This window comes from Micropterus salmoides, unplaced genomic scaffold (genome assembly GCF_014851395.1).
Source record: "Micropterus salmoides isolate LMB-PRFRI ecotype aquatic unplaced genomic scaffold, ASM1485139v1 Ms_hic_scaffold_11, whole genome shotgun sequence".
NCBI lineage: Eukaryota > Metazoa > Chordata > Actinopteri > Centrarchiformes > Centrarchidae > Micropterus > Micropterus salmoides.
The window spans coordinates 13,855,467-13,920,416 of record NW_024040152.1 but is presented as its reverse complement, the minus strand read 5'-3'; the positions used below and the strand labels follow the sequence as shown (position 1 = coordinate 13,920,416).

The window sequence follows — 64,950 nt, the reverse complement described above, 5'->3', positions numbered from 1 at the left end:
TACAAAAAAGTCTAGTCTGGTAAGACTACCATCAAAACCTCTAAAGCACATTATTTAACACATTATATCTTGTTGTTTAAAGGGACAGTAAGGGATAGGAAGTGACTGTAAGCAGTTTGCTTCGTTTTGTGTATGCTCTGAAAAAAGTCTAGTTTTGCTGCATAGCCCTGGCTCTGAAAATGGGAAACAAAGAAAGTGGTGTGGACCTTGCCACACAACATTGTTCCAGTTTATAAGCCACAGGTGGCATTGGTGATCAAGGACAGTCTCTCTAACAATGTTAGAGAGAGTTCTATACACCAGCACAAATGAACATGCTGAACTCCAGGCACTGTGAAGGAAAGATGTCCGAGAAACAGACAAAGAGGAAAAGATGTGAAAAGTATAAACAAAGAAGAAAGTTTTATGACCAGGCAAGGGTGAAGACGTTTCAACGCTGCAGAAACATCAGAGATTAAAAATTTGAAGGGTAAGGGGAGGGGTGTATTTGTTTAGTGGTTGAGTTCAACTATCAACTGTCCTTCTGCAGAATCACTTACTCACTCTGTAATCTGTACAAAAGCCAACGTGTAAAAATGACATAGGCCCGTTGTGCTTTTGTGCTGGGAGACTTCCAGCCACTCAGTGGAGACTCCAGAAACACCCATAAGACCACATATTATCATGTTTACACTTCACTTTTTGTATGAACTAAACAAATGAGACATAACATTTTAATGAGTAAGCTTGAAAGGGGCAGGGACAGGCCATCTGTTTCGAGGATTTATGCAAAGCTAAGCTGCTGTCTATAGCTTCACATTTACCATACAGACTTGAGAGTGGTATCACTCTTCATCTAACTCAACAAGAAAGTAAATAAGCGTATTTCCAAAAATCTCAAACTATTTCTTTAAAGGCCCTACACACCTTGGTGCACCCATACAGGTGTTTTCACTTACGTGGCTTAATTAGACTTCTTTTCAGGAGTGTGTGGACGTTTGCAAACTGATACTTACTTGATTTACATCTCCCTCACTCTCCTGTTAGCTATGCTTTGCACTCTTTAGGGCATGGCAATTACACCGTTAGTATTTGTATTAGTGCGCAGTACAGTTTGGTGACATCACCTAATACCCTGCCCAGCACCCAACCCCAACCTTATCAGCCATGGCAACTGAAAACACGTGGGTGTGCAGGACCTTTATTAACATAACCAAAAGATTGAACTTTGAGAAATAAGGTGTTAAAAAGGCAGAGGTGGCACAGTTTGTTATGTGTAAACCTGTGGCAGAGCATTATATTTCAGCTAATTAAAAATAAAATATTATAAGTACTATCTATTATAAATATTAAAAACTAATATTTTACTAAATAACCTTGAGGAGTCTCAAATGTTCACTCCTTGGCTGAGAGTCTTCAGTTGAAACAGAGGCAATGTAGTTTCTTTATTTCTGAAATCACAAACATTGAGGCATTTTAACCATTGTAAGAACTTATGACATCACCACGTTGGTGGAGACACTGTAAGTTAATGTAACTGGTTAGCTATCTAGCTGCTTTAATACATTTAACTTTCCTACCATCAGAGTTTTGTAATTAGCATTTCTTTTACTTTAAATGAGCCACCTGATGTTAGCTAGCTGATAGCCCTTCATGTCATTCATTACTACTAAATCCATATTTTATCTAATTGTCAGCTAACGCTGGTGCTTAGGCATGAGCAGTGAAATAGTGGATTATTTATTCTAGAGATACATTTTGACATTCAGTTTATTATTTAATTTAAATATTTTGTCTTTTTAGAATAAGCAGTCATATGTTTTTCCTGCCCAGATAAATGTTAAAATCTAAGTTTGTTATTTCAGATGTATAAAGTTTCAGTTTTATTCATGTAGCGCCAATTCATAACAAAAGTTATCTCATTGCACTTTTTACATAGAGCAGGGAAGAGATCCAACAATTCCCAATTCCCCAACAATGTATGACGTTGTATTACACTGTATTCACATTCTGTGTTTGAGCTGTATGTGTGTGTGTGTGCTGTATTTTGCTCTAGAATACGTGGTGACCTCTGACTACTAACGTTGTTATGTGGGATGAGGCACCCATCAACTGGCGGAATGAATTTGATTTATCACCTACAGACTGATGACGTTATTTAAATAAGCGAAGATACTGTAAGCAACTCAACACGTAGTTCACTGTCGCACGTGCCTGCACTGTACTGGGTTTCCTGGTTGTCATTGTATAATTCGCACCCTGCTTGCAAGGTACAAATAATGGCAGAATAGCATAGCATATTAGCATATTTGCTTACATAAATACCTACTAAAAGGCATTTACATAAAATGGAAAACTAGTGTATGAATGCATGCCTTCTAATGGCCTTGCAGACTGAGAGAATTCATTAAATGCTCTTTAGTTTCACTCATAAGTCATTACTCTGTGTTTATAAAAAATAGATTCTAGCTTATATCAAAACCACTGACTGATCTTTCAGGGTAATGTATCAATAAAACCATAGAAAACCAATGAATATTTCAATCATCAAATCCACTCAAATTGAAAGCATTTTTAGCAAAATTAGAAGAATGATGTTCCCAATTCTTTGTTGTTTGTTGTGATTACTCAGACTGGCTTGCATAAGATGGAACTGGAGAAAAAATAAAATAAAAGAAAACATGGTGTTAAAAGTAGTGGAGTGGGCTTTTGCTGCAGTGGCGGTGGTGCTGAAAGGACAGCTACCAAATGAAAAGGGGGGGGTATCTCAGTTTGAATCTTTTACATTATCTTTTTCGAATTAAAATGGGCCTTTTTCATGGCCAACATGTCACGTCATAGCAGGGAAAAGCACCGGTGTAATTCATAGCATGATTAAAGATGGCACTAGGTGTCCCAGGCACAGGGCCCTTGTGCTGTGCATGCTGGCTTGCAGGCATGGATTACTGGGACACTCAAATGGCTTTGAGCTATCGTTAAAGTTATTAGTAACACCTGCTGCAAATTTTCCTACTATGACATAATAAAATGTCTAATGTGAAAAAGGTCTAAGCGAATTTTAAAATACTGATGTCATGAGTTACTGCCACAAAGACACCAAAAAGATAAACGTTTTTTTAGATTTATTATATATTAGGTATTTATTCAACTGTTCAGTTAGATTTTCATTAAGGTCCAAATGCTGTTTCCAAGACATCTCTATGCTGCCAGGAATAAAATTCAGGTAGATAAATACTGAATCTTTAAAGGCCCTGCATGTCCATCACAGAGGTGATTTTCAATTATTTTGGTTGATTAGATGTCAGCACTGTGTGGGTGTTACAAATGGTCCTTGACTGACATCCCCCTCACTCTCTTGTTAGCTTTGCTGGACCTTGTAGGGTGAGAAAGGCACACCATTATTTTTCTTATTAGTACTAATAGTTTGGATGACCTTTAATTATTTCCACCATAGCTTCACTCAACTTTAACCTGAGCAGATGCCTAATCAGGTGGAATTAGTGAAAACATCAGTTCGAGTGTACAGGGCTCTTAATTGTGTTTACTTGTTTTTGTTGATAAGTCCTATTTCAACATGGTAATGAGTCTGCACTATTTGAATTGTAAAAGCATGTATAATATAATACTCAGCATGTGTATATTTTTAATTGTAGAATGTTAGCTAACTCCAGGTTTATAAAACCCCAAATTCAGAGGACATGACCTCAGTGTCCTCACTGGTAGCTACAGCCTTGTTCAAATTTTGCTTTATTGGCATGATCATGATTAAGTACAGTATTGCCAAAGGAAGGTTTATAATGTAAGTATAATATTCATCTATTTTAGGGGGAAATGTTAGGCATATTGCAATATAGTGTATTATAAAAAGAATATACTGTTGCAGAGATTGGCAGTATTTCTGTTACTTGTATTTGAAACACGTATTTCAATTACTTTCAAGTATTTTGTAATTGGTGTATGACAATCAAATGTAGTTTGTAACAAGATAGTTTTACTGTGGAGTAATTTTGTATTTTCAAAAGACTTTCTCCTTGACTTATAAAACATAAAAAACAAGACCAGGTCACAATGTGGTATGGCTGGACCTTGTATGAAACCCGTAGGGTTACAGTAAACTGATCAAGCCGCCCCTCTTCAGCTCTGTTTGAGAGAATGTTCTCATTGGTAGGAATAATATGCTATCTGCACAGGAGGCAGTGAACACCAGAAATATTTGAAATGTTTGTTGTTCTAAAAGGCAACTATATAGGCTACTAATTGTAGTGCTTGGGTCTCAACAGCCATGTCTTTGACATGGACAGAGAGGAAGTTTCTACATACTTTTATTAAGCCTTTATTTAACCAGGCAGGACACTTAAGAAGAACTTCTTATTTACAAGGTTGGTAACTGTGTATTTTCAGTGTTTTTGTCATTGTTTCTACAGTTTTGTTTGTACAGCATTCAACTTTGTGTTCTTCCTTCCAGCAACTCAAACTCTCAATAGCCTTGTATATATTAGAAAAATCTGAATGTTCTGCCATTTTGTACAAATTCAGAATGTCACAAATGTATATTACAGTATTTTGTACTTCATTTTGATACATTTATTTGAGGGGTATTTTGTAATGAGATACATTTTTCTGTATTTTTACCATCTCTGTTAACATGAAATATAGTTTAACAACTGAATGTTATGTTAATGGTAAAAAACAGGAGGCAGAGGTAGAGCTCTGTGCAGTTCCACATGTGTTTTCCCCTAAGCTGCATTCTGACATATTTTGTTGCTTTCATTGAATCGCCATATAAATGTTTTTTTCAATTTCTTTCTAGTTACCAGTCATCTGCCTGTATTTTCACTCCTTCAGCATACATAAATGGATTCATCAGTCAAACCTGCATTGCTTTATATTGACAGATTCTTATTTTCTGTTCTGCTTTTTTTGCATTCCTTCAAATTGCTGATTACAGACTCTGCCCTAGCCTCCATTGCTCCTCTGTTGCATTTTACCACGCATCTGCCACTTCATGATAACTGAACCTTTATTGACAACCCTGTGTCACACCAATACCCAGAGGAATTTTCCACCACCCACCTGCCTCTTTCCTCCTTCATCTCTGTTTTCTATCTTGTCCTCTCCATCCCCTTTCTTCCCTCCCTCCCTCCCTTTTCATGGCTCATTTCAGTCATCCTCCTTAACCCCATCTGGCTTTCCATCATGCGATTTCAGCCCCCTCCTCTTTTTGTTCCTGTGGCCCTTCCTCTCTCTTCTCAGCTCTTCTCTCTGTCTCTGCCTCTTTTCCTCCCTTCTCCCTGTTCTGGACACTGTGAGTGGAACACAGATTATGTCAGACATTTATAAAACCGGATTAGCTAGGATCACCTTCACACACGCGTGTACACGCACAGACACAGACACACAGACACACAGACACACACACACACACACACACACAAACCCAAATTTTTTGTCCATATTTAATATGGAAAAATGTATGTGGACACCCATGTTTATATACGTTTATGTATGTCTGGTCTGGGGCTGTTTTTCAGGGTTTCGGTTTTCCCTAAGTCCCTAAATTACATTAAAGAGGAATCTTAAAGCTATAGCATAAAGTGATCCCAACAGTGTAAAGCAACAGTTTGGGTAAGGTCCTCTCCTTTTTCAACAAAGCAATGACCCTATGCACAAAGCAAGGTCCATAAAACAAATGGTTTCTTTGGAATTAGGTGTGGAAAAACGTAGGTTTCCTGCACAGAGCCCTGACTATAACCCCACCCGACACTTCTGGGATGAACTGGAATGTCAACTGCAAGCCAGGCCTTATCACCCAACATCAGTGTCCAAAATCTCTATGTGTTTTTGTGGGTGGATGGGATCCAATCCCTGCTGCCAGGCTCCAAATCTTGTGGAAAGCTGTCCCAGAAAAGCAGCATAATCATAATGCCCATGGTCTTGGAATTAGTTGTTCAACCACCACACATGGATGTACTGTATCATTGCTCACATACCTTTGGCCATGTATTGTATATATATATATAGATACACTAACACATGCTGCACACACATACTCTATTTTTAGTTTTGCTCACACATATTTTCCAAAACCATACACACACAGCCCATTTCAGTGAAACCTAATGACATCCGATATTCATCTGCAGCTCTGATTCATACACTGCACCTTAACATCACACTTTCTAAAATCACTGACTACGCATACTATCACACATGCACAGGGCCCTCTGTCTCTCTTGAATGAGTCCTGTATGGATGGATACTCTTGAAGACACACAAATCAGCATGATGTAAATTAGTATGCATCCCCAGAGCCAGAAGCAGCTAGAATAACAATAAGTACCACCTTTCTCTCTGTGTCAACTCTCTCTCCGTCTTTTTCTTTCTCCCTCCTATTCTTTCCTCCCTGCATCCCCTCACCCATCCCTCCACTTCTGACTCAGCAGAACACGTTGGATACAAGGTCATCTGACTGCTGTTGCTGTGGAGACCGAGAATTGAGGGATTTTTCCCTCCCCTCCATTCTCGTACTGCAAGGCGGGGATGTGTGGGGTGGTAGGGGGCCCGGAAGGAGTGAGAAACATGAAGGTACGACAGAGGTTAAGAAAGGATGCTAGTGGCAGCCATTTTGGTTGAGATGAAATTGAAAAGAACTTTATTTAGCAGCACCATGGTGACAAAGTCACCCTCATGGGCAGCACTGTGGGCTGTGGCAAATTCTATCTAGTAATTCTTACTGTGTATACATGTCTTAACACTTCTGTGATGCAAGGATTTTGTAAAGCTATATAAATAAATATGCATTAAAGAAATGAGTTGACAGTCACAGGAAAACAGCTGTACTGTAGACAATAAGGTGGGCAAAATATTAGAGGCTGTTGGACCTCTTATAGTCCCCCAAAAAGCAGACATTATGAGCTTCACCAATAGGTTTTACTGCAAGGCTATTCAATTTCATTGATGTTTATGTTATTTTGTACATCCCATGTATAGCTTAATTTAACCCAAACACCCACCACAAATTTAGGAAACCACCAGATTTGTAATGTTTCAGCTGTATACTCAACAACAAAAGCATTCTTTTTGAAAGGACTAAAAATACAAGAGTCTAATCTGCATACAGTATATAATGTGTGTTACTTTTCATAGTATTAGCAGTGAACTTTCTACATAGTGCTAGCCCCCTGGAGGCTGAACAGAGGGTGGTAAAAGGTTAAGAACTAACATTAATCTGAATATCCATGCAATAGTGTGACATTCATATAAGCTGTGGAAATTGTTCTTTGTTCTTTAGGACCTTAATCAATGTAAAAGCCAAATGTAAAAGTGTCAACATTTGCTTTCACATCCTGTAAAATGGGTGGGATCTGCCACACTGGGAACAGAATGTATACTTGAAATGTTACTCCAACCATTTGGTAGTTCATGAAGATTACACAACATAAACAAAAAACCCAAATATCTGCAAAAATCATCTGCAGTATTTCAGATAGCTTACATAATAAAACCAACGGCACTATAGCAGCATGTTTGAAGACAGTTGTAGCTGACTGTCCTCTAACCCTGAGCTAACCCCGTTCTGATGCTCTGGGGTGTCTTGGTGCTGCGTGGTCATCGTCTGAGCCTGTAGCAAGGAAGGCAGTGAGGCATGGCAACAATCTGCTGCAGGGACAGCAGGCATGACTCTCAGCTTTCCCTTGCAAATCAGGCATGGTTTTATATGCATGCAATGTGTGTGTGTGTTAGTGTGCGTATGCAACTCGATGACTGTGTGTGTGCTCTCACTGCTGCTTCGTTCCTTCAGTGAAAAGCACTGAGGAAAAACGTGACCAATGGCCTGCAATGGCAACTCACTGCTGCATATGGGCCAGCTTCTTCCCGCTCTCGCATGTCCTCTGTATGTTTCTCTTTCACGCGCTCTCTCTTTTCTGTCATTTCTGTCTCTTTCTCTTCCTGCAAGTCCATTCTTCTCTCAGTGTGTGAATACTTGCTGCAGCTGTCATCCCACATGTCAGTACAGAACAGTAGATACCATTTTGTGGAAGTGTTCTCATAAATGTCAAGCAGAGATACAGCTCCAAAGGCCTCAAATTCTGCTGAAACAAACCATGTTTGATTATTTGCTTTATTTCCACTAAGTTAAACCCATGTAAGTATTTTACATTTGCCACTGTCTCTCCACATCAGCTAAAGCTGCTGACTCTGCATTGTCAAAAATGTTCACCAGCTGATGCACTGGCAGTCAGGTTGCAGATTGCATGCCCCTGAAGAGTGATACATTGATGACTGAACTGGGAGGTTAAAGGATCAAATATGATTCTGCTGAAGTGACATATGACAACATTCCCATGACAGGTCAAACACAACTGATGAGACATCCAAGGGTACTTATCACATGCAATAATGCACACAAATCCATTGTTTTATCTTACATAAATACATTACATGATGAACAAACACAACCACGACAACTAAAATCTAACCTTGTGCGTCCATTTATACAAAATTTCAGCCTAGAGATTCGCGATGCTGCTGGCTGCAAGCCTCGGAATTCTGCAGTAAAGCAGGAGGGGCAGAATTGGCCTTCTATTGGTCAACTTGGAGGTTCAGATGAAACCAATTGGTCAGTGATCGCTTCACCGATGAGACAGTCCGAATTATGATTGGCCAGCTGCGTGAGTGGTGGGCGGGTGTAATTTGCCTGTCGGTTCACTCATTTGCTTGAAGCGGGGCTTCTTTCATTGGCGGAGGGTTGCGGCTAGAGAAGCGGAGTACTGCGGCAGCTGGCATTGCCGCGGAGGGAGATCAATGCTGAAAAGGTAGCAGTGCGGCTCGTTAGAATCGCCGGTCTTTCACCGCAAGTATCAGAGAGCAAAGGAAGGAAACGCATCCCCGCGTGATGCTCCGCTTGAGACCGCAATATTGCATTTGAACGTGACGTCTCACGGAGAAGAAAGATTGTAGCCTAATCTTTTTGAAGGTTTGACAAACCGTTCATTAAAGCTTAAGAAAAAGTATTTTGTGAGACCTATGTATTACGTCCCTGACGTCGTTATTTTTCCTTTAAGCAACCCTGACAAACTGAGCATATTCTCTCTTATTTTTCAAGGCGAGGCATTTTGGTATAATTCAACGTGAGGGGCTGACACCTCTCAAGCCGTGCATCACCTAAGAGGAAAAGAGTGACTGCGTCAACATGGGGGTAAGACTGATGTTCCCAACTTTCTAACTGCGTTGTAGCCCACCTGAAGTGGCCTGTGAAGTGAACGGTACCCTGATGTAGGCTATTATTCCTGACGAGGAAGGGCTGCAAACTGAGCCGTGATGTCATTTAAAAAAAAAAAAATGGAAATTCCGTTTGTCTGAGTGACATTGTCTGTAATGCGGAACCGCTTTTTACCCTGGTCTGTTAGACTGCGACAGATTGAATAGCCAGTAGCTCATGTAGGCTACAGCTATAGAACGCAGCTGCATTTGACTGCTCCCTTTGATTTGACATTACCCAGGTTTTGACTTGAACAGAATAGGTTATTATTGGCTCGTGTCCTTTGCCCTGATTCACTCGGTCAATTTAAATGGGCCCCGAGACCGAATATGAATGAAAAATGATGCCGGACTCATACGAAGATAATGTGTGTGTGGTTTATTGGTTGTCAATGTGCCATATCCTATTTCCAGATAGGCCTTATAACCTTGCCAGCCATTGTAGGCCTAATCGGTTTATTCTTACCGAGAGCTCTCGTGTGGGAGAGAGGGAGGGCGAGGAGGAAGGAAGGGGTGCACGTGTTAGAAACCTGTTCAGTTCACCTATTCTTAACCTGTGCTTTAAAGAGTTTTGTTACATTTGGAGGCACACACGCACATAGTTTTGCTCTATGACGTGATGAATGAACGCGGTGTACTGTGACCTCCTTCTTGCCCTCGCTGTCCCCCGCCCTCCCCCCTCTCCCCATGTCCTCTCCCGCTTTAAACCCCACTGGCACTGCCCTCTCTCCGGTCTGGCCCCACACAAGAAGCATCTGGCGAGGAACCGGCCAGATGCTGAGGCCATCGCGTCCTTACAGTGGACGCTAGCAGCGGAGGAGTGTCGTCCTCGGCACCCTCAATGACCCATGCGTCATAATGCGGTTACCGGGAATAAGCGCATCGCCAGTTTATTTCCCCTTTAATTTGTGACATAACAGGGACTCGATTATCGCCAACAGTGAGCACATTTTCGCTCACTACATAGCCTATTAAAGAAACGACGCGGTCAGAAGCCTACACCAGGATCACGACTATATGCTTGATAGAATTTGTCAGTTATGGTTTCAGAGAGTTGTCATCTGCTGTGCGCACAGTTAAACCATTATAAGCATCTGCTCTGTTTCCTGTTATCAAGGAGAACGTATTAGCCATGCAAATGAATCAGATGAGGCTGGTGGAAAAACACAGCGACTGCCAATGTAGGCTATTGCGCAATATCTATTCCATCATCATCCTGTGCAAGGAGTTGTAATTTTTAATCTCCGACCGCGGTCTGTATGCTGAATGATGCAGTGGTGTGACACTGCGGACAGGGGACCACGCGGTAAAGAGCGATATCTGCCGCTGGAGAGGCAGTGTAAGCCGGTGTCATCGCGGGGAAGAGAGCTTTCGGTCCGTGTCGGGCTATTCATTTAGATGTGAAAGCCAACCCGGCAGCATCAGCGGGCACTGCGTCAAAAGGGATGAGAGTGCAAAAAGTGCTTACGCATGTACTGCTGCTGTTTGGAAGTTTGGTAACGCAGTGTGAAGGAGAGATGCTGAGTCTATTTGGTGTGTCATCTCGGAAGATGCCACAGTTCCCCACAGATTGCCATTATTGAAGGCAACGTGAGCGCCCCTGGCGATCTGTGAAGGTTGTTTCCTTGCCTTTCACTTGCTGCGAGCTAAGGTCACCCTGAATGGGAAATGGGATGGATAGATGGATGAAGGGATGGAGGGATTGATGGATCGGCCTTAGTGGACCGAGGAGTCCCTATCTTGTTATCACGCGTATCACTCGACTACACTTCTTCTCTTTCTTTCTGTCTTTCTGAATTTCTTACTAGCGCACTCTGCGCCAGCTGTCCTTTCCCAAGGCCGCAGGGGGCATCGCTTGCAACGTGCCTTCTGCGTCAAACCTGGGGCGGGGCCTCTGGTGTGGAAATTCCCTGTAAAGAGCTGTGATAGGCTGGCACAAGGAATCACGCAGAAAGGACCGGGTTAACAGGCAGCAGTGATGCTATAGAGCAAAGCTTTTGCACAGATGTAGAGATACAGAGATACATACTCTAAATTTGGCAGAGCATCTCCAAAGAAATGTCTTAGAGGTCTTTTCACTCACACACCTTCTCACCTTGCTCATTGTTCTGCCCATCCTCATTAATGCAGCTACACATAACTGTCTGTGATGCTGACGAAACTATAGGATCATAAAGCCAGATGAGGGCTGCACACATGGATCGACTGTTGGTTTTCACCTTCAGACACGTGACACTGATGGGGGGAGGGTGCCACTGCTGAGAGAGCAAGAGGGAAAGAGAGGATGGGCAGATAAGTAGTGACTGGTCTGCAGGTGTAGAGAGAGAAAGAGAGAGGGATTTAAAGTGACGGATGAGGAGTATGGAGGGGGAGGGCTGCCTGGCTGTATATCCTGTTACAGGATAATGACCCGAGGCTCACATTACAGTGGCTCCTGTTTCCTCTTGCTGCGCCTTGTGGGATTGGTTTTCAGAGGGACAGGAGACTGATGGGATGTGGTTGGGAGGGAGGTCTTCATAGGACATTGACTGAAGTGTGGTGTTGGAGAGGTGTACTGTAGGTGGGCTGTTGGCCCAGGGGGGATGGGGTATTAAAGAGAGATGAAGCTGTTGTAGCAGCACTGAGGTTTTGTCAGAAGGTCATACAGGCTGGTGACGAGGGGTGTGGTTGAGATGCAGCATGGCTGAGGAGAAGCTCCTGTTCGTGTCATGTTCCCTATAAGACTAATTACCTGTGTCATGATATAAACCTGTCTAGAACAGCATATACTTTTATATTTGCACTAGTGAGTAGTTATAATGTGTTAGTAGAAGGTAGTTCAGGATGTGTGTGGCCTCTGCAGAGGCCCAGCCCTTTGTTTGGTGCAGAGTGCTGCACGTCCCTCCCCACTGCACCTGCTGCCTGATGCTGACAGGCTGCACTGTACCTCAACTGATCTGTCCCACGTGTTGCAGGGACCAATAGAAAAGCATACAGGTTCTGATGCCGTATGGACTTTCTAACCACACAGCCAGCTGGGATCTTTTGGCCCTGTGGCCTAGGGGTCAATATGCTGACCCTTTGAAATGCTCCTCCATTGTCACTTTCAAGCTTCTTGATCAATAGATATCCACTGGTATGAGGACAATTTCTTAATGAGAATACTGCTGAAGGACAGATTCCAGATTTATCTAGGGCCTCAGCAAAAAAAAACCTGGTTAGCCTCCTTGCTAGTGTGAGACTAACAGGATAAAGACTGAGCTGTGAGCTCAGTAGCAACTTGTGTAATGTTAATAAAATCAAAAGGTCAGTGCTGTCTCCTTCATATATTGTTTTAGAGATTACAGTAGACCTAGTGATTTAGAACAGTTTTCCAACATTAACGTGTTGATGGTCTCCCATAATGAGAGCGATTCAGAGGGGTTAGGCTGCCTGACTACAATGACATGACTAATTCAGGGTGTTGTCCTGGAGATGTGTGTATGTTTGTGAAGTGTGTGTGACTGTGAATGTGTGCGTCCCTGTGTGAATACACCAAAGCACAAAGTGTAACACTGAGCAGCCACAATGGACAAAGGCTTGTTAAGATAAAAAACAGATCATTTTACCACACGCTGCTGCATTTGATTTGTGATTTGTTATTATGTAATGCTTCCATTCAGTGAAAAGGTTTCAGCATTCTTCAAGTAGTTTTAAGGTTTAAAGTAATTATACTCCTGAATAGTGAATAGTTAAGGAGATCCATTCATCATACTGAACATAACATATCATAGTATCTAAAACGGTATTTGGTTTAATTAGTTTAGTTGTGTGCAGTCAGCAGCTGTGTGTATGGATGTGGGTAAATGCACATCGGCACATGTTTGTGAAAGCAGCTCCCTGCTGAGCAATCTTAAGGTGCCCTCGCTCACACTGTGGCGAGATGCCATGTTCCCTACCAGATTCCCTACCAGAACTAAGATTTACAATGCTAATCTAGACCAGGCCACATTCACACACACGCCAAGACACCAATTATAGCGCAAGTATATCCCTCAGAGCTCACATGGGTGGAGAGTGCATTATATTGAACTAAAGCTGCACAGTTACGCTATTGTCTCAGATGAAGTTGATGAGAGGACAGACAGATGTTCAGAAGGGAACAGACTGGAGGGCAGGAGGGGCGACAATTTAAATTGGGATTTTCAGTTTGGGTTGTGTTTGGTTGCGTTTCTTGCGGTTGTTTATTTTAGGAGAGCACAACACAGATTATTTGAGAGCTAAAGAGAATTAATCTCTCTCTGTCTCTTTGTGTTTATGTAGTTCAGAGATTAAGATTTTATCTTACTGCTCTTAAACGGCCACAATCTTTTTATTGTACATCTATTTACATATACTTTTCCATTGGATCATTCCTTGACGTGTACTTGTACATTTAGCATTTCATTTTAACTGTCACAGGGTAGGAACAGGATGTCCCCTAGGACTGTTGTTGTCACTGTCTGTTTCATGCAGAAACATTTTATGGAATCTTCTCCCTTTCTTCTTCATGTCTGATATCAGGAATCTCCCCCTTTTGAAGTCTGTCCACTTTGTTGAATAGAAAGATAAAAAGCCTTCATATCATTATCAAGGCTGATACAGATAAGTGAAACAAATATCTATTACAAGGCTTTCAAATCCTAATAATCTGTTAAAAGTAACCATCAAATCCATTCACTTACTCAGTACTGTTAGAAGCCATTCCCTAAATGATTAGGCACTGGAACCCAATTATAAATGTGGAGATTTGATTATCCTGAGAGAGAATACCAGAGAAAGAAGTGTAGAGAGAGATAGAGAGACAAACAGAGGAAGAGGCACAGTGGGCTAATCCAGTGTAGTAATCAGACTAGCTAATCCCAACAGCTACGTCCCTTGGTCCCCGCCCTCCCCCCACTGCTCTGCCATCCTGCTGCAAGAAACAGCAGATGGCCCAATGACCTTGCAAGGTGACACACACACACACACACACACACACACGCAATCATGCAACAATACATATATATACACCACACGTATAATAGCAGGTCTACAGATGCAGAAATAAAATTACAAACAAGCAAACATTTAACGTAAAGTTATCAAATATGTTTATTAATATTGTTTGTATTCATTCTTACCTTTTTACATCTTTTTGCATTTTCATAAATGTGTCTTAAATTTTTTTGCCTTTATTGGATAATTCATAGAGAAGATAGAGAGGGACAGCCAAGTGTGGTGGAGTCTCAATGATGCCTTAATAATAATTTTAAAAAACAAAGCATGTGACACATAACCATTTACGATAATTTCATTGTGAATGTGCATACAGTTCCCAGACAAACGACCCTGTGTAAGACACAGAAAACATATGTATTTTTTACTGTTCAGCTGTACATTCTTCAGTCATAGTCCTAGTGACAAACACACAATAAGGCCATGATGTAGCTCTCACATGGGCAGCGCAGAGGAGCTGATGTGATCCTTGCATGTGACTGCGTGTAGGGTTGCAGAAAGACAAAATAAGAACAAAAGATGGTATTTCTTCCATCTACAAACCACTTCCTCATATGAGTTCCACATAATAGGAAACAAAACTGCCAACGACACAGACAAACCCACCCTCAGCGGGCGTGCCTTGAGCTGTTGCCTTTAACATGCATGACATGGCATGTAAGAAGTCCACATTTGCCTTAAACATGCCCAGTACTCATTCAAGTGAGAAAACACACTGTTAACTGCCATGCTACATTTAGGGAACATTAGGGGACAAGCTCAAAACTTTATGACTATAACTATACGTTGTGCCTTGTATATGTATCTAATCATATTATTTCACTGTCAGTAGGTATCTCATTCACTTCCTCACTCTTTCTGCCGCAATGCGTGTAGATGCTGCTCATGCAGACTGTAGCCAACACAATGACTCACCTCTGCTCACAAAGACACAAGCACACACAAACACACACCAATTCCTTGAATCAATTGCCTGTTTGTCTTATACAGCAGTGAATACAGTGTCCAGTTAGAATTGCATCAATTATTGCTCATCTCGGATCACATCAGGGGGTTCAAGAAGTACTTGGCCACTGCTGAGCTTCGTCACCATGCCAGTGGCTGTGCCTGTCACCATGGTTACTTGCTCTCCAAACTCACTCCTTAGTGTTGTTCACATGAGGACAAAATGCAAGGTTTAGTCTGGTTAGCCAGAGCAAGCCTGCAGAATAATTCGTCAAATCAAACACACAACCAGATACACAAAGCATTGGCTTTATTGAATTATTGAAATTTTGAGCAGATTTTTTATAAGCAAAATGTAACTACATGTGAGTGACTACACTATGTAAACCATAAAGGAGCAGCCTCATCATGTTTCCATTTCCTGATGTCACAAATGTGTATCATCACCATCAGTCTGTGTTTGTCTGTGCGCTTGTGGGGAGTGAGACCGTCTGTAATTCCAGCCACTCTCTGATTTCTTCCTCAGAACAGAGGGGGCTCATTACATTACCCAGAGCTGTGTGAGACAGCTGGACACCCACACAGATGCACACAGTCAGGTGCACTGTGATGCTTCCTGCAAATGACAATGTAAATGTAAAAATGAAAACATGCTCAGATTGTACATGCACGCAATATGGAGATAAAAGGGATGGATATTTATACAGATGAGAAACATCTAACTACAATAACAATAGATTTAAATGTAGAAATATGTATAGTTTAAAGGCTGTCACTTGTTTCACCTTTTTGCAAAAATGTTATTGTAGGTGCAATATGGTGCAAGACACACCTTATTAGGTAACAGGATGTGTATGGATTGGGAAAAGGAGAGCATTAATGATTGAGTGGCAAGCACACTAACACACACAAAGCAGGCGTGTACTTAACATACCCAACATACAGTAAACACAGACCAAAGATAAATCAGCAACTTGTCTTTTCTCTGTGAGTCATGCTGATAACTACTCATTCATATCCGAAAACATAAACACTTAAGGACAAACACGGACACCCAGATTGAGAATTTAATCTAGTACCATATGAGAACACTTACTCAAAGTGATACACACATACACACACACCATAAGAAAGGTTGTGCAATCTATCAGAGTGGGGTCACTGTGGGTCAAACACTGACACAGAGCCAGCAGACAAAGACTGCTGGTCAATATCTAATTAGAAGCATGAGAGAAGGGTGACAACAGCTCTTCTCACTCTCACTTTCAGTCCCTTTCTCCATCCGCCTCTCTCGCTCTTTATCTATCCCCACTTCTCACCTCCCACTGAAATCTCCCTTTCCATGTGCCCAATCCTGTCTGTCATCCACCCCCTTAATGTCCATCTCTCTATGTCTCTACTTTTCACCACACATTGTTTGGTTTGGCACACCTCTCCACCCCCCTACCTATTGTCTGGGTATTTGTGTGTGTTAGTTTGATAGGGAAAGATAGAGAAAAACCTGTGTGTGTCCATATTTATGTTTTGTATTTTATTTAAGTGTGCTCTTGAGCTGACAATGTTCCCTATATGTATTTAATTGCCTGTGGAAAAACTATTCCACAACAACAATGTTATACCTACAAGCGCATACTTACGCAACTGCCAGTCTGTCATCTTTGAGATTATAGTACCTATTTAACACCTGATTAGAAGGCAAATATGTAACTTTATGTTATTCAACACTTTTCATCTCTAAATAAAGATAAGATGCCTTCATTCTTTCAGTTAATCTCCAGTGGATAATACATACATATATATAACATAGATGTATGTGCCAACACACCCTCTTTCTCACTCACAGACACACACACACACGTGTGCACGCATACTGGGTCTGTCTCTGAGGGGTTGTGCGGCAGTACTTTTCCACTGCATCAGTCTCTGCTTTATACAGCCTCTGCCTCACCAGGCCTGCCTGGTCTTGCTGCAGCAAGATATTTACTCAACACTTCTTTAAGTTGCAGAACTCTGCCTATGTATGCATATTTGCATGCATGTGTGTGCGTTTGTTAGCAGTCAGGTTAAACAGCTCCCTCTCACTGGCATGCTACTGTCTGCTGGACATGCTTGAACGAATAGTTTTTTTTGTTTGCTTTGAATTCTGACATTACTTAACAACTGGTGCTCCACTATGAAGTGAGTGAATGAGAGTAGTTTTTCACACATCCTTTGTTTTGACGCCAAACCAGAAACACAGGTCTTTCACAAGAGTTTCACACAGCTCAGTTACAGTTCAAGTGGGACATGCAGTGTTTTACCTACCTTTGGTAATCACATTTGACGCACTGCAGGTGTGTGTGTTTGGGTGTGGTTTGGTTTTGTGAGTTTGTTAATCGAGATGTGTGGAGGACTTGAGATCTCCATTCACACTCCCCCACTGTTGCCTTTTGTAAATACTGTATGTACATTTGGTTATTGACTTAGAACCGAATTATTAAACGTGCTTTTAAGCATTATAACAAACAGCGGATCAGTTTGTTCTTTGTAGTTCATATCTGCATTATAAAATCAGAAGCAATCAAAGTAATCAAGCAGCAGTTACTTTTACATTTTGCAGTCCTGAAACTGTAACTACCTGATTGAACCACTAGAGGGTGCTTTCTTCATTTCAGTGAATTTCAGCACACAGTTGGTTTTTGATTTGCTGTGAAGAAAAAACAGTAGACCTACCACTTATCTTTTTAATCAATTAAATCTTAACCTGTATCCTCCTCTATTGCTCTTTTGATACACATACCTTAATCTGAAATTAAGATTATTGTTGTCATTGATTATTAGTTGATAGGCATCAATGTTTCTGTCGGATTCAGGGTAAGTGATGTGGCTTTTATATCAGCTGGACTCTGCAACTCTGTCATTCTTGCAAGCCCATGCTTCGAGTCATCAGTGTATATCTGATAATATTGATCTGACCCACTCTCACCTCCTGGGAGGGATTCTTGCCTCTCCATGTGACCTCTGACCTTTGATGAGGGACATTTGTATAGATGTGACCCAGCAATCAGGATACTATCCAGACAACCAGCTAGAGTTACAGTTATAGACCTAGAAAGACTAGAATGTGCAGTGCTGGAGAAAATCTGGGTTATTAATAGTCCACTCACAACTATAAGCCAATTTCTACGGGGACAATTATAGTAAGGTTAGTACGTGGAGTGACAAGCAGTGCAGTTAAGCCAACAGAAGAGGACAAGGACATTTGGTGTTTGTATGTGGGTGCATGCATGTACTTTAATAATAGTATTTTTTTTATAATCTTGACATCAAGGTGTCTCTGATGTATAGTGTAGAATCATATTTGAATCTAATCAGAAAGCCTTTGATGAGCATAAACTCTGTTTGCCTGCTCTCTCGCATGTCCTTAATGCTTGCTGCAAAATAAAGTGATTAGTTAAAGACTACAGGTCAAGCCATTTGCTCTTGATTATGTTTTGATGTGTCCATTAGGCTGTTGTGGACATCAGAGCAAGAATTATTTGATCAATGGAGATCAAATGGATATGGCAGAGCATACAGCACGCGCATGCTTGAATGATGCACTCTTAATGTAGATGTTTTTGTTCAGAAAGGCTATCAGGGTAATGCATTTACCTTTCATGTCTTAAATAATTCTTGTGATAATGTTTTTATTTTAATGCACTTCATTTAAAATCTTCCTTATAAACTGAGGTTATTACTTTCTGAGAAATACAGGCTACCTCACAAGGCCACTTCACGAGGATACAACATTATTTACTGTATAATGAATACAATAAAGCCCACAGGCTTTATTTCTGTTGCAGTGACTGTTAAATACTGTTAGAATGCCAGGCACGCCTTTTCTCTGAACAGTTAAAGCATTTCATGCATTTTCAGAGACAAATTTTGGTTGTAGTTAATACACTGTACATGTACAAGCCTAGAGAACAGTTAAGATTATATACAAAGGCACCCGGGCTACTATTTCCTTAATCTAGTCCAAAGGCATGTATAAAACATGTGTGTGTGTCTGTAGTATGGGCGGTCAGACAGTTACCGCGTTGCCACCACACAGGACAAAGATGACCGATCCCCCAAGAAGAAGAAGGGGGGACCCAGGGACATGGATGACCTGAAGAAGGAAGTGCCCATTGTAAGTAAAACCTTCTTTTATCTCTGAATACTTGTGGAACTGAATGTTGACATAAAGTATGTTTGAGGCCAATTCCCTTTTGATTCTTACAGTCATAACAGTCATAAGCTGATTTATTTGACAACTTTTGAAGAACATCCACTTGGAGCTTATAGTAAATGAAAGTGAATTGACACCGGATCTGTTGAGAAGAGAAGGGAAATCTTTCTCATACAGGCCAAACATTTTTATTTTTGCTGGTAAGAGGGGTGACTTGTTATCAGGAGGTCGTCAATTTGATCCCACATCCCAGCGCAAGAAACAGACACCTGGGACGCCAAATCTGGCTGCTCTGATACTCTTGGCTCTGAGGTGAACTGCATGCATGGAGTCAATTTCTAATTAACTCATATGCCATTAAGTTCTTGGATGTTCTGAAAAATGCTAAAAAGATCCAAACTCTTTTTGATCACATATTAGCATAATTCTGCGACTACTTTCTACACACTTTTCTTGCATGCAAAAAAATTACAACTACTAAACATACTGAACTACGCAGAGTACTGATTATCGCTGTATCTTTTTTTCTCCAGACAGAACATAAGATGTCGATAGAGGAAGTATGCAGGAAATTCCAGACTGATATTGTCCAGGTGAGTTGAAGAATTTTTCTCAGAATGTACAGCTATGGTTTGACACAGTTTTTCCAGTTGGCCACAAGGTGGCATTATGGAACTTCTATTGGTTTATTACAGTTTAATTGACAATCCAAGGCAACTGTCCCCTAGACTCCAATGACATAATAAAGAAATATGAAAATGTTTTTGTTGGCTTTGCCCCAGAGCAGACTTACTTTCTAACTTCACATCCCACTTGCTCTGTGTTCCCTCCAGGGACTGACCAATGCCAAGGCAGCAGAGTATCTGATTAGGGACGGTCCCAATGCTCTCACCCCTCCTCCCACCACCCCGGAGTGGGTCAAGTTCTGTCGCCAGCTGTTCGGAGGATTCTCTGTCCTGTTGTGGATCGGCGCCATCCTCTGCTTCCTGGCCTACGCCATCCAGGCAGCCACTGAGGATGAACCTGCAGGAGACAATGTGAGCAGACAGCCACACACATATTTTGCACATATTTTACACATATTCACATCTGCCCTATCTACACCTCATTAACACATCCGTCACACTTCTGACTCTGAAGTACAGACATAAATAACACCTCAGCAAAGTGATTTTAGCATCACACACACTATACCTAATGCCTTCCTTCCTACACTTGCATATGTTTGACTTTCTATCTCTGTCTCTCTCTCTTTCTCTCCAGTTGTACCTAGGTATTGTGCTCACAGCTGTCGTCGTTATTACTGGTTGCTTCTCATACTTTCAAGAGGCCAAGAGCTCCAAAATCATGGAGTCTTTCAAGAACATGGTGCCTCAGGTAAACATGCGCTTTGTCAAAAGAAACCAATTTGATTTGCATTTAATTTGATAAATTCTTTGCTAACAGTGTGTTTACTCAGACTGTTATTTTTACATGAAGTGGTGGATGAGGTCTTTGTTTTCTGCTCTTCCCATATTTCTAAAGACCATGTTTGTCTAAACTATGTCCCAACTGTGTGTATATTTTCTAACCATCACTGATACCTTCCTTGCAGCAAGCATTGGTGATCCGTGAGGGTGAGAAGGTACAGATCAACGCTGAAGAAGTGGTTGCCGGAGATCTGATTGAAGTAAAGGGAGGAGACAGGATCCCGGCTGACATCAGGGTGGTTTCTGCTCATGGCTGCAAGGTACACGCACATACATACATATGCACACACATCTTGCTTTCTGTTGTTTGCAATTACATGTTTTACTTTTTCCCAATAGGTTGATAACTCCTCACTAACAGGCGAGTCAGAACCTCAGAGCAGGTCACCTGACTGCACTCATGACAACCCCTTGGAGACCCGAAACATTGCTTTCTTTTCCACCAACTGTGTGGAAGGTATGGTCACTGTGGCAATAGTATTAGATGCTATTAACTTGTGTGTCTGTAGTTAGATATTGTTCGCTCTTAGACTCAAATATTATATATAATTGTGATTTTAACTGAGAAAATGTGTTGAAAGGCCTAATCACGTACAAAGATACTTTACATCATTATATTTATTTTTTACCAAACCAGGCACAGCGCGTGGCCTTGTTATCTGCACTGGAGACCGCACAGTCATGGGTCGCATTGCCACTCTGACCTCTGGCTTGGAGACCGGCAAAACCCCCATCGCCAAAGAGATTGAGCACTTCATCCACATAATCACAGGCGTGGCCGTCTTCCTTGGTATCACATTCTTTATCCTCGCCATCATCCTGGGTTACACCTGGCTGGAGGCTGTCATCTTCCTCATTGGTATCATTGTGGCTAACGTGCCTGAAGGACTGCTGGCTACAGTCACTGTAAGTGGACATCTAAATTAGCATACTTTGGTATCATATAGTATCTTTATGTGTTGTTTGCTATTAGTTTCTTTTGAACACATAACATTTTTTATTTCTTTCCTTTATGTTTGTCTGATTTAAGCGCTTACCTTACTTTTCTTACAAGTCTATACTTGTTGATTGATTGTTGTTCCATTTCTTTAAATGTATTCTCTTTCTCTTTTTATTTTGAAAGATGCTATTAAAAATAAAGATTTACTTGGTTGCTTCTTATTTAATTGTACTGTGAACTCTCTTTATTTAGCATCAAGAAATACAGAAATTCAGTTTTGGAGCTTCATAGTTGATACATCCAAACATAATCATAATTAACATAGTTAAACACGATGTATTTGCCTGCAGGTATGTCTGACCCTGACTGCCAAACGTATGGCTAAGAAGAACTGCCTGGTGAAGAACTTAGAAGCTGTAGAAACGCTGGGCTCCACCTCCACCATCTGCTCTGACAAGACAGGCACCCTGACTCAGAACAGGATGACTGTGGCCCACATGTGGTTTGACAACCAGATCCATGAGGCTGACACCACCGAGGACCAGTCTGGTGAGTGAGGAGAGGGCATATAGACACCACTGATAAAAATTTGTTACCACTGTAATAAGGATGAATAATTACTAGAAGCCATGATGGTTAATTATACCCACTTGTGTTATTTCTACAGGTGCCGCTTTTGACAAGAGCTCAGTGACATGGCTGTCTCTGGCTCGCGTCGCTGGTCTGTGCAACCGCGCTCAGTTCAAAGCAGGACAAGACTCATTTCCCATCCTGAAGCGTGACGTGGCCGGCGATGCCTCAGAGTCCGCTCTGTTGAAGTGTATTGAACTGTCCTGTGGCTCAGTCAGGATGATGAGGGATAAGAACAAGAAGGTGGCTGAGATTCCCTTTAACTCAACCAACAAATACCAAGTAAGTAACGGGTTGCATTTTGGCTATAAACACAGGTGAAACCCATTTATGCACAAACACCCTATTCACTATGTCACTTTTCATTTCTCCACCTCTAGCTGTCAGTGCATGAGACAGAGGATCCCAATGACAACCGCTACTTGCTAGTGATGAAGGGAGCTCCTGAGAGGATCCTGGACCGTTGCGCCACCATCATGATACAGGGCAAGGAGCAACCCATGGATGAGGAGATGAAGGAAGCTTTCCAGAATGCCTACATGGAGCTCGGAGGACTGGGAGAGCGAGTACTGGGTAAGTGTGACGGAAACCTGGGAGGCTGTTTAGTGAGTAAACCTCACTACCCGGCACCTTAAGAGACGCACTGGCGACAAACGGCCATGGCTTTTAGCCTCCTTGTCAGCATGACCGCCTCCCGTACCCAAGGCCGTCGGTTCGAGTCAGGACCGTGCAGTACATTCTAGGGTGCAGCCGGTTACATAAGGACATATAGAAATGGAGAAAGGTAAAGATGGATGGTCAAAGATACAGAGCCAAAAAGGGTGACAGGCCAAGTACAGTATGACCATGACCTTACAGGAATTGTAAATTGTCTTTTCCAGTTTGTTTAGTAATTCCTCATGCCATATTATATTTACAAAAAGCACAATATTACATTAATTAAACTTTGGATTATTTTAAGTAATTAACACTCGATAGCTTATTTGATCCACCAAGTGCCTCTGCTGTCCTGCATGCTGTGTAACTTAGTTTCTCTTGGGTGGTGGGGACACCTACTGTTCAAAACCTGTTACAATGAATGAACAACATGCTGTGTTCACATGACCACTTACTAATCGGAACAGAAATGCTCCTAAATTTCTGGTATAAAGGCACACATGGTATGTGCTTTATTTTGCAGTGATGATATTTTGTACTATTGGAAGTTATGTCAGAGGTGTACAGTAGAGATAGGTTGATTTCAGGACATCACAAATTAAACACTCAGCACACGTTTCTTCCCCCCCCAGGTTTCTGCCACTACCTGCTGCCAGAAGACCAGTACCCCAAAGGCTTTGCCTTTGACACAGAAGATGTAAACTTCCAGACAGACAACCTTTGCTTTGTTGGTCTCATGTCCATGATTGACCCTCCCCGTGCTGCTGTGCCCGATGCTGTTGGCAAATGCCGATCTGCTGGTATCAAGGTGACTCCTAATATATGATCTCTTCATTCCTTGCAGTGTTTTATAAGACAGTTCTATATGTGTCCTTGTGACATCACATGATGAAAAGTCATTTTTGTTGCTCTTGTTGTTATAAGGTCATTATGGTCACTGGAGATCACCCAATCACAGCCAAAGCCATTGCCAAGGGAGTGGGCATCATCTCAGAGGGCAACGAGACAGTAGAGGATATTGCAGCTCGTCTCAACATACCTGTCGGCCAGGTTAACCCCAGGTAAAGTCTGTTCACAGAAAAACATGAACGCAATCATACAATTTATGGTAAATTATGGGACCTACATTAAAGTTTCTGTGAAGGAAAATTCTTGTGAGCTGGTGGAACCCTCAAACACAGCAATATTTACTGAAGGTTGGTTGAGGAGCAAATGACGACAGAAGTAGTAGTTCCAAAATCAAATCTAAATTTTTCTTCCTGGTCAACAATATATATCCCTTTACTGGACATATGGAATCTATGATGTATCCCATTCAAGCTCATTCTCTACTGGCATAAATATGTATAACCATCTTATTGGATATTGAACTCTAATACATACCTAAGTCAAGTTGGAAATCGGTGGTCACATGTATTACATTCTAAGGGGAGACTGTCTGTCTATAAACATCAAAAGAAGAGCCCCATATCGCTGTTGTCCTTGGCTGACTAGGCAACGGCTCGTTCCTATCTACCCAGCTGTCATCATGCTCTCGTAGACGAAGACAGCAGCATGAACTATTGCTAGAGAGACAAAGGTCATTCTGTTTCTATTTTTATGACCTGTACCTGCTACCTTTAACCCACGTAGGTCTTCTTAGAAAAATTCCTTCATAGTTGCTGTCTGTTTTCAGGGATGCCAAGGCCTGTGTGATCCACGGTACAGACCTGAAAGATCTGTCTCAGGATCAGATGGACGACATCCTGAGGAATCACACAGAGATTGTCTTTGCCAGGACCTCCCCACAACAGAAACTCATCATTGTAGAGGGCTGCCAGAGACTGGTTGGAGCATTTGAGATTGTTTTAATAAAATGCATAACGCTCAATCAATGTTTTGTATGACTTAAAAAAGTAGGAGACACATCTATAATTCAAGTAGGCTTGAATCGAAGACAGATTCTTTTGTCCTTCTAGAAATTCATTGGGCGCATTCAGTGATTAGACTTTAAGGTATCAGTATACTTTTACAACAGCAGATGGCGCTAGTTATCTGTTGAATGAGGATTCTCTGACTGCGACATTAGACATGTTTTTTTTCCTTCTTCAGTGAGATGGTTAGATTGTATATAAAATATCAAAAGGCTTTAGTTTTATTGAAATATATTTTATTCATTGTAACATTTTAAGTTTAGTTTCAAGACGCAAAAGAAATGGCCTATAGTGTTTTATTAAAGAATTTATCCATCCATCCATCGTCAACCGCTTATCCTGCGTACAGGGTCGCGGGGGGCTGGAGCATATCCCAGCTTACATTGGGCGAAAGGCGGGGTACACCCTGGACAGGTCGCCAGTCCATCGCAGGGCTAAATAATTTATTTTCTTGCCAAATAACATTCAAGCCTTCAAGTCTTTATAAAAACTATTAAAAAATAGATCCGGCCTTTGACATCTGATGACACTGAGGTTGTATCGAATCATTTAATGTATTGTGATCATAGGAATGAAGAGTATTAATCTCTTGCTTTGGCATAGATTGTTACAATAATTAGGTCTGTCATAAAATGAAGGTACCTGGGTAGATGATGAATAACAACATTAAACAAATATGACTTCTATGTATTTATACCAGATAACCTCATTCCTCCATCTTCTCTCCCAGGGTGCCATTGTAGCTGTGACAGGCGATGGTGTGAATGACTCCCCTGCTCTGAAAAAAGCTGACATTGGTGTTGCCATGGGAATCTCTGGCTCAGATGTGTCCAAACAGGCTGCAGACATGATCCTGTTGGATGACAACTTTGCCTCTATTGTCACAGGAGTGGAAGAAGGTGAGAAGACCCAAAGGACAGAACCGGAAGACAGAGAACATTGAAATCAATGAAGGGTTTATAATGAGAAAATATGTAAAAAGAAGTGCGTGGAAAATAATATTTTTTGTCTGCAGATTAACTAAAAGAAATATTCTGACACAAAATCAGAGCTCAGGACAAAATGTTGAGGGTCTAGAAAATGTGTGAGGTCCAACTCACGTACAACTCAAGACTAATACGTGATGTGACCTGTCTGCTTTCTCTCTTCAGGCCGTTTGATCTTTGATAACCTTAAGAAGTCCATTGCCTACACCCTGACCAGCAACATCCCAGAGATCACTCCCTTCCTGTTTTTCATCATCGTCAACATTCCCCTGCCACTGGGAACCATCACCATCCTCTGTATTGACCTGGGAACTGACATGGTGAGAGCTGATCAAACAGTCACTGTCTTTTCCGACAAATACAGCTTTGCGCTCACACACACTCATCAGCGAATACAACTCCTGTTGATATGACACGTCATGCTGTACTGTAAAAGTTCACATTTCTTCCTCTTCCCTCAGGTGCCAGCTATCTCACTGGCTTATGAAACAGCTGAGAGCGACATCATGAAGCGTCAGCCCAGGAACCCATCTAGGGACAAGCTGGTGAATGAGAGGCTTATCAGTATTGCCTATGGACAAATTGGTAGGTGAAATGAAGATTGCTACCACTGATCCAGGCTGTGAACTGTCTTTGATCTGCATTGATTGATCTTGGTTGCCTGAAAGTAATTGTGTGCTAAAATCAACTTTATCCCACTTTTTTGTTCACAAGCAACAACAGCCAGATTATATTATCTGCAATGTTTTTGGGAAAACTACATTAAGTCAGTCAGAAAACTGTAACTTATCTCTTTGTATGTTTTTCCTCAGGTATGATCCAAGCTCTGGGAGGCTTCTTCTCCTACTTTGTCATCTTGGCTGAAAATGGTTTCTTGCCCAGTCTATTAGTAGGCATTAGGCTCAACTGGGATGACCGCTCTGTCAACGACCTGGAGGACAGCTATGGGCAGCAGTGGGTAAGTGCGTTTTTTTCGTGTGTTTAAGTTAACTTGTAGTTGTGTTTCCAGGTTTTGTTTCTTTATCTTACTGGCTATCTGTTCTCTCCTGCCCCCAGACATACGAACAGAGGAAGATTGTAGAGTTCACATGCCACACTGCCTTCTTTGTCAGTATTGTAGTAGTACAGTGGGCTGATGTCATCATCTGCAAGACCAGACGTAACTCTGTGTTCCAGCAGGGCATGAGGTGGGTCCAGCTGTACTGTGATACCAGCAGACTTACATGTGTATTTTCAGGTGTTGGGTTTCCAGAACCTACATTGGCACTTAATGTACCTTTTTGCCAACCATCATTAGCAATAAATGGAAATAAATAAGGGTAAGACGTATCTCAATTTCTGCATCATCATTGTGTTTCTCAACCCAGGAACAAGATCTTGATATTTGGCTTGTTTGAAGAGACAGCCCTGGCTGCTTTCCTGTCTTACTGCCCAGGCATGGACGTGGCACTCAGGATGTATCCTCTAAAGTGAGTGCCATTACCACATGTATCACAGGGATACATATGCAGTCACTCTGATATAAAGACATATTGTGTTATCTGTTTAGTTGATCATTTTTTAATCCTTGTGGTTCTTGTCTTGCCCACAGACCTACCTGGTGGTTTTGTGCATTCCCCTATAGTTTTCTCATCTTTGTTTATGATGAAGTCCGAAAACTTCTCCTCCGCCGGAATCCTGGAGGTTAGTATATTTTTCTGTTACCCCCTTATACCAAAGTTTATTTAAAGGAATAGTGCAACAACAACACGTTGTGGTGTTACAGGGGTATTATGCTGCACTATTTTTTGGCTTGGTGCGATAACTTCCTGGAGTCTCTGATGGTTGACTGGCAAACTCACAGCAACGTGAAACCACAACATGTAGATTTTACACTTGAGTTTTGTACTGATTAGATATAACATGTTATTTAATGAGCTTTAGAGCTGCTGGTTGTCAGATTTTATAATCTTCGGACGGAGCTAGGCTAGCTTTTTCCCCCTTTACAGTATTTCTTGTAAGCTAAGCTAACTGATTGCTGCCTGTAGCCACATATTTATTGTACAGACTTGAGAGTGGTTTCGGTGTTTTCCTCTAAAGTGTTGTAGTCCTTTAACTAATGCTAATTCAGTGGAAAATCTTCATAAATTATATCTTGTTTAATTAACTATGAACTATTCCTTTCTGTTTTTCTCTCTCTCATTTGCATTCCAGGTTGGGTGGAAAAGGAGACATACTATTGATCGATGGAGCATCTTTGCTCAAACCCCCTACATCTTCCACTTATTTCTCCCCCCTGTCACTCCATCCCTGGCAAAACACACCTCCAGATGTCCTACCCCGTTAAAGACAAAAACCGCTTTGAAGCAACTTTCATCACAACTGCCCCAAAGATTAAAAGCAGCAAAAGCACCTTTACAACTTTCTACATTGACCCGCCCCCTCTTCTCCCCATCTCCTATGATACTCTTTGCATGTGTTCTCTCACTGCTGTGTACATAAACCAATATATCTACCAAACGGCAGCTGCATATTGTGTATGTAGATTTGAATGAGCTAAGGATACAAAGGGAGTGTCTATGCTCTGCAAAAAAGGGCCATCCAGTTCCTTCCCCTTCCCTGTTCGGCCCCTGCTCTCTTCCCCTCGTCTTTCTCTATACCTCCGTTCCTCTCTCTTTTCCCTCCTCGCGAACCCTTTGCTTGTCCTCCAATCACACACAGATATAAAGATCACACAGTGAGATCCCACCGCCGACACCACTTCGACTGCCACCTCTCACCTCCGTCTCCTGTCTGTGGAGGACCAGCGGAGTGGTCATCTCCCCGTCGTTCTGCCTGCGGCCATTTTCCTTCTCTTACGTTCTCAACGGCCACACTGTTGTTGTTTTTTAATATGTGGGGTACAGGGGGGTTTAAATGATTTTACTTGTCTTTTTTATTTCGAAGACGAGAGGGGGGGGATATGTGAGAGCTGCTTTTCCTCATTTAGGCCTAACAAAGCACACCCCATGGCGTCCTGTCCCTCCTCTCTCCTCCTCTGTCTCTCACACCCCTCCCTTCCCTCCCGCCCCGTTTGTCTCTTGTTTGTGTGCACTGTGTGAACCATTGTCCTTGTTAATAACTATTACAGTACACCCCCCCCCCAAGTTGGTAAATACAATTCAATCTTTCTGTGTGCTCTAGGAAATCTATATAATTCTATACTGAATTTAAATGAAACAATAAAAAACATGTTGAAAAACAGCTCAAGAGAGACATTCATGAAGAAGAACAACAATATTGGTGAGATAGGAAAAAGCAAGACATACGTGTCTCTCTTTTTGTTTTTTGTTTGGTTTCAGTTATTTTTGCTCGTTTTTCAGGAGGCTACTCTAAGACTGTAACAGCAGAGCAGGGTTTCAGGTTGTGTTTTTACCAAAAGACACAAGACGCCAGTCAAGGCGTTCATGTTCCTGCCACTGCAGGTGTGCCGGTATGATGTGGTGCAGTGTGCTGTGATGTGGTGATGGTGAGTCCACATGCCTGGGTCCAGCTGTGGTTCAGTCCAGGTCCTGGTATGGCCTGGTCCGGTCCAGGATAGTGTTCATGTATGTGTTGGAGACCAGTGAAGGGCCAGCGGTCTCAGGCTGGGTCTATCTCAGATGGCTGCAAGAGTTGAAAGTCAAGAAGAAAAAAAAAAACACGACAAGTAAAACATGTGTGTCAAATAAATGAAACCAACACCAATAAAACATCTAGAACATTTAATACAACCTAGATCTCTCTGTGTGTCTTCCTGTCTCTGTTTTTACTTTACTTTTACTTTACACTTCACTCTAATTTATTAGAGAATAGAATAATTTTCTTATCTTTTTATCCCTCAGAAATGGCTTATAATATGCATCACCCATCAAGGTTGCATATTATGACAAAATATAAGGAATAATTTCTGTCATTTCTTACATTAGACTTGCAACAAATACTACCTTTGTGACACACATTACATGTTATATTTTCAAGACTGCACAAAAGAGGTGTTGATTCATCCCAATGGTAAAATTAAATTGACCATATTAGTTGGGCATTATTACGATTAGTTGTAAGGTGGTGATATTACCGTCTCATCCCATTTATATGCATAGCTTCCCACGTCAACTGAAACCTTAAATTATTTTTTGTTGACTGCAATACCCTATATATCACACTCACTATATTCAAATATGAGATTAAACTAGCTGATATAATTTCATCACATTTCTGAATTGACACACATTGACAAAATGCTTCTATATGTGATGCTAATTTGTTCATTTCAGTAATAAGTAGTATACAACAGCAGAAACGTGGATGGGATGCCACCTAGTGTTATGAATTCATATGCACTTCAACCTGCACATGGCACAATTTTAAACTGCCATAAGAGGAAGAGTTGGCAACTGCCCAGGGTAATGCACCAAACTACTCTGTAAATGTGTCAGCCCTGTCAGAAATCAACACTGATGAGCTACATGTGAGTGTTACAAAGAGAACAGTGTCCTGCTATTTCCCAAAACTTAAAAAATAATTTATTTCCAAAAGGTTACATTCCTGCAAATAAAGCAAGTATATCTTTTATCTTAAGGGAACAGACCGTACTCGTGCTACCTCTCTGTGCCACAAGGGTCATCTAGTTTAAATTAACCTCTTATTGTCCACAGAGTACACAAATACAAATAGATTAACCACAATATACTTCAGGATTGGGTGATCCGAGAGGCCACTTTTCCACATCCTGTGAAAATTTAGGACATATCCCTTTGAGTGACAGACACAACAACTTTTTGGCACAGCTTGACCACTGTGCAATGATAAATGGAGTGTCTCCTGCTCATACATACACACGAACACACATGCACACCCACTTTCTGTCACTCACTGACAAACACTCTCTCCCTCGCTCTAATTTCCCCTGTGTCTCTGCAGTGAGCTCACTGCAGTGCGACTCTCTTCTCTTCCCCCCTCGCCACCCTTCGTATAATAGAATATCGATCGCTCGCCTTTGCCGCAGTGTGTAAGCGAGTGTGTCTGTGGACGAGTGTGTATCTGACTGGGGCCCTCCAAGGTCATTGCCATGGCAACCTGAGCATGGGGTCCTCTTGCTGCGCTGTCACAGAGCACAGGTCACAGGGGTCACATGAAAAGGGGGACAAGAGGGGGTTGGTGAGTGCTGCAGTGTTTGGTGTACAAGAGATAGAGAAGAGGAGCCACGAGGGTTGGAACTGTCCTATTCCGCTGTGTATTCAGACTGGACCAGAATAATGATAAAATATACAGACAAAGTGCTAAGGGCCACTTAGTTTTTTTCATGGATGCACAACCTGCCGTCTGTAATTGAATAGCAAAAACTACCTGAATTAAAATAACAAAGAACTGGACATGAATAACCTTAAAAAAAACATGAGCTATCTTTACATTAGGGGTTTATTGCACTTTCAAAATGTCATTTAAATACTAAAAAACACCCAACTTACATGGAAATGTAAACAAAAGAATAATTAATTTCAAAAAAAGAAATATTTCAGGTTTACAGAATGACCTTCACATCTGAAAGTTGTAAGTAGACCTGATAAATATGCATACAGTGAGCAAAACACCATACTATCCCCAATACAAAACACTATTACTCAGTATGTACTGTCCTTTTAAGTTGTCTTCTCATCTATGTTAAGTACCCTATCTGAAATACCCCTCTTATATTCTCTTGAATCATTTTTAAAGCTTTAAATTGCACTTTTTCTTTCAAAAATAAAATAATTGTAGCAGTGTAGGATTGAATAAACATTTACTGTATCCATTATCATAAGAAATCATCAATCTTGTCAGATGGTTTAAACACAGAAGCCATTTCTGAAGATATCTACAGCAGAGAGTATAGCACAGATAGATAGAGATTAATAAATTGAAAGATATGTCAATGTATAAGGGACGTTGCAGGGAGGGACAGGCTATTTGATACAAACCAGAGGCATCCAAGGCATAACATAAGTAGAGCGTGGCCTATATCCTGTATGATAATGTGCTTAAATATTATATTAATTAATTATTTGAGCATATGGCATTTCATGTGAATGAATGAGTTCCAAGAAGGCAATACAGTCTGTATGTAACAACAAGTACTTCAGAGGCAAGAAAAGGTGCTTTCTTGGTACACTGGCACAGGTAAGATACAGAGGATACAGGATGTACACATAGCTAAGGAACAGATCTAGGAGCAGTTTTTCCTCAAGCACTCTGGGCTAACATGATTACAGGGTCAAAGTGGTGACTGCTCCGTCGACCAGCACCTGCTGAGAGTTCAGCCTGTTCTTCACACAGGCTCCATGAGGAGCTCTTCCATGTCGGATCCCTCCAGCTCACGGAACGCAGCATGAGAGCCAATCACAAATAGCGTCGCTCCTGAGAGGAGACGTGACAAATGGAAATGGGGAAGGTGAAGGGGGGGAAAAAATGAGGGAGATGGTGTTTCTTAGACAGTGTCCACATGCATTTCGAGTAATTTAGCTGATAGAGCTGAGACTTTCATTGAATGTAACAGTAGAATATGCTTTAATACATAACTAAAATCACAAAAAAAAACACATAAGTTAAAGTACCCTGACGAGCAGTGCAACAAATATTCCTGCATGTCCACAATAATAATGGATGGCAAGAACAACTAATGTGGTTTGGCTTACCCAGAACCCAAAAGACTGCAGCTCCAGCTCCGGCCAACCAGAACACAGGTAGAGAAACAGCTCCAGCCAGACTCATCTGGTGAGGGACAGTCAGCTCCCTGCCTGGTTGACAATAAAATTACAGATTTAACAACACAAAGATAATGCCTCTGATTAGATTAATATATTAGTACTGTCTCTTGCAGGTCTGGTTAAATTGACTTGTAAAAAATATAAAAAGCTCAAGGATATATTTGATTTTCTTATACTAGATGCATGCATTTCATCTATTCTTGAATAAATTCACTTGTTTCTTTGCAACCCATTTTATTTACATTCACACAGAAAAACGAGTGGCAGTTGACAAGTTGCTAAAACACCTTAAAACAAAATTAAGGACATATTAGAACATTGTCCCAGCATGCCTGGAGATCTTAGGAATTCCCTGTATTTAGCAAGTACAGAACTAATGGACTGCAAGTAGGGGTGTGATGAGGCGCTGCGCTCATAAGATAAGACGAGACACGATACTGGGTTCACGAGATTGAGACAAGATGAGATTTTAACATTATTTTAAAGAAATCTTTATTGCCAAATCATATGAATATTTTGAGCATTAAACACAGTCCCAAACAGATCAAGCATGCGCTTCAGTTTTTATATTGCAAAACTACCAGCTACATTACCACTTGGTCACAAAGTGGCCGCGACTCACAGAGCAAGAGCGGATTCACTTGATTACCATCAAGGTGTAGGTGCAAAGTGAGTCGACATTATCAGCTATACATTTGTTCTTCACTGCATGAGGAAATTGATGTATCGCTGTGTGTGAAAAGTGCCAATAACATGAGTGTCGCTAGACAACTTTTCACATGACGACAAATATTGTCACGTTTTTATCTTGCGAGATCTCATCACACCATTAACTGCAAGGCAACCCTGACAGCTTTACTTACCAAGGACAACCAGTTTAGACTCCAGGGACTTGAGGTGAATAATGTAGAAGGCACCAGCGAACACAGCCAAGGCAATCAGCAGCATGGGAGAGCTGATACTGTGGAAAGAAACATCAACAGTGCAATCATTTTGATGTAAATTACAGCAGCATTATTAAATTATTGTACATTTTACTTTTTAATCAAATCTCACGCAGATTGTTCTGTTACTGTTAACACTCCAAGAAAATTCCTGTGTTGCTGGGTAGCAGAAGAGTAAATATTCCAACTGACAAAACAATACACATTTTTCCTCTTTGTCTGCCTTACATGCAGTAGAGGATGAGGCCCAGGAAGATGAAGGTATAGTTGCTGTTGTAAATTTCCACGTTTTTCACCACCCTCTGACACATCTCTCCAAAGTTGCGTGGTTTTGAAAACTTGCGTTGGTCCACGAAGCTGGCCCAAGGACGAATAGACAATCGACGCCTGTCAATCCACTCTTTAGCCATACTAGCTGAGAAGCCTTTGGGTAGCCGGAGCCTATAAAATAAGACAAAGACATTAACAACTAAATATTAAGAATTTGATAAATTAACATTGAAAAGAGCCTACAGAGACTAGTTGCTCTGTTTATATATAGATCTGTTAGATATAGACAGTAAGTACCTTATAAAAGCCCTTACATGTCAGCTAGGAGACTATCTGTTGGCATTTTAGACTAATAAACAATAGTAGCAGATACTTCAGTATATTTCCACAGGAAGGGAGGAAATCACATTAAAATTATAAATATATATGTCCTTACTTTCCCATGATTCCAGCTCCACCTGTGCCAGTTGGATAAGCATCCTCAGCACTGAACAGATCTCCAGCCTTGCTGTCCATGTCTACAAGACAGTTCTCCCCCTTTGGAGCTTCTGATGGCATCTACACACTGTCTGTGCAAGGCGATAGTAATAGCAAAAACATGTTAATGTTTACAATGTTGCCCAAATTAATACCATTTGAACACTGTTTTCATTTCTAGATTTCCTTTTTTTTTTTTGTCTACAGGTAGGCAGATGCTTTTATCAGGTACCAACAAAGTGCAAAGATAACTGTAGCGCTTACTATTGCTGGGTATCAACAAAGGTTTTTGTATAAAACTCTTTTTATTTACAACTAAATATAAATTATATTATAATTTTGTTATAGTACCACTGGCATTGGTATAAAACATTTTAAACACCAGTGCTATACATTTACCCAATTAATCAGTTTTCTCTTTACCAATAGATGTCATTAATTAATTAAGATAAATAACTAATCAATTAAGGTATTTATTACATGCAAAATACCAAACATTTGCTGGTTATAATTTCACAAAGTTGAAGACGTGATTGCTTTATTAAATGCATTCCATTATATATTGTTGTTTATTGTTTTTCTGGCAAATCTGAAAGCAATATTATTATATATATATATTTGTTAGTGTTATGGCAGAAAATTGTGTCCTCTTACGTTTAATCTTTTATGTATGTTCTTTTACTATTATTACTATTACTAGTATTGTTATGTCTTATAGGTATGGTAGGTATATATGTATGTATTGTGTTTTTATCCTTAACCTTTCCTTCTCCTATACTCCTTATGTTAGTCTGTCCACATTTACTAGGGTTTAGGTCAGACCTGTGAGATTGTTTTGGTGTTTTCCCTCTCTTGTTGTTGTTCTCCTCTCCTTGAATGTTCATTCAAGGCTGAGAGAGGATCTCTGTCCCCAAAACATAGAAACCTAGACTGTGTAAATGATTATGCATCCTTTTGCTTGGGGCCAGACGCCGAAGCCGCCCTAGGCAGCAGGCCTCTGGACCAGCTGTATATGTGTTTGAGTACTTCTCTGTTTATTCTCTTTTATTAAAAAAAAATCTTCAAAGACAATGGTTGGTTGTTACACAATTATTTACTTAATTTCTCACCAGAAAGATACAATTTCCACAACAGTTAATTCTTTAGATATTTCATAATACACTCGTTCATCAATTACTTTAAATCTGTATTTACAGAGTAATAAATTATGAATGATTATTAGGGGGAATAGTGTCATGACAAAGAGAGAGCCACAACATTTCACAATTAACAAAATTGTACGCTAAATCAATACGCAAGTGTAAAGAGTTAGTGACTATGTTGTTCATATCAACAGTTAGATGCCTCCACTTTCCAGTCATGCAGGCTGAGCATTATGAATAGACACAGCTTAGCTAAAGTGCAGTTTTTGAGAAGTGGAAAGTTTTAGTCAACAAAGGGCTTGGTCGCTGCCACATCGCTAAACGAACCGGATATTCAAGAAACTGCTACCAGCATACACCCAGCAAGCATTAATTTATAATGTAACAGTTAAATACGTTGTTATGAAAAGCAATCCAACGTTAAAACAAAGACAACTTTGCTGGTTGTTCAAAAGATTGTCACAGTTAAGTTAGCTTCTCTGCTAACGCTCATGTCCACTAACGTACACGGATCCAGGCAGTCAGATACGTCTATTTACGTCGCAAAACAGTGGCTGGATGTTCCAAACGAATAGAAAGAAGACCTGACCTTTCTGAACTGTCAAATGTGTAATCATTTAACCAAATATACTTACAGCAGAACTTTGGTGGAATAACCTGAAACCTTTGCTGCTGATCTGGTCCACGGATGTGATGTGGATGTTATTTAACTTCCTGCAGTTTGGGCGCAAAACACCGCCACCCACTGACCGCACCGGGGACTACCTATCCTCCACCCTAAAACTGTGCGTGACAATCTTTTGATATACAGTCTGTGGTAATTATTATTATCCGTGATTATTTTTAGAGATGCATATTTTCGTTATTCGTTGTCCCCAGTGGTAGTGAATGGTAGAGTGGAAAGCGATATGTTATGGGAAGAAAACTGAGAGGATCAACATTAGACAAGATTAGAGACATCTCTTTTTATTTAGCGACACAGCTGACAAAATAGGATTAAAAGAGCCGACTTGGGAGCGGCTACTTTGGTACGGTTACGCTGACTCCATAAGGAACTCGTATTGAGAATCTGACTGCAGATCAGTTAAAATAAAAAGTGAGCTGACGTCATCGAGCAGACGGAGGACTGTGATTGGTCAGTTTCTCTGCGTTATTGTGCTGTTGTCATTGCTGCTCGGCGCTGTGGGAGTAGTCAGAATATCCAGGACCACGACCGTGAGTTGTTAAGTACATTTAATGTTCAAATATCGCTTTCAAAATGCTTTTACGTTATCATTGATATCACCGAGGGCCCGTCTTTACTAAGGCCCATAAGTTAACATCGGCTAACAACATTCATAGCTAGGATTAAGCAACGTTAATGTCTGTTATCGTTGTTTTTGTCCACGTTGAACATAATATTTGTTATATATGTCATATTACGCCCGTTTTGACACTAATTTAGAGTTTTGATATTTAGCTAAACAGATGTTCGGAGTGCTATTTTGTAATGCTTGGTGTGTGTGTTTTTTTTTTCCTCAGAGAAACGTGATTACGTAACGTGACGACGGGGTAATTTGCTCAAGCGGTTGCTGCTGGGCGTCTGAAGAACGTCTCCTCGGCTTCAAGCTGCTTTAGTAGATTTTCTTTGAAACCTCAACATAGTACAATCACAGCTGACACTTTGCATTGCATGTCAAGACGGCGTCGAGCTGACACCGAAAATAGGTAGGACCGTAAGTAACACTGTAACATTGACAGGAACGTCGTCGAGAACATGCGTAACGCTGACATGTTATGGTAACGTTAACATTAGCCAGCCATATTGTAAAGCACAGACGGCTTGGTTGTTGTTTTCTAACTAGATGACGAGGAATGTAACAGTTGGCTTGCTGGTCTTACCCGACTTTATCGGCTATTTTCAAGGTTTTCAAGGAACCTCTCTCTCAAACAAGCGAAACTAGCGATACGGAATATAATTTAAGAGTACACACAATGGCAGGAAACTGAGGTCAGATGGGTGACAAATTAAAGGGGAAAAAAACAACAAGAAGACTCTTTGTATGGAGTCAGGCCTCCACCAGCCTCCAGAACAGCTTCAGTGCTCCTTGCCAAGTCTGTGGAACTCTTTTGGAGGAATGAACACCATTCCCCCACAAGATATTCCCTCATTTATCAGATAATCTAATTGAGATCACAATCTCTTTTGCAAGAGAGACCTGAGTACTGCAGATAGAAAGTAAAACAAATAGCACCAGATAGAGCTGAACAATTAATCTAAATCGCATTATGGCCTACTGCAAAATACCATTTTATATTAAATATTGTTGTGCTGCAGAGGTGTCCTGGCCTACACATCATATTCTACAGACATAAGAAAACACCTTTGTTTTGTACAGATCCTTGCACAGATCACACCATAATCATTTAAATGTTTTTCAATGAAAATAATTATTTAAAAATGCTGTTTTTGATAGCTGTTTTCCAAAGTCCTTGCTGACATATTGAATCCTCTTGCACATAAATTGATACATCCAGATCAGACTAGATTTATACCAAATAGAAATTCTTTCTTTAACCTTAGCTGTTTGAAATTTTAAAAAGGTTCAACTTTGGGAAAATATTCATCTCAATGGTCAAACTCCTTTATACCAATCCATCTGCACGAATCCACACGAACCACGTACTATCTCCCCGTTTTAATCTGCAACAAGGCAAGGGTGCCCCCATCCCCTTTAATTTTTGCCCTTGCGATTGAACCTTTCACCGAGAGTATCCACACAGACCCCCTGATTCAGGGTTACATTACAGAAAATGCCGTTCATAAGATCTCGCTATATGCGGACAATGTTCTGTTATGTCACTCAGCCACAAATTACTATTCAACGAATACTCGATCAAATTAACTGATTTGGAACTTTCTCTGAATACATGATGATAAACTGGGGCAAAAGCGTGCTAATGCCCATACGAGTACAGAACATCTCTGGGGAAATTTACATATTTAGGAATCCAGATTACAAAATACCACTCCTCTCTATTCAAGGAAAACTTCCCTCCATTATTAACTAAGCTGCAGTCTAATATCCAATTTTGGAAGACACTTCCAATTTCATTACTTGGTAGAATTAATGCCATTAAAATGATTGCCCCAGTTGTTATATTTATTTCAGAATATTCCCGTGTTTCTTCCCAAATCTTTCCTTAGACTATTAGACACAATTGTGGTCCTGTTTTTGTGGAGCTATAAAACACATAGAATCAGCAGGAGACACCTAATTAAATCTAAAGAGAGAGGGGGCTTAGCATTTCTGGACTTTTTGTTATATTACTGGGCTTCACATATTAGAATCATCACATACTGGCTACACGATACCGCAACTATACCAAGCTGGCTTGTTATGGAAAGGGAGACATGCAGACCTTATTCCATGGTAGCCATTCTTCTGTATCCCCTCACCATAGACAAATCCTTATTCCAATCCAATGTAATGATACACACTACACTGCGTATTTGGAAACAAATCAGGTCACACTTTAATTTGGAACTCATATCTTACGCTTTACCGATTGCAGAAAATCCTACCTTTGTTCCATCTACTTTAGATAACACTTTTAAATCCTGGAAGAAGGTAGGCATCAACACAATAAGAGACCTGTGCATTGAAGGAACTTTTTGCTTCCTTCACACAATTACAGAGTGATCACAGACTGCCAGGAAGTAACTTCTTTAGATTCTTGCAAGTAAGAGACTATGTGAGAAAACATCTAAAACGACTTTTGGAGGCTCCAGTCTTGATAGGTGTCTCGAGCTTTCACCTTGCTCTGAAAATGTATATCTTGCATATATGACATCCTACAATCCATCAACCCAGCTGTTTCCACTTCAATAAAAATTAAGTGGGAAGAAGAAATGGGCATTGGTATATCAGACATCCAATGGAAGGAAGGTTTGGAGAACATCCATCGTTGCTCTAACAATGCAAGGCACCTTTTAATCCAGTTTGAAATCTTACACTGCCTCTACTACTCTAGAGAGAGGTTACATAGAATATACCCTGAGATCTCCCCTACTTGTGCCAGATGTTCGTCTCTTTGTCCTCATGTCCAAACCTACTGGACCAATATTTTCGGATTACTATCTAGAATACTTCATATAGAGCTGAAAACTATTCGTTAAAGGTATTCGCTATTATCTTGGGGGTATACGACGATACTATGAAATTGAGTAATACTCAGCAGTGTTTCCTATCCTATAGCCTCATTTCTGCAAAAAAACTGCTTCTTAGACATTGGAAAAGAAAAGTCCCCACTACAAAGATGTGGATTAGTGACCTCACAAACACACTGCACTTAGAAAGAATAAGATATATTCTTATAGACAAACTTCCTTACTTTGACATGATTTGGACACCCCTCAATTTATCTTGAGCACGTGACCCAAGAGTAATATTTTCCCTCTGACATCAGGTGAGCAGTGAGCTGATGGTGGGATAGGGTGGGATCGACCTGTTCTTATTGTGTGGCATATTATTAAATTTTTTTGTATTTTGTTTTTATTCTAATTGATTTTTTTCTTATTTAATGTGTTAATGTCGCAACCTTATTTAAACAAGTTCATTAGAACTAAAGAAGGAAAAAAGAGCACTTTATGTTGTAACCATCTACTGTATGTCTATGGCTGTACAAACAGATCTGTACGGTTGTAATTGCATAAATGCCATTTGCTCAAATAAAACACATGAGGATTAAAAAGAGATCAGTCCCTCCAATATTGCAAAGCAGTTAAAAATAATCGCAATTAGATATTTTTTCAAAATTCTTCAACACTAGCATCAGAGACAGTCACAGGCATCACAAAATAGATTTGAAGATGAAAGTTTATATTAAATCATTTGGTGTTACGGAGATGATGGTGGAGAGAATTGTCTTACACGTTGGTCCAAAATCTTCCTTAGATGTGAAACCATAAAGGTTGTAGCATTTCATTTACGTCATTTTCATGCTCACCAAACCATTCAGTGAGCCTTGGTACACAAGCATTGCATTTTAAATGTTTCTCTGTTTCTCCACGCTTTTATTCAGGTTTTTTCTTTAATTTGTCTTCCATCTGTATGTTAAACAAGCATGTAGACTCTACAGGAAAAAGCGAGAACAATTAAATTTGCTTATTGTAGAGTACAACATTATTTTAATTATATTGGTGGTGGGAAGCCTCATAGAGCTAAGCGTCTTGAGACTAGAACTGTTTTGGAGAGTATGACAGTTAGAGCTTTACCTGTCTGAGTGTAATGTTGTTGTTTTTTTTTTTTTAAATCCTGAACTATCTTGACACAGGTTGGAAGGTGGACAGGGGCTATTGGCAGACACATGGCTGCAGTGCATCAACCAGGGTACCCACTCAGGGACTCACTTTACTGGGATGAAACGGAGTGCCTAAACTACTATGGGATGTTGTCTCTCCATGAGGTCTTTGACGTAGTTGGTTCTCAGCTGTCAGAGACTGACATTGAGGTGTTATCGTTCCTCCTCAATGAAATCTGTCCTACATCACACCCTCTTGATCCAGCAGGCTGGACAGTTGAGCCCGGTGTGGGAGATCCAGATGACTCCGGTGTGTCCCCGAGTCCTGAACTGCTAAAGGCCTGGAGGCGGTTAAAGCCTCAGCACTCCCAGGGTCACTTAGTGGCCTCGTGTAAGCCCACAAGCGGCCTTGAGCTGCTGTTAGAGCTGGAGAGGCGAGGCTACCTCAGTGATGGCAACCTGGAGCCACTACTGCAACTACTGAGAATCCTCACTCGTCATGATCTGCTGCCTTTAGTGTCCTACAAGAAAAGGAGGACAGGTGAGGATGAATCACAGGGATGCTCATTATCAGATTTTGAGGTTATGTTGCTTTGGCTGTTGCCTCTCTCTATGATGGCCTGCTAAAAAGTACCGGCCATAACTGCATTCTGTCCTAATAGCCATAATTTCTAATGTATATTTTATGCTTTTCAGTATCTCCAGAGAGAATTGAACAGAGTTATGGAATAGAAGGCAGAGAGATGGTGTGTGCCTCTGGAATAACACACAGCTGCAGACAGACAGAAATACCTCTTCCATCTTTCACACAGCAATTGAGAACCAGTAAGTACACTGTTTGTATAGAATTTAGCTCGTTGGAAGTATAGGCTGCAGTGTCCTTTTATTCCAATACCTATTTTCTGATGAAGAGGCTGTAAGTGCCAAATCTGGACCGCCTGCCGGATCCGTTCTGCACATGCGCAAAAGTACCGCAAATCTGCCTATTCAAAACGACCCAACTACATCTTTAAAATGAAGATGATAAAAAAATTTAATCAAGGAGATTAAATTGGTCACTATGATTTAATAGGATATGAAAAACCTTATTCAACGTTACATTTTTAATTTCTAATAATGACAACAATCTAACAAAGTAGTAGTACACAAAGGAGGCTAACCCTAGCTGCTAGCACATGGGCCGTGCACAGCTGCAGGGTTAGTCGGTCGACATGCATACAGTCGCTGACTTTGGTTTAGGCATACACCCCTTTCGTGGTTAGGGTAAGGGGCTTTGGGAAGCTGTCAATGGCTTTTATACTAAATTTGCTAGCTACCTAGCTAGCTACTAGCTCTCCCGGTCTAGACAGGGCGTCACATACACACGCCAGAGGGTATTTTTGCATCAAATACTATGATCAAATAACGCTTTATCAGCCTTTCTGAAAGCGTCAGTACTTGACGCCCTGAGATGAGAACAGACAACAACACACGAGTAATTATGAAGAGGCACATTTATGGTCACCTTCTTTGACAGACAGGACCACTTTTGTGCATTTGCAGATAGGGATCCTTCAGACAGCACGGCTTTGGTGCCTAAAGAGGTTCTGGCATCTTTTCTGAGTAGAATTTGTTTTTTTCCATCCTTCTGTTGTGCTAGGGATATATATCGTTTAAGTTGAAGCGGAATTTCCCCAGGTCAAAATTACAATACTCTCACTTATAAAATTACATGCCTAACGCTTGGTATGTAAGCCTTCCATGTGAGAAATAATGATGTTTTGATCAGAAACAGATAAACATGGTGCAATTAGCAGAAATAGGACAGACGGGAACAGAAATAAAGCAGGGCAACGGGTATCCCTCATAAAAAGAAATCCCATCCATGCCCATATCCTATCGTCCTAATTCCACAAACTAATTCCATGCATGTTCTGTCAGGTAATTACCCTCCTATGCCTGGGCAATCCGCTAGGAAGAGGAAGAAGAAGAGGGGAAATGGCTGGAGCCGCAGGCCCAAGAAAACAAGCAGACAGGACCAGCCAATACCTCTACCATCACCACCACCACCACATAAAGTGTCCTGCAGTAAGTGCAGCCCCTGCATTCTTAACCTGTCTTCTCTTTTTTTTTTTTAGCTTTTTATCTCTTTCCTATCTTCATCCCCCCGTTTTCTCTTATAAGCTCCAATTTCATTTTCAATCAATCAATATCTTGCCCTGCTTCACAACATTTCCTGTTTTGTCTCCTTAATTCTGATGGTGTTTGTCCTTTGCTCGAGTTAAGGAGTTTGCATACTAATTCTGATTTTATTTTTTTATTTTTATTCAAACCATCATCCCAAAAAATCTTGAAGAACAGAAAGCTTGCGCGTCCAGTATTTTTTAACTCCTTATGAAAATTTGTGTTATAAAGCAATTATTGTGAAAACTGTTTACTCGCCTTCTGTTGTAGAGAAACAGGAGTGTAAAGAGCAGGGAGAGATTTTTACATAATACTCACATCAGAAGGACAGGAATGATTAAAACTGTTTCCCATACCCTTGAAGGACACCTTTGCCTGGTGTGCCAATGTTATAGAACAAAAATAAATTTTTAATACCTGTCTCACATTCACTAAATATCGGAAAACTTAATAATGAATTTGGTGATATCACCTGGGTGTAAAATCGGTCTCTGCTACATTTAATTATGTCCAGATTGTGTGACTTAATTGTTGAATACAGTATATGATTCTTGAATAAGCACTTGTACCAAACTTACTTGTTTGCAGAATTATGTTTTGATCTGACAACTCAATTCAGTGTACACCTTATTCACTGTCTGTGCAGCAGGTGCTGACTTTACATCTCAAACACATCAAAAGGGCTCTGTCTGATTTACAACTTCAGCGAAAAATTGTTCACAACAATTATTCAACTGGACACAGAACAAATATTGCTTGCTCTACCCTTTCAGTTGTCTTGATCTCCTTTATTATTGTTTCACATGATATTTTCATGTCACATAGAATATGTTTAGACTTACAGTATCTTAACCGCCTTTATTAAACATGCAACATCAGGGAGATTTTATTGCCCTATCCATTTCAAAACCTTCTTTACATTCTTTCCCCCCTCATTTCATCTTTTCTCTAACCCACTGAACTATGTTCAACTGCTGCAATTTATTTATAAGAGTGCAGACTGGTAGGTTGTCTCCTGTCCTTTTGTCTAGTCTATTTGAAAGACGTTGCTCAGTCACCACTAGATTCAGCCCTTGTTCTGCTTTATTGCATCAAGCTTGATACAAAGTTGTCATGAGTCAACTGTGAAACCTCTCCCATATCTTCCTGAAAAATGATTTGAGCAGTTGTTCGAAACAGTCTAACTCTACTGGAAAGCTGCACTATGTAAACCATTATCAATGTCCTGTTCCACATTTCAACTATTGCCTGCAATCAATGCTAGTTTCTCTCAGCACAGTAAGATTGAGATAACACTAACGGTAATTGCCCTTTGTGTGAAGTTTGCTTAGTCCTTCATGCAGTCCTTCCCAAAGATTTCTTTTGAACATCCATCATTGCCTGTTGGTCAGAAATACTACAACAAAGGGCCGATGATTCTGACTCAATCAAAAATCATCTAACAAGGGAGACTGCTCTTCTTAGCTATTGAAGATGAGTGATGTGCCTGTGACTATAAATCATTGACTGTATATAAAGATGGACGTCATGACTGCTCACTAAAGTGAAGCCAAAACATCTTGATCGCCCCCTGATGGCCATCCATGTTAGCGGATGGGACATGGACCAAACTAAAACGTTCAAATCAAATGAATATTTCCCGAAGATGGTTTCTGTCGTTTTAAGTAGTTCTTATCCTGCTGATGTATTTTCATGTGTTAATGTTTGGTTTTAATTAATGATTTGATGCTATAAATGGGGGGGTTACAACATGATTGAGAGCTGAGCCCTGCTCGTGATTGAGTCAGCCAGGTGTATGGGCGGGATCTCTATAACGCAGCTTCAATCACTACTGCACAGACTCTGGCTCCAAATGACATCACCTGCGCAAGATGGCAGCGTCCGTATCTGGGATATTTTGGCTTCTTTTTTGTTTTGGGAGAAGTGGAGGCATGTCGTCCGTTTTTATATACAGTCTATGCTATAAACCTGTTGCTGTCTTGACTCCACATTTGATTCCACCAGGTTGACTCAGGATTGTGACTCAGATCGAGTAACCTAAGACACAATGGATCATGGAGACAGAGGGGGAGACTGAGGAACAAAACAAAAAAGTCTGTCACTCCACTCAGTCCATACATACTGCAGTGTGCGTGATCAACTCAGTCATGCGCTCTCTCACAAGTCTGGGCCGATGCCTAAGGTAAAAGAGGCTCCCCCCCGCTACAACAGGGGTTGGTGATGCCACTTTGCTCTGTATTCGATGCTTATGTATCATAATGTAGCTGCCCCCTACCCTATCCCCCTCAGCAAACCTAATTTGCTCTCAAAAATCATCCTGTAATGTTCTTTAGTGTTGTGCACTGTGGATAAGAAAGTATGCTGTTTGAGATTCCTTATTTATCAATTTCTGACAAGGGTTGTTGGTGTCGGTGTTTCACAGAACTGAGTCCTCAGCAGTAAGCCTCAGATATTTCAAAAACCTTTCAGCTGATTTTGAGGAAAACATGCCAAAGTAACAAACATATCTGGTCAACAAACAAAAGTTTATTTGATCTCACTAAAACCACAATGATGGGGATATTTAGAGTTTATTTTAAATTCCTCGATTCTCTGCAGATAAGAACCCTGGTGAACTTTTTCACAAACATGGCCAACTGCCTCTATGTCTTAGCTCATGGCTGTCTGTGTCTTCGCTATAAATATACGACACAGTACCTGTGTTGACATCGACACACATTTCTGTAAATTTTGTCTGACAACTACATACCTATGAGATAATATGAAAAAAGTCCAGCAATAATTGTCAGCCTTTTATTTTCCAGTTAGCATTTGAGACCCTAGATCGAACACTTTTCTAGTGTCAGTGATATGATAATGGTAATGCGAAAGTTAATTGTTTTGTTGAGGAAAAAGGACTGAAAAAAAGATTTTACTTAATTGTTTTGAATGTTTTACCTCAGAACACTTGCCAAACAGTGATTCAGTGTTTGGCAAGTGTTTGTCATCTTCTGGCCATAAAGAATAGTTTCCAACCACAATTAACCATCTGTGTAGCATCCCTGGCTGAATGATGGTCTACGCTTTTACTGATGGTTCAGGGGGAAATAGGATGACACTGTAGCTCCATAAACCTGAATATACCTTGAACACAACTTAAGAGCTACGAAAGAAAATAAAAGCAATACTCTCCTTTTATATTCCAATCATGAAATATCACCTTTTTTAACCTGTTAGCTTAGTGACAACCTCTGATAAGAGTGCTATAAGTAAGCAGTATTTTTATGTCACATATGCAGCTTTAACCTTATGTTGCAGTTACTGCAAAACACACAAGTGCTGCGTTTCTTTACACTGTACTACCAAGCAAACTCTACTGGGATAATTGCCCTTAATAAAATAGCACACAATAGCTTATCTTGCTAGTTTAAACACAATAGCATAAAACTCTACAAAATGATGAAAAGGCACCACCATGTCACTAAACATTAAACAGCACATAAAACGAAATTATAACAAACCTTGTGCTCTTATCAGCTGGGTGCTAAACAGACAAAGATTGATTTGCCACTCACATTTCTTCTCGTTAAGAAGACAAACTTCTACCCGCGGACAAACTTTACAATCTACCGTACCGTTTTCTCTTTTCCGGCAAGACGCCTTCAAAATAAAAGCCCTGACATTAAATTTTAAATAATGGGCCAAATAATGACCTCACTTCAGAAGAAATTGTATGATATGAATAAGCATATAAAACAACCAGTATTTGAAAGATCGGTCATTTACAATCTGGTTTCTTCAACTTTCACTCGGTAGCAAAAATCAGTCTTTGAACTTGAAAGAAATAATCATTTGACATTTACTGTGATAATTATTGATATCGAATGACATAAAATGTTTTATCTTGATAACATTTTTGGCCATCTCGCCCAGCCCTATTCTCAAATGCAGTAAAATACTTGGGAGAGTGAAAATGGCAGTATACTCACTGTGACTTGAGGTTTGCCAATGTACGATGGTGGAGTTTCCAAGTTAGGAAATGACACAATATACAATCACAGTGGGGAAACTGGAGAGAAAGTGAGCATATGCTTTGGTTGTGCTCAAAGTTGCAATAGTACTACAAGATTAGAAACATCATTTAGGACTGGTTCTGATGTCATTTACAGCAACAAAAATGTTTGAAGGTACAGTTGTTCTGCAAACCAAACAAGGAGACACTAGTCAGTTATTTTTGTCTAATTTTAGGTTATCTGTGGCTACTGTTTGAATTAGGTTCATGGTTAGGCTCTTAATGAAGGACCCTGAATTAATACGCTGAAGAGCTTAACTCTGCAAATATAAAACTAAAGTATGTTGGACATGTTTGTGAAAGTGCCAGTTATAGCCGCGTTTTTCATAAATCTCCCGCAAGATTCAATCCACTCAAATCATACTGGCTAAATAAACCTTCACGGATTCCAGCTCTGGAGTCTCAAGATATAAAAATGTTTAGTTGGCAACAATACTCGTCTTGGCCCCATATTTCAATTCAGAGAATCTAAAATGGCTGCCAACAGTCAGCTGTTAAAGAATGCCCCTGTAACCTTTACTCAAACAGTTCTGAGGAAAATAACCCAACAGTGCTCTGCTGAAGGAAGCTCCTGCTGTATCTTATCTCTGTGCCCTGTGTGAGCCCTGGGTGTGCGTTTGTCGAGAGGGAGCAGAGATAGATAGGGCGGTTCAGTCCAATGCTGGCCCCTAGCATTTAAACAAACCTCAACTCTTTGTCATGATTCATCTCTCAGATCATTCTCAGTCAAGTGTCTCAATTCCATTCTGATAATGACAACTGCTTTTACAAATGTCCACACGGTGTTTGTACCTTCAGCTTAGTAGTGTTTTTTAAATGGGGTGCTTGTGAAGACTTTCACTTGGTTTAATGAACATATATGATTAATGTTATGGTTGGAGTTTAAATAATGGGTTGGTGTAAAGGTAGTCCCAAGCATCCCACTTAAGACACTACCGTGTAATATTGTAGAGCTACAGTAAAGGCATTTCTGAGCTGATTACCTTGTCAATGACAACTATTGCCGTGACTCAAACCTCATTACAACCAAGAGAAGTGAGTGTTGTGCCATGCCTGCTTGATGTTGAAAAAAAACCCAACCCAGTCGACAGATATCCAACCCTCTTGTGCTTGTCTCTTTCTCCCTTTCTCTCCTTTCTGTGTTCGCAGTTCTAAACAGACCAACCTGTGTGTCAGGAAAACAGTATCCTTACACACAATGAGAGGGAGAGAACGAACTCTAAATGCTCAAACTACGCAAAATGGTACAGAGTGATTTTTGTCTATGGGGAAAAGAGAGAGTTCTGTCTGCCCTTCTCTCAATACTCCCCTAAGTCTCCACTCTCTTGGTCAGTCATTCAGCAGAAAAACGGATCGATAAAGAGTTGAAGCTCTCCGTGCCAAGTGACTCCTCGTAAATGGGTACTTTTTTTCTTTTTTTTTTTGGTGGGGTGAGATGGAGGAAGCCAAAACAGGCCTGGTGCTTAAAGTGAGAAAATGAAAGCTGTGCTTCCTAATGTCCTGTCTAAGTGGATGTCTCTGTGTCTGATGAAGCGTGAAGTGCTCTGTAACCCTAACAAAATGACTATCATTGTGTTCCTGTGGTTTTAAATGGCCTTCTCCTCAGTGCCACTATCTCCTACCTCCATCCTGTTCAGTATGAAATGGGAAGGCAGAAATGGAGGCCATCCATAAATACAGGTAATTGCATGAAGGGCAGGTGTTTATCATAGCTACAGCCCTCACACAGTGTAATGATCCAAAAGGTCCAACTGTTAACAGCGCTTTAACTTAATATTTAACGCTGTCGCGAGTCCATTCTGAATATTGTATAGGAGTACAAAGCATTAGGTGCAGTATTCTGTCCCCTTTTTAAGATACTGTAGATGCCCTATTTGACATTTGTGATAAATCAGAATACTCAAATGCTTGAACACATTCTGCCACTGCTGAATATGTTTGCAAGGATGTTATACAACAAAATGTTTTTAACCCTCCAGTTTGACCATTTGTGTTTTAATGTTTTGCAACATTGAATCACAGTGGATGCGCTTTTTGACACTGATTAGCATATAAAGACGAAGTGAAAACATATCTGCACAAATTCATAGGCTGTTGTGCTGAAAAAAACCCCATCTCTGTCACAGTTCTCTTGCAGACTGCAGCAGTCTTTTCCTCCAGGATTTCTCTGTCTTTTGCTGCATTCAATTTACCCTCCACCAGTCTCAAGCAATACGTGGCCTGCTGCAGAGAAGCATCCCAACAGCATGATGCTGCCACCACCACACTTCGTAGTAGGGAAAGTGTGTTTTCGTTGGTGAGCGGTGATTGGCTTATGCCAAACTATGCTATTTTTTTGGGCTTTCTGAGATCATGAAACCACCTTCGACTTCTGATTCAGAGATATCTTTTAATTGTTTTTTTCAATGCTGACTTTCTCTGCACCCGCCTAAAAGTTGTGTGCACAGTGTCTCCCATGTCAGCTCTTTCATTGGCATCTTGATTGGCCTTTTTAACTAGTTGTCCAAACTCCAAATATTTAAGTATGCCATGCTCTAGGCAGATTAGCATATCTTTTCTATGACTGATTGTACTGTACTGAAGGCTATTGTTGCTTTAGAACTTTTTGTACCCTTTCCCTGACCAATATCTTTTGAGTGGACCAATCAGCAACAGTTGCCACTTTGTTTATAATGTTTGTCTTAATGAAGCAGATTTTGCCAGACTTAACATGCTTTTAGGAGTTCACTGTTAATAGTAATTAAAAAAGCATTCTCTCAGGACAGTCTTGATCTGTGGTATGACACATTTTTCCTAACAATAATGTATCTATTGTATCCGTATGTATTGTCATTGGATTGACCTGAAGAAAGGTTAATTAATCAAATGTTTTATTTCTGTAAAATGTTAAGTGTGTCATGTGCTTGTACCTTAATCCCTTTGTGAAGAAAAAAAACAATTGCCTTAATTTCCTTTGTCTGAGCAAACTAAAGTGTAAATTGAATGATCTCCGTCCACAAGTGGGTTTTCAATTGGATCTTATGATTTCCAGCCCTGAGTCTCAATTGATCTAATCCTCTGTTTTTATGTTAATCTAATTACAGTCTTATGAAACATGAATGCAAAAGCCAGTGTTGGTTTATCCCTCTCCTTCAAATGTTAAGACATGCAAAATCAATGACTTAATTCAACATTTGCATTTCTAATGTTGGCATTTTCTAAACGTTATCCCTCTTGAGTCTTGCGCCATTCCCCATAGCCCCAAACAAAATGTGAATGGAGAGAGGGTAAACGTGACTCTTTAGTTGAAACACTATCAGTGGAATCAGAGCTTCTGTTTAGTTAACCAGGTACAAACCTTGAAGTGTTCAATGTTACCTAATGATTCAGGACTAGTCATTGTCTTTCCATCAGAATCACAAGTGTGAGCTTTACACACATTACTCTTGAGAGTCTGAGTGGCGTGAAGACATAAGGTGCTTTCACACTTAACCAGTTCAGTTAAAATGAAACCTAGTGCGTTTGCCTAGTTAGTACAGGTCATTTGGGCTGATTTTATGATTGCAGATATGTGTCTTTAGCATTATTACTAAATCTAAACTACTAATAAATCCATCTGCTGATCATGAAATGTGTTCAGGAAGCAATCATATAATTGATCTTTATAAGCCATGTATATATTTATGGGACTCATTTGGAATCCCTGTATGTATGTCAGCGTGGGTATTTTCCCTGATTTACAGTCAAAAGCTGTTAAAAATGCTGTGCCTGTACTCTGTGTACTGTGTCAGTACATTAAGTCTATTAAAACGTTTGTGTCAGCGAGCCAACAGTAATAAGCCCCAAATCATTACTGTATAAGTCCTGTCCCGTCTCTACGTTGTTATTCATAACATGCGGTCAATTTGCTTATAATCAGTTATTTCTTTGTGAGCCCGTTGTGACACCGAACAACATAAATATACCAATAGTAACCAATGAATAGACCGATATCAGAAGCATTAAAGTGCTGCATTAACTTGTGAGTTACTGGAATTTGATTTCCCCACGTTGGTCCTGATGATGCAGGATGACAATGGCCAAAACTGTCGAGTGAGAGAGTTAACTGTCAGTGTAACTTCATGATAACTCGTCTTGGTTTGTTTGTAAAAAGTCTGTGTGAACACACCAGAACTAAAATGCAACCGTATCTAATATTTTTTTCCCTTGGTCCGGACCAAATGAACCAAACCACAGGCGGGAAAGCATCCATATTCTGTTTGCCAATATGCTTCTTGTTCCTCCAAAAATAAGTATATTTAAGTTTACTCTTACATTGAAAAGAATTTTAACATTAATTTGAGTACTGTACTGTTTTAGATTTCACTTTGTGTCAGTTTTTAAAAGTTTGATGGAGAGCAGCAGCTTGTTTTATTATACATACGTAGAGATGCAATTATGGCCTTAAAACTGCTTGGAAAAAGATTCCTACACATCTTTGCAATGAGACATCGATGAGAATGTTTCTAGTGAAATGGATGTCACTGGTAGTAAATACTGTGTAGGGGTTTCAGTGGGAGAGCGGGATGGATTTGTGTTGCAGCAAAAGTCATCAGCAGCTGGTTTCCACTTGAAGCTCTGGAATAATGACATGGGGACGATCTCAGCGGTGCTCTTGTTCAGTACAGTATGTATCCTCTGATCTTTCTCGCTGTGCAGTTGCATGAACGCCTATCCTGTTACTGTGGAACTCCAGCAGCTATCTGTTCTCAGCATTAAACATGTTGATCACAATGAATCTGGAGTTTTTAAACACTGGGCTGGAAAAACGCCACCCCAGTTCTTGACAATGCTAAGTTGCAGTCATTACTGCCACCAAGATATTTGCTCAAGGTGTCATGTTAATTTGAATATATTGATTACATGAACCCTAGACATGATTTATGTACACTACGCAGATTGTCATATTGAAAATTCATGCATCAGATTCTTCTGATTCCGGTCATCTAGTTAACAGCCGAGATGAATACTTAAAATGGTGGTATTACACTACTGGTTCAGTTGCAGTATTTCTCTTGATGCTCCAAAATGTCAGATTCATTTACACCAAAAGAAACTGAAGGGGTTGCAGCAGTATTTAAAACAAATTAACACGGTCTGGTTGGACTATCCCCAGCATCCTACATAATGAACAGTTTGTTGTTCCCTGCTGCCCCATTATGTTTGCTTTTGTCAGGCTTTTATCATTGAGAAATATCCTGTAAAGTATTTCAGTGGATTTCCAGTCCAGTTAGTAGTCCGCCTAGTGGGTCACAACCTCCTTTTGGGAACTCTGTGCTCTCGTCCCCCGTTTTTTTTAGTTTTTTTTTTTTCTAAATCCCTGCTTAATGTGATGCACTAACCTAGATACACTAAATGAGCTTTTAATGATTTTTGTCTTGTCCCCGTTTCTCTTCCCTTTGTTTTGACTTCATAACTCCTCCCTTTCTGTCTGCTATGTCGGCTGACTGTTCACTGCTTTGAACTTCCTCTGTAACCTTTCCTCACCCTCTACTACGGTCTTCTTTTTTTCTCCCTTTCCTCCATCCTTTCCTCACTGTATCTTTATGTTGTTCCATCTACTTTCCCTATCATTATTTCACCCCTCAACTCTTCCCCTCCACACCATTACCCCTATTCTCCACCACTGCTTCCTCCTCCCTCTTCCATTATCAGATATCCGCCTGCGCGTCCGGGCCGAATACCTGGAGCATGAGTCGGCCCTCCGTGACGGTGTCTCCTCGGACAAACGGCAGCCCCTGGAGCGGCAGTTTGAGTTGTTCAGCCGAGCCAACTCTCTCCTTCGTGCCAGAGACCTGGGTTCCATTGTCTGCGACATTAAGTTCACAGAGCTGGACAACCTCGAGGCCTTCTGGGGTGACTACCTAAGCGGAGCTCTGCTGGAGGCCCTGAAGGGAGTCTTCATCACTGACTCCCTGAGGATGGCAGCAGGCACGGAGGGCGTGCGCCTGCTGATCAGTGTGGACCAGGATGACTACGAGGAGGGCCGAAGGGTGCTCAGAGTTCAGAGAATGATGTCACCCAGTAATGGTGGGCGCACAGAGACTCACTGGGCTGCATAGGCTGATAAGACTCTTTTTCATGTATTTATATTACCTTTGAATAATGGAATAGTAGAAAATGCTATTGAAAGTTATGGTTTCAGACAGATTTGGAAGTATTTCTTTTGTTGTTGCAATCCATGTAATAACCACTAGATGGCACCACTTACCATTGGTTGTTTGTGTTCATGACAGGCCTTAGTTGAAACATTACCATTATTTGTGAAAGAAAAATGAATAACACTGGGTTAATGTGCTTTGCCTTTGGATTCATGCACAGGTGCTACTTTGTAAGACACCAGGATATGGATAGGATGAAACAGGATATTTCAAGATTTTTTCTTACTCAGGAGCAAGCAAGTCTGCCACATGATCTAGTGGTAAGCAACATTACATCTTTAATAAATAAGGTTAAGACAACTGGGCTGCAACAGATGATAGAAAATACCTACTTAGTGTTCATTTGCATCCTCATGGTCAAGGTTGCACACACAGACAAATATACATAGACACAAACTAAATGGGCCACAATCGGACCAAAATCCTAATCGAGCATTTATTAAACACTTTGTCCAAATGTATGCATAGATTCTGACATGGCTATTGAAATTCTGAAATACAAACAGACTACTATACCCAACAAACCATGCTTCACTGTTCACGGTTGCTTGGTTTTCCTAGACATGTTGGGCTTGAAGAATAATGATAATGCCATCTGGCACTTATCATTAATAAAACAAATATGAAGGACAACCCTGCCAAGAAAAGTTTCTGATCTTTAAAAATTTGAGAAAATTGAGCACAGAAGGAAAAGTGGGCTTCTCTCAGTACAGATTGACCTTTATGTGTAACTTTGGTCCACCCATATACACCTAGATAACAAACACTGGGATTCTCAGCTCTGTGTACCATGATAACCTGACTTGTGATTGCGGTGGTCAGTGGATACGGCAGTTGCCAGTAGATGCCAGCAGTGATTAAGGCTAGGCCTCAGCAGACCATGGAAGATTCATCATCCCAAGCTTGTCAACAGCAGCCCGGATAATGCAATGGTGGCTTGTGTCCGGGCTTCCAGCTAGGCCTCGGCAAGTGCTTCTCTCAGCAAGTAAAGCACAGGACAGTGCGTCGGTCAATAGAAGTGATGTTGGAGAGATCAAAATCAAAAGTGCACATCCCAGCTCCACTCAGCCCTGCTATGTAGGCCCAGTAGAGTGGCTCACAAACAGCTGTCTACTCACCCTGCTGGAACTAATGCCTGGACTTCACTCATAGAAGACGATCAATAAGGCCTCTCCTCTAAGTCCCTCCATACAGGCACGACTTAAGCAGGCAGACTTGCTACTGTCTGAAGTCCAGGGCTCTGCAGGGCCGGGGAGAGGAAGGGACAATAGACATATTTCCATGTTTACTTTTGTGTGTTTTTGATAAATGAATTTCTTAATGTATTGTTTACAGGAGGAAAACATTAACTAATTCAGGGGAAATTTTTTGTTAAAAAAATTGCTTTTGGTATCGCTATTCTGTTTGTGGCAATTTATATATTAGACATTATTTCTGGTGAATAATAAAAGGTGTGATGGCCTTAAGCTGTTTGTGCACACTGTTATTGACTTTTCTTTAAGTTTACAAATCAAACTTTATTGTACCAATAACTAAAATTGCCACAATTTTAAACTTTGCTGCCAAAGTCATGCAAAAGAAGAAAACTGAGAACTAAACACTGGTTTTTGTCTTACGATTCCGTAAGATTTCAGAGTTGTCCATATCAAAATCAGAAACATTTTTAGGCAAGCTCTATAGGTATAGGTAAAATACTTGCTCAAACACAGACCAACCAAACAGTCTAATACATGCATTTGGTGTTAATTTAGGGTTTAGAATAAAGTGTAAAGATTATGTGTCATAGAAAAATTTATTGTGTGCAGCACAGCAGTTTTCGCCTATAGGAAGGTTTGAAACTGAAACCTGAAACCTAGCACCACTTGTCATCTTCTGGAATCCCTCTGTCTTATCTTGAATCTCTTTGTCTCCCGTTTTGTTATAGTGCTTGTTTTTGTTATTTTTCTCAGTTTTCTGAATTGTCATTTTTCCCAGTCCTCCACCCTCAGTACCTGTATTAGTGGGAGTGTGCCCTCTCCCTGCCCCCAAATGGTCTGAAGAGGTCCATCGAATGCAGGTCACCGTGGATCAGATCCTTAATTATTTCTCCTTGCTCTAAGCTGTCAGCATGATGAAACCCCAGAGTGGTGTGTGCTTCGAACATCTTATCAAACTGCCCACCCTTGTGCTGTATGTTCTTCCTTGTACCGTTTACTGGCTTGAAGGCCCAGCAATTACCCTGGACGAAAATGTGCAAAAACAGCACTTAACACTGACAAAATTATTTTATTATTTATTTATTTTTTCAGTTAATTTTATCTGTACATTTATGAAAGATTATCTCTGCGAGATGATTTTTTTTATAGATGGTACCTACATTTTAATTTAAGATAGTTAAGTTTTAGATATTTAGCTGCCTTTGTTATCCACAACTGGTGTTGGGGAGGATCCTTACGAAAACTACCATCAGTGCACATATAACACCTATATTAACATCTATTATGTGGCAGCTTCATCTTCTCATTTTGTTTGTCATCAGTTAAGTATATGTTAGATCAGAGTTTTAGGACCTGAAATCAGTATTTGTACTAATAGGGAAAAGCAGAGATTAGTCAGTAGGGCTAAAAGTAGTTTGTTTCACTGTAATATTACATGTTTATTTGTTATACACAAGTGTTCTTTAAAATAGTGAGTGGGGTCTTTGACTTTATCACTGGGCTTCCTTGGACATAATTAGGTCTCCTAATGAAGACCAACACAGTCCTCAAGTGCATGAATAAATAATGAAAATGTCGGCTAAAGGGCATTTTGAAGAGTCCCCTCATTTCACTCTAAGCACTCTAAGAAATCTAAGCAAGCACTGTACTGGCACTGTGACTGGTTTTAGGAAATCTGTGACTCAAGGTTAGGTCATACAGTGCAGGGATACGTCTTATTTAAAGATGTAGAGCTAAAATAATCCATCAAGAGACACAGGCAGCATGTTAGAGAATGAACGCTTTTAATTCAATAGTGCATCTGCCTAGCTGATTTGTAATTTTCAGTTAGCCTATTCACTTACAAACAAAAATAATGCACACACCTCAAGCAACTTCTTTTGCTGTGGCCATGTGATCAGAAACACTTCTATACCTGAGTTTTTCTAATAGGTCACAACGGCATTTTAGACCAATTAGGGGTCCTCAAAAATATACCTAAACACCTAAAGACAAGGGATATAAACATGATTTTAAATTTGTTTTAATAACCAAAGTTTATAGTCAAAGTTAAGAATGTTGATAATATATGCAACAAAGCTAGATTAACTTTCCATTTCTGCTTTTAAAAACAATAGCAGAGAGGGACAAGAAAAGCAGGAGAGAGAGAAATGGAGGATGACATGCAGCAAATCACCCTGGTTGGATTAGAACACCAGCCATTTTGATAAGGACTCACACACACTACCTGGTAAGCTACCAGGGTGCCCATGTCTCTTTAGTTTTAAATATTTTGTGCACTGTTACTTGTCACTTACTGGCTTAAAGATCCCCATTATAAGGTTAGCTAAGAGCACTCTGACCACACCCACCGCATGCTGCTCAGTGTACAAATTAAGTTTTATTATTCACTTTCCATCATGGAAGCGGGACCAACCCTCTGGGAAAAACCTGATAGGGCCGTTTCTACCCTGTTCAGAGTATGCCTTGTTTGATGGCCAGCTAACTGCCACAGGCCTGCCTTGGGGAAAACTGAGATTTTTGAAAGCCCAGTTCTCACCACACCCAGCCTTAAAGCAAGACCAGCGATGTGATGCCCACAGGGAGACCCAGGCACTGTGTCTGAGAAGTCTGCAAAACTATAGAGGTCCAACTCTTAAGGATTCTGCCATGTTCCTCCTCTGAACAGTGACTCCCTCTTGGATGACCCTGCCACTATGAGAGATTTGTTTGTCAAAGAAATTGGGGCGCATATCTAGAACGTTTGGAACATTATGCTCACAAATATCCAAGGACAAGACACAAGCAGAGCACCGTCAACAGGTTCCACCCTTCTTTGCGTCAGGCTGCCTTTTCCCAGAGGAATCAGATCTCTGAAGGTTACTGAGATGTCTCTATAAGGCACAAATCTGCTCAATCAACTGGACTGCTATACCTTGGACCCAGCTCTTTACCTCCTGACATTTCTCCAACCCTCTTTTCATTTTGCTGTAAAACTTGAGAAAATCATGCTGAGGCACCAGTTGGTATGGTAGCTCTGTGCCGAAAGCTTCCCACAAGGTCTGGATGCTTAAAAGAATGATTTGACATTTTAGGAACTGTGCTCATTTGCTTTCTTGCCAAGTGAAAGATTGAGCAGATTTATACCACAGTCAAATCTGTCCATTAATTATAAGACTAGAGACGCTTTGCTTAGCTTAGCACAAGGACTGGATATAGCCTGGCTCTGTTCGAAGGTAACAAAATCCACCAACCAGCTTCTCGAAATTAACACACTGTTTTTTGTTTGTTTAATGCATACAAAAACCAAAGTGAAAAAACTTTGTAATTGTATGTTTTGTGGGGGATTATTTCTTGGCAAGGCACAGTGACTTCGCTGATTACTAAGCCTCATCGGTGCTGGTAGGTGGATTTTATTATCTTCAGACAGAGCCAGGCTAGCTGTCCAGTCCTCATGCTAAGCTAAGATAACTGGCTGCTGGCTCTATCTTAATACTTTCAGACAGACAAGTACCTTATACTGTCTATGATGAGTACATACTGAAAGTACAGACAGACATGAGATTGGTATCAATCCTCTCATCTAACTCTCTGCAAGAAAGCAACCAAGCGTATTTCTCAAAATGTCAAATTATTGCTTTAAAGAACACCCTTGTTGTCCAATGCTACAGCTGAAGGGTTGTTTCGAGTCTGAAAGAAGAGGGTTTGAGCCTGTCAGCCATAGCAGACCCTAGGATCCTGCCAGTTTCTGCTGTTTCTTCCACAGTCACCCCTCTGCGGCTTCAGCACAGCAGCAGCTTTCAGCCAATAGGCTCCCTTGATGCCTCGCTGATCTACATCCAGGTCAAGGCTTCTACAGATGGGGTCAAAGATCCCGTTGCTATGGTGACAGAGCTGGGGTAGGACAGTGGCAGTCTTGTGATGCAGTTGGCTGGGGACCAGACAACCAGAGGAAGCCATGGCAAGAGAGAAACAATGATGAGGCCAAAATTGCAAGAAAATAAAACCATATTGTTTTTGTAACAAATCAATCAGTTTCAACATGTGTTTTCTCTTTCTATTACCTGCAGTAGGCAATGACATGGAGTCAAATGTATAAAGCGGCGCTTACTATTTTTTTTACACCATAGCACACTGAACATTTGGTGAGATGACTGGTTTATTTCCTAAAACACTTCATAGAGACATCAGAGGTGGGTTTGTGTTCCATGGTGCAAATTGTATTGGGTGCAAAAGCTAATGTAGTGCTGGGTTGTGTGGAAGGACACTGGTCATCATCCTGTAGACTTTATTCCACTGTCCGCAGGTGTTCTTCGCACCTCCTTGATTGGATGGAGACTCAAGTCATCTTGTGGTAGCTCAGGCCTAAATCATTCTCCTATCGAAACGTGTCATCTAAAGCTGATAGACACTACAGCCTTCTGCTGGCCCACTGGGGCTGCCTTTATTATATGTATACCCTGCAGCATATGGTACAACTCTCTGATGGGGGGAATTCTACAGCTTTTATTGAGGATAGAAAATTAGATTAGGTGATCTTCTTGAAAGCCTTCTACCTTGGTTTACCTGTGCACTGTGCGTGGTTGTGAAGCTAGTCAGTCACAAAAGATTTCAAACAAAACAACATATGAGCACATTTTTCCAAATACGTGAATGTGAGCAGGAATTTGTCTGGCCAGTGGTTTAATTTATAATTATTAAGCCAGGAAAAATAATTATTTTTAAATTCAAATGTTAGGGGTTTTGTGTTTTTTTTGTTCAGTTAATCAAACAGATAATTTGCTCAACACTTGGTATAGCTTGCTTGTTTAGTCATACCCCTTGCATTGGTAAATTAAATAAATGTATACCAAGTTTATGAAGCAGAAGGAACTGCTAGGTTTGTCTGCTCAAGCTGAGCAGGAAGGACCATATTTTCCATGGCCTGCAGGTGGCAGCATATAGAGACATCACCAATTTGAGGAAGTCTCTTATTCAAAGCAGCAGAGCTCCTGCTGAGTATACACTGTGTCATGTGAGAAACACGTGTCATGAAGTTACAGAACTTGGAGTAAAATCTCCCATAAATAGACCTTAAACTTGCAGAGCTTTATGGTTTATACTTAGCCTACTTAATGGCATTATTATGCAGGCCACTCCGCAGCGGGTCACACTGGGCCCTTTAAACATCCTGCACCTACAAAGTAAATCAGCGCCATGCATCTTTAGTATGAGGTTTGTGCAGTGATATTTAATCCTCTAAACGCCTCTGATTACCTAAGATGTGTCACGATGACGTCCTTGCACTTCAAACCCTCTTCTCACTCCCCCCTTCCCTCTCACACGCACGCGCATCTTTCTCCTCAGCAGCGCCACCATCACAGCCACTGGGTCGCCATGGAAACCGCAGAGAGACACGCGTCGAGGGTGAGAGATGGAGAGAGAAAGAGGGACAACGAGGGACACGAGGAGAGAGCGAGATAAAGTGGGACACGAAAGGTTAGGGTGTTGCCAAATGCCCCCCACCCTCCAAACCCCATCCCCTTTTCATCCCCTCACCTCTAACCCCTCCACCTCTCAGTTTAATGCAGAGACCCCAAACCTGATCAACCGCCCCATACACTGGCCCCTCTGCCCGCCCCCTTACCCTCTCCCCCATCTTTTTGCTCTCCATCCCTCTCCCTTGTCCAGACAGGCTGCTCGCATGGCTGGGATGGAGACGTTCACCGATGGAAGCACTGGTAAATTTTTACATCCACAAAAACACACACAAATACAAAACTAAAAAAAACAACATGATAGAAGAGATATGCATCCTGCAGACTTCACTTCTTTTCCACCATGTGTCTTTTCACCATTCCTCTCCTCAGCTGTACTATACACTTCCCACTTCCCCTTCTCAAATCACATCTTTCTTTTCTGTATCAATTCAAAAACCGAAAGATTTTAGTCCACTGGCAAGGGAGCCCGACATTCCTCATTGCAGCGTCCTGGGGAGAACCAGTGGAGAGAGGGGCTAGAGAAATATCGGTCCTAATGATTTTTTGTGCGGGGTTGGTCTTTTTCTTTTTTTATTGATTAGATACAAATTAATTCACGGGGGCAACCCTCCTGTTCTGACTCTCTCACCCTCTCTCTCCCTCCTATCCTCCCTTGCTCCTTTGCTCCGTGGACGAATAGCGCTGTGTCTTGTTGCCTGCTCTGCATGATGTATTATCGCGGGAATATTTGATTCGGAATATGCTCTGTCTTATGCATATATGGAAGTCCCGCTGCAGCTCTGCACCTGCAATGCTTTCTCTCATCGTTTGTGAATGCCATGCACACTATTTGCCTCACATAAACGATGTTGTTGAATGTGTGGTTGTTATCATTGTTGCTAAATGCAGTGGGGGTTTTGAATGTTGAAACAGACAGCTACGGAGACAGCTACGATTTACACTATTAGACGCAGTGTTTCGTTGACTCCCCTTCAGTCGTTATCCTCTTTGTTGTTTGATTCCTAGTTGTGAAAGGCCACGGCTGATTTGTGCGCTCTTTACGCACAGGTGGACGTGCAGGCCGGTGTGCATAGGCAACCTGTGTCTTAATTTGAGCATAATGTAACCTGTAACAAAGCAGTTTACGGTCGAAGTCCCGCGCTGTGAGGTTTTTAATCACTGCGGTCGATATTTTCTTTCCGGTATCCCGATGCCCGCAGATAGCACAATAACACCTCAGCACGGCGAGGGCTGGTACGCCGCCGAAGGGAAATCGATGGACAGACTGAGTTAATTATGAGAAAATCAATTAAAAGGAGTGGATCTATGGGCTTTATAAGGCCGAGCAGGGAGCCCGCACCGGCAGAAGAGAGGAGGAGAGCGGACAGTGGACACCTCCCAGCCGGTGTTTGCCTCTCTGCTTGGCCGACGAGCCCCCGCTGTCCGCTGGCTGCCTGCATGGTGCCCGACGAACAGCTCTTCAGAGACGTCGTCTAAACCGCGTTACAGAGTTCTTGTATCCTGTCATTTTAGCATGAGGACGTCGCTTAAACATCTTTGAGACGTCGTTGGTTCAGTGTGATGATTTGATTTGCACACAGTCTTGACGGACACACACACGCCTCCCAGGGGGCACTGAATCCTGAATAATCACTACTGTGTTTTTCGTTCAGATGTGGTTTCCAAACACGTTTCTGTCCATTCCTGCTTGACATTTGCTGTCCATTAAACTGATGCACACTACAAGGTCATAGTTAGGCTCACTCACCTTACTTTAACATAGACCTCACACATGTTCAGGACAAAAATATATTAATTGGAAACGCTCTGAATCATGGCCTGAGTGTCCCGGGGCTGGAGCTTTGTTAATGGGATGTAAATAAATAATCTACAGGTATATTACCGGAATGTTATAGATGAGCTCGTAGGGGAATTTGAGACATTGTCCTTTGGAGAGGGTGTGTTTCGTCGCCTGCTTATGTAGATTAATGTAGTAGTGCCCCTGTATGAACAACGCATGAAGCTGTAGCCTAATTGTGAACAGTTAGGCTATTTAAAGAGAAGTCAAACATGAGTGTGGTGTGAAGTGTGAACCACAGTGCACACAAAACCCCACGAGACCGGGACACTCGTTTTGGTTTAAAGAAAGAAAAAAAAGACGACTATTGTTTTAATTTACCAGGCATGTATTTGGATCATTTATCCCCCCCGTTCGCATTTATTGCACTCTTGACTCTTAGCGTATTTAACGAAGGAAGTCTCATTAAAAAGTGACTACTTTGTTGCAAATGTAAAGATGTTTGTGCTTTTCACTTTATTCAGAAGAGATCGACAAACATACCAAGACAGAGCGTCGTAGCCTATTTATTGATATGCATTTTTTTTTGTTTGTTTTGGGGTCGAAACGTTTTCCTAACGTGGGAATTCTGTATTAATATCAATAATACTGATAAGGCACGTCAGTAATTGGTGTTTTGAGTTGTAACCTCCTCTTTATAATATCTTATATTCGTGACTTTTCATCTTGTAACCATTCAGTAGGCCTATCATTTCAATACCATCAGCATGTAAAGTGTGTGTGTGTGTGTGTGTGTGTGTGTGTGTGTGTGTGTGTGTATTATAGGCCTACGCGTAATTCAACAGTATATCCTTAATTTGTTATTTGCAAATTCCTTAAAATGCTGCTTGAAATTAAATAAAACCCCAGAATTAAAAAAAACGAATTGAATCTTAATTGTGCTGCGTTTGTGATGAGAACTTTGAACACTGTTGCTTTGCATATAAAATCTAAATCTCTATATCGCTCCGTTATTGTCAGTTTGATGGAAGCATCTACTGCTGGACTCAACGTTATTCATCGTGTCGAACTTGTTTTTTTTTAAACTTCATTTCGCTTTTTAAATCGACAGTGTCCGTGTTTACGTTTTATCAGAGAATATGTAAATATGAATGCATATGATGCCTTTAAGACCACCATTCCGAGTTCCCGAACGTTTTCAATGTTGCTGCTTATCCTGCAGACCTCGTTAGGTTAAATACATTATGGATGTATGCAGATCATTTAAATCAAAACTTATCATCTATTATTAATCTTACTTATCATTTATTTTTGCAGTATTTCAATCGGTATTCAGAGGGTATTTATTTAGTATTTGTTCAATCTTCTGCCTACAGTTTAGGGGTGTTTCAAATTTCAAATTTCGATTTTAATTTGGAAGTTATTTAAAATCCTTTGCAAGAAAGTTTAGGAATATTTCGTAACTCCAATTCCCATATTTAAACAGCAGGCCCCTTATTTCATCTCATGTGTTCCCTTTTAGCTCTAATAATTTCGATATACTATTACATATTGTCAAGCTGTTATTTACAGGAGTGATTGTTTAGAATTTCTTCTCTGTGCAAATATAAAACGTAAATGGAGGCATGGAAACTGTTTGACTTGCTGTTTATCGCCTTAAAAGACAAGAGAAGGACGTACGTACATATCAGAAAAATATTAGACAATAGACACTCTTTATAATATAGTTTGGGCTATTTCAAAAATATTAAGGTGTACAAAAAAGTTTCTTTTTCTTTTTTCGAGGAAACGTGAAAATGGAAGATGTTTAGTGCAAATGAAATCGCTTATAAATGAATCCAAGTAAGGACAAGAATTGTTATAACTGCATCTGTATGAAGTTTCTATTATAATAATAAGAGAGTCAAATCAAATGCACGGGATATTGAAAGGCTATTATCTAAGTGATGGCACCTGCACATTTAGTACTGCATAAAACCTTAAGTTGATATCCCAACAACTTTATAAAAGTGTCTTTTCATAATTGAAATTTAAAGCAGGCGTGTTCAGGTATAAATTATTAGAATTTTTGTAGATTATCCAAACAGGATTGAGATGAACGTTACAATGAAAAGCCTGTAAATGAGCTGGGACTGTTTTTGCAGAGCTGGCACCCTGACACCCTGTCCTGCACCTTATCAACTTGAAACAGACCACACAACCTGATACATTCAATTTTATGGTTTATGGTAAAGTCTATGCAGCCTGTGCGAAAGCTCATTTCATAAACGTTTTATTGGCTCAGTTTCGGTGTTAGAAAGCGAGATCGTTTCTGTAGGCTTTGATGTGAGTTTTTCTATACATTTTTGTTACTGGCCAGGTCCAGTCTGTATCAAGCACCACAGGCCATACAAAATTAATCCATTTTCTGCGCACGACTCCCCTCCCAAATGGTGTGGCTGCTCTCCGCGGCCCGGTGCACAATGCGGTAATGACCCGCAGGTCAAAGGTCGCTTGGCCAGTTCCTCAATTAAGGCGGAAAGATTGCAGTTGCACGTTGCATCGTTTTTGTGAGAGAAGGGCCAGCAGTGACCGGTATATACGGAATATATTGATATAACATTTGCCTGAATAGAAAACTTTCACACCAAAATGATCCGCAAATAATAAAGTGTAGGCTACTGCATATGACTTCAATAATTTATGAAAGAATGTATCTACTTTCTGAACATTAGGTATTTTAAACAAATGTGTTAAATAATATTGTCTTAATATATAAAATGTCTATATTTTACATGCAGGTTATGGTTGGTGCAAACAAACTCTGATTTTATTTTAATTCAATTTATTGGATAGGCCTATACAAATCATACATTTTTAGACATACATTCATAACACACAAAGAGAGAAAAAAACATCAGGGATAACCAAAAAGTCTGACATATTGTTGAGTTTTTAGTTTGCAGAAAATTAAGAACAATTGTCAAAAATCCTTTGATTAGGTGATGTTGTTGTTTTTTTGTTTGTGTGTACATGTTTGTGCAGGCTAACTTGCCTGTCTGCCATGTGAAAGAACATGTTGTTCTCCCCCCCCAACATAGTCATTTATCAATTGTGGTTATTGAATATAATCAATGGGCAATTCACGATCATCGCTGCATTGATTAGCTGATAAATGGTGGTTGGATTAATCATCCGAAAAGATCCTGTTGTCTATGACGTTGTCTTTCTTAACCTGACCACTCAACCAGTACAGCAGCCGCACAGACCGAGGCTTCCCCAGTGCACACAGGACTTCAATAAGTGACAAAAGAGAAGTG

The 64,950-nt window shown here is 40.6% G+C and overlaps 3 protein-coding genes across 7 annotated transcripts; 2 read left to right on the top strand and 1 right to left on the bottom strand.

The window, feature by feature from the left end:
* The first annotated feature begins 8,762 nt into the window (after positions 1–8,762).
* On the top strand, positions 8,763–29,698 carry atp1a3b (ATPase Na+/K+ transporting subunit alpha 3b). 3 transcript variants are annotated; one of them, XM_038711054.1, is made up of 23 exons: positions 8,763–8,956; positions 9,086–9,178; positions 19,256–19,333; positions 19,906–19,965; positions 20,206–20,409; positions 20,636–20,749; positions 20,967–21,101; positions 21,181–21,298; positions 21,479–21,747; positions 22,132–22,330; positions 22,449–22,693; positions 22,792–22,984; positions 23,701–23,876; positions 23,993–24,129; positions 24,744–24,894; positions 25,712–25,880; positions 26,133–26,287; positions 26,429–26,552; positions 26,780–26,925; positions 27,024–27,154; positions 27,335–27,436; positions 27,559–27,650; positions 28,161–29,698. In XM_038711054.1, the coding sequence occupies exons 2-23, from the start codon at positions 9,173–9,175 to the stop codon at positions 28,187–28,189; spliced, it is 3,033 nt and encodes a 1,010-aa protein (XP_038566982.1). In that variant the 5' UTR covers positions 8,763–8,956; positions 9,086–9,172; the 3' UTR covers positions 28,190–29,698. The 3 variants fall into 3 exon arrangements, with proteins under 3 accessions (XP_038566982.1, XP_038566980.1, XP_038566983.1); XM_038711052.1 differs by having other exon boundaries at positions 19,217–19,333; XM_038711055.1 differs by lacking the exons at positions 8,763–8,956; positions 9,086–9,178 and adding an exon at positions 18,411–18,430.
* Positions 29,699–31,367: 1,669 nt separating this feature from the next.
* Positions 31,368–36,298, bottom strand: rabac1 (Rab acceptor 1 (prenylated)). Of its 2 annotated transcripts, none has more exons than XM_038711050.1 (6): positions 36,179–36,298; positions 34,361–34,493; positions 33,883–34,095; positions 33,574–33,671; positions 32,639–32,740; positions 31,368–32,360 (listed from the first exon to the last, which is right to left on the bottom strand). In XM_038711050.1, the coding sequence occupies exons 2-6, from the start codon at positions 34,480–34,482 to the stop codon at positions 32,272–32,274; spliced, it is 624 nt and encodes a 207-aa protein (XP_038566978.1). In that variant the 5' UTR covers positions 34,483–34,493; positions 36,179–36,298; the 3' UTR covers positions 31,368–32,271. The 2 variants fall into 2 exon arrangements, with proteins under 2 accessions (XP_038566978.1, XP_038566979.1); XM_038711051.1 differs by having other exon boundaries at positions 34,361–34,489; positions 36,179–36,281.
* Positions 36,299–36,660: 362 nt separating this feature from the next.
* dedd1 (death effector domain-containing 1) lies at positions 36,661–54,685 on the top strand. 2 transcript variants are annotated; one of them, XM_038711048.1, is made up of 6 exons: positions 36,661–36,758; positions 37,065–37,250; positions 40,860–41,367; positions 41,523–41,651; positions 42,747–42,893; positions 52,714–54,685. In XM_038711048.1, exons 3-6 carry the CDS (start codon positions 40,893–40,895, stop codon positions 53,118–53,120), a joined length of 1,158 nt encoding a protein of 385 aa, XP_038566976.1. In that variant the 5' UTR covers positions 36,661–36,758; positions 37,065–37,250; positions 40,860–40,892; the 3' UTR covers positions 53,121–54,685. The 2 variants fall into 2 exon arrangements, with proteins under 2 accessions (XP_038566976.1, XP_038566977.1); XM_038711049.1 differs by having other exon boundaries at positions 36,748–36,765.
* Positions 54,686–64,950: the final 10,265 nt, after the last annotated feature.

Bases quoted from the DNA above. Each gene is read 5' to 3' on its own strand.
- atp1a3b (XM_038711052.1), top strand. The intron at 20,750-20,966 runs GTAAACATGCGC...CCTTCCTTGCAG, and splicing joins TCAAGAACATGGTGCCTCAG to CAAGCATTGGTGATCCGTGA. The intron at 26,288-26,428 runs GTGAGAGCTGAT...CTCTTCCCTCAG, and splicing joins TTGACCTGGGAACTGACATG to GTGCCAGCTATCTCACTGGC.
- rabac1 (XM_038711050.1), bottom strand. From the start codon at position 34,482: ATGCCATCAGAAGCTCCAAAGGGGGAGAACTGTCTTGTAGACATGGAC. The intron at 32,741-33,573 runs GTAAGTAAAGCT...ATTGTCAACCAG, and splicing joins GTCTAAACTGGTTGTCCTTG to GCAGGGAGCTGACTGTCCCT. The intron at 32,361-32,638 runs GTAAGCCAAACC...GTCTCCTCTCAG, and splicing joins TGCAGTCTTTTGGGTTCTGG to GAGCGACGCTATTTGTGATT.
- dedd1 (XM_038711048.1), top strand. From the start codon at position 40,893: ATGGCTGCAGTGCATCAACCAGGGTACCCACTCAGGGACTCACTTTAC. The intron at 41,368-41,522 runs GTGAGGATGAAT...TATGCTTTTCAG, and splicing joins CTACAAGAAAAGGAGGACAG to TATCTCCAGAGAGAATTGAA. The intron at 41,652-42,746 runs GTAAGTACACTG...ATGTTCTGTCAG, and splicing joins CACACAGCAATTGAGAACCA to GTAATTACCCTCCTATGCCT.